We start from the raw sequence: 69,083 nt of genomic DNA, 5'->3' as shown, positions 1-69,083 counted from the left end.
GACCTATTTTCAGGGAAGAAAGAAACAAAAATAAAAACTTGTTTTTGCGCTTTTTATTGTAAATAGGTAAAAGAGGGTGGGGTTTTGGGGAAATTACTTGTTTACTTCAAGCAATTCTAGCATGCACATTCAGCATTCGTACGTTCATAGATCTGTTCAGGTCTTCATAAAGATGTGTAATGTAAATTTAAATATTTTCTGATCAAAGCATACGTTCCTAAGTGAACTTCATTCTCTTAAATATTTTGTACATATAGTCGAATAGGCTGGATTTTTTTTCAAAACATCTTGATACCTGATTTCTTACCGTCCACTTTGCTTCTTATATTTACATCTAATATATTTGTTCTTTAGAAAATAAAACCAACACAAAAATGAATCACAATTATCTGTTCATGTTAGATTTTGTAAGGAATATCCCATCTAAAAAACTGGAAAAAATGTGATTAAAGCTCACTTGGTGATACCTCTGCAGAAACCATTTAGTAAAAATTTCAAACAATTCAAAGTGATTTTAAGACATTCAAATAAAAACAAATTCAAATGTGAGTAATTATGCCATGTGATAAATAATATGTGAAAAATTCATCAAAATCTATTCAACGGTTTCAAAGGAGTTGCCGATTATAAAATTATAAAATTTGTTATGCATCAGGACACCTCAAGGGTTATTAAATTGGATGAGCAAATGAAAGTCAACAATGAAATCGTGTATTGGAGAAGCTGTAATGTTTCATCAAATTCCAACCAGCAGTTTCAGAGGCGTTGTAGATTAGAACTGAGAAACAGATTGACACCAGGATCACTATAAATCTTCCATTTTCAAGCGGGGGTATAATTATCCTTGTTCTTTTTAATGGAAGTCGTTTTTTTTATAAATAAGACTCTTTCGACACTCTATTTCCTCCCAGGGAATGTGCATGCTATAGGACAGTAAGTCTGTAAGTTATTAGTCATACTGGATAAGTACTATATCATTTACAGCAAAATTACCTGTTAAATTGTATTCGGGCATGCAAAGTTTATTTTTTATAAATTTTCTTTGACAGAATTAAAATAGAACATAAATTCAATGTCAAATCAAGGATATAATTAGAACAAGAAACAGGATATCGATATCCATAATTCTGGGAGAAAGACAAAACCAAAATGAACACAAAATGACTAGAAACACACACACAGAAACTATAGTTCAAATGAGCAACCCGAACTCTACTAAAAACTGTGAGCAGTGGTTGCGTAAGCATCTTATGTTTTTTCAATAATATCAGATGATATAACAGTAGAACTGATCTACAATGAAACTCATTTTGGGAAAAAATATTGTTCAATTACTGTAAGACAATTTTATGCTTTTTTTGGTTTACACAGGTTAAAGGTACATTGAAAATGACATAATGATAGGTCAGGTCAGTGTCTTCTAGTTTATACCAATTCTTCACAAACTTACATGGTGCTAGCTATTGTTCTATTTGTAATAAATCATAGTCATTTAAAAAAGCACATATTTATTATTTCAAACAGCTGCAAAAAATTATTCCCAAAAAGAGGCTATGAGGATAACTGCTTTGTCTTTTTCTTCAAGTCATGACATTCTGAAAAAAAAATGAAGGACATTTCAATACGAATATGATGATTGCCAAATTAACTAATAGTGTGTACTTCAATGTCAATACAAGCTTTATGCTTTATTAACATCATACTTCTATACCATTTCTGAAATGCATTTGAAGTGGCCTAAAAATGCAATCATTTCCATCGCTTACATGTAATGTTGAAAATGCGCAGACAATTTGACAAATATTATACTATCCACGCCTCTTGAATTTTGTATATGTTAAAAAGTAAGTCTAGGTATGTGTATACAAAGATAAAATTTCCATATATTGCATTTTTATGTAAGTTAAGTACTGAAACTTTGGAAATTCAATTGAGGTAAATTGGCATATTATGAGTGAAAGAAGAAACTTGTAACTTACCTATTCTTTAACTGTACACACACTATACTTATCTACCAGCAAAGAACAATCTGGAATATAGCAATAAAATTCGAAAAAAAATGACAATATGTGTTTTTTTTAGATAATTATATTTTAATTAACAACTTTAAAAAAATAAAAATTGACAAACAATATATAATTACATAAAATATATAATCTAATTGAACTGAAACATGGTATATTTTTTAGCACTAAGAAAGGAAAGCTACTTGTGCATTGAAAAGGTAGAAGAGATATCCTATCCTATCCTTACTAGGAAAATATGCCTGACTTTTCCTATGGCAGTGTCTGAATTTTATGTGGACTGGTACTTAACAAATCTTAGTAATCAGACAAAATCAACAAAAATTCATATGAACCTAACGTAATCAATTTTTTAATTGACATGTGATAATGGCGACATCTTGGTAAAATGGAGTTGCGTCCAAATATATTATACAGGCGGAGGCGAGAACGCCGCGCTTGGCTTTCCCACGGTTATAGATTGATGGTAAAGGAAAACTATTGACGAAACTATACGACAAACACTGTGACTTTTTATTCGGTATTACTGTGAAAGTACTGTTCTTCGTGGGGTATCAATTTTCATGGTTTTCGTGGGTAGGCCAAACCACGAAATGTAGTTCCCAAAGGAAAGGAGATTGCCATTGATGTGTGTACTGAAAACTACAAAATCACGAATTCAATAATTCACGAACTTGTGTTTCTTTTCTAATCCACGAAAAATGCTATCCACGAAATAAAGAACTTTCACAGTATAAACTATCTTTTCATTTGTGGCACATCCGTTCAGCACCTGCGTATGTAGTTTCATATCACAACTTATACGTTATGCAAAAGCTTGCCATAACTACGCAGACTTTTTGTATTGTGCTAGACTTCTTACAATTAGGCTTCTGTAACAAGGTAATGCTGCTACAAGATTTAAGTCATCACTACAGAAGTTTTATGAACTGGTGGATCGTTACGGTGTATCCATCTGCACCGTGGAAACTGATTTGTTCAAAGTGTCATGGTTTTCATGTCCTCTTTCGTCTACCCCGGACTTCATTTTTTATGAGTAACTCAGTGGGGGATTCTAGAAAAGCACAGGACGCTTACAGTATTGTTGTACCTTGTCCATGCTCACAGTTTTTAGTGGAGTCGGAGTTGCTCATTTACTTTTGTTAATTTGTATTTACTATTTTTTGTAATTTTATGTTTCTTGTTGTGTATGCCTGTTTTCCTTGTTTGGTCTTTGTCCCTGTATTATATTTTTTTGAATTCCGCTAGAATTTTCCTTCCCTTGATTATTCTTTTAATGTAATGGTTTAAACCATGAAATTTGCATGCATGAACAGCAATCTTATGGATATGCTTCTACCAATAAATTAAGCGAAAAGAAGGCAAATTATCAAGCAACAGCACCATACAGCAAACATGAAATAATTCCAATAAATGTGAAAAAAACGTCATAAAAAGAAGGCCCATTTCAGGCTTCAACATACGACAAAATGACGAAAGGATCAAAAACTTAACTTCTCCACAACCCAAATAATAAATTGAACTAGGCTTTATATACCATTTTATAAAACACACCATTCCAAGTTCATGACTCAAATGAAGAAATAAATCACGGAAACTCCATTTGATAATTATTTAAGCATGAATTGGTCATTTATGTCGCATTATTTTACCCCGAGCAACAATAAACCTTAAATGTTAAGCTACGTTTGAACTATAAATGTTTAAGATGGTTAAGGCCTTTAAAAAATAGTTCAACCGAACTGTAGACATGCGTCTGTCAACAATTAGGATATGTTGGTCATTAATCTATTTTCGTGTCGTTATTTAACTTTTTCGTTTATTTTGAAGAATTGTCATTGTTTTTATGACTTTGTTGACGGGGTTTTTCAGAGCTTACTTATGGGTGTGTTTACACGTATTAAAGACTTTTTGGTAATCTCTGTAAGGTTTTACTATTTAGTAAAGGTTATGCAATGGTGCATTTGTTGCAATTCACCATATCTGTTCCTTTTTCTATTAGACAACACAAATTGCATTTGTTCTGTTCCTTTTTCTTATGCATGTACTTCGTAATTTCATTTTTGGTATATACGGAAAACGTAACTTGTAAACAGGTCATGAAAATGCTGATAGTTTTACCAATGGCTGTACAGTAAATTCTAAAAATCATCACGTACAACACCGACTCGTCTGAAACTTTGTCGCGGTATATAGTAGCAAAATAAAGTGATAATGCCTTCGTCAGTACCATTCAAACACACTAGTGCGCTCAATTCTGACTTTCGTATTTGATTACTTTTGAAACTTTTCCCTGTTAAATACTTGAATAAAATGATACAATATCCTAACAATAGGTTGCTTATATATTTTTCTTGATCCATGTAGGTAACAATCCCCCTTTGTTGTCTCCAATATTCAAAAATCAGTATTTGCACAAAATACATTTCTTTATCAATTTTTAGTGTTGATATATTGTTCAGTGTTCAAACCGTGAGACATGGTTTTCCTGTAAAAACGTAAAAACGTACACCTAGGGTTACATGGTCAAAGTGGTTTATTGCAGCTATCAAATTGTGATGTTTTCTTTCAAAACTATTGCTTAAGAATAGAATTTTGTATAATTTAGAAAAACATCTATGACATCTAGTGTTTATGATAACTTAAAGAAAATAAATCGACTTCAAAAACATGTATGACAAAATCCCTTTCACAGTTTAAATATATAAAACGTTAAAATTTTCTACCTCTACTTGAACATCTTCCTGTAAAATTAATATTTATCAAATATCTTCAAACATGGTTACAATACAGAAAATCTTAGATGTTAATTTAACATTTGTAATATAAATTTTTAAGATTTTCACTAAAATTCTGATGTTAATATTTTGTTTGTTTTTTTTTTGTTTTGTTTTTTTGTTTTTTTTGTTTTTTGTTTTTTTTTTATATAGAAATAAGTGTTTGACATTTGACCCAATGGATAACAACGGCACCGATTTTCCGTCAAGGCACTATTTAATATACTAAAAAAAACAAATTGACAAAAAGACTGGTAAAACTAGACAAATTACTACTTTCAATTATTTATTGCATTGCAACATGATGCCTCAACGAAATCAAATGTCGTAAAACGTTTGAGCTTCTTTTATGAAAGGTGACGAGATATATCCAGTCATATCTTACAAAAAATAGACTTTTAATTTCTGTAAAGGAAAACTGCAAAAACTAGCCGTTTTCCATACATAAATATACGAAAATTGTAAATAAGACGCGAATTCTCTATGAAACATGAGAGAATGGTAATTATAATTAAAATACTCCTATTCTTTTATGGCATATTTCTTCCAGTAAGCGATTGTTTGAAAACGGGAAAATTTGCCATAAAACATAATTCAACGACTGTCCATTTCGGAACATCATTCGGAACTTTGGAAGTCCGTTCGGAAGTACAGTGTGCAGTTGAATGTAATGCTGACATTGTTTGTTGCTCAGCTGTCTTTGATACCCTTGTACATACCTGTATTTTGGATTTGTTTTGCTTTCCGGAAACAACGGTATCATACACAAAAAATGTGTTACACAAAAGGATATTGGAAGGTATGTTGTTAACTGCCTTTCACGACTTTCATTTGGTGAATCTAGTTAAAACGCCAATATTGTTTTGTAAAATCAGCGTCGCGCAATTCATGTTTTATCTCTTTTTTTCAATTGTTTTTGTTGTTAATGATGTTTCTATTTCAGTTTCAATTTTATTTATTTATCTGTGTGTCTATATTTCATACTTTTAAATTTCAGTTTTCTCGTTATATTGTTCTGGATAAACAATGTAGGATAAGAAAATTTTTTTTTTCAAAAATGAGATTATTTGAAAAAGAATCGAAGGTTTTAAAAAAAACCAAATATTTGAGCAAATGTAACAATTTTTATTATTTCATTTTTTTTTTCGTTTTGTCTCGTTTAATGAATGTATTGATGAGATTTCAGTTAAGTAGCTTTCCAAGTAAGAATCATACGAAATTATATTCATGCTTGGAAAGTCTACATATTTTTATTTTTGATATTTTGTTTAAAATGCTTTTATTAACAGAAATTAAAATGTGGCTTCTCATGTAACCCTATGAGCAGATTGGAATGAATAATAATACAAATAAAAATGTGTAGCTTTTTGTAAAGGTGTATCACATATAACATGATTTGCTTGATTCCTACAAAGACTGATACTCAACTATACAGAACATCAGCTCTTTTCAAATGGTTATAGTGTTTACGAGTTATATCATAAATTTCATATTTGCACTCGGCAAATACTACAAATTAAACCAAAACTCATATATTTTGATTAAACCTGTTAAACTTGAGGATTATTATTTAATTCGTAATTTCACTTCCTTTAAAACTCACATTCCACATAAGGCAAATTCAGTGTCTTCAACGAAATATAATTGTTCATAGGTGAAAGGTAAAAAACCGAAATAGAACAAATATGAGGATTTATAATGTATTTACAAAACTCTTTACTAGTATTAAAAATATTTTTATATATGATTCAGATTTATATTTTGATTTAGATACGTGTAAAATATATACTGCGATTTGACATTTGGACTGTTTTACGACAAAACGTCAAAACTGTAATCCCAACCACAAATATACATGTAATTACCCTCTCCAAGAATGCATTAAGAAACGCGTGTCCGGAACATTAGTTCAGTGCACTCATTAACATACTTTGGTAGTTCGCTCCTTCCATTTAATTATTATTATTATTTATTATCGTTCTAGATGCCCTGTCGACTGATTGCTCCGAAGTATCAAAGACGTCGAGTGGCGTATATACAATCTACCCTAATGGGCAATCAGGAATCAGTGTGTGAGATTGACGATGATTGTGACGGCTGGATTGTAATTTTCACATCATATTTTAGCTGTTTACGATGTTTACATTTCACAATTGATTAGCTACGAAAAGAGCAAGTACTCTGATTTTTTTGAACGCCACAAAAGCTGCATAACCAAATCCTGAATCAGGGGTATGAGGAAATGCGTCTCAAAAGGATTCTTACCAATTTCTTTTTTCAGATATCCTTGGTTGACAAATACTCAGTTTCTTCTAAAACATTGAGTAATGATTGCTTTTTGCAAATTATTTTTTGTGCTAATGTGACCACTGATTTACCGATTATGACACTATAGCATGCAAAGGCTATTTAATCATTACCGGTAAATTCACGCCGCAATGGAAGAGGGAGGTTTGGCTCGCTGTAAAACCTAGATTTAACCCACTATTTTGTTTGCGATGACTGTATTCAGGACCATTCGGTACCAGTTATTCCGGTGGTGTAATATCTATTGTGTCAGATTTAAGTGGACTTGACTTGACTATGAATCGAATTAGTGTTGGTATATTTGTTGTTACTCTTATTGTCTAGTCTTTGGTAGAGTATAGGCAATTGATTATTTTTCTTCAATCTCACTCTGGCTTGGACGTTTCCTTGGTTAGATCTGACTAGATCTGGCTAGATCTGAAGTATTCAGGAAAGCTTTTTTAATGAAGGCTTGGATGATTTATTGGAAGCTACCATTGTTTCGGATCCGTATACATCCTTAACATTAATTATATTTGAGATGTAGAATTTTACTTTGGTGCTGATGGTGATCTCCATGGCATTTCAAACTTTAGCAGTTCTACCTTAACGGATTCTGACTTTAATTGTAAGGGAAGTGGGTGATATCCATCTTTGTTCTTGCACTATCATTGCCTTGTCTTTTAATCTTGGTTCCAATTATTGCAGCTGTCTCTTCAGTGAGTGTTTGTGAAAGAGAAGTGCGAAAATTAAGACCATCGTGCTGATATATGAAGGTCCACTGGATTCTATCCATCTGTTGGTTGTTATCTCTTTCATGGAGCAATCAATTACAAATAAGACAAGACAGTTGGTAAACACAGCCCTATTATATTCTTATTCCGTCCTATCTCTACTATGAAGTACTTTACAGGTCATATCTTCGTGACATATTTCTTTTGTTCGTTTCATTTCTGCCCAAATCTTGGACCCCTTGGTTACTCTTTCATGTGTGTTACAGATGACAGCTTTGTATTTCTCTAGTATTCCAGAATATCTCGTGTTTCATTGTGATGTTCCGTCTACACTGTCAAATTCTATTTCAAAGTCAAACATTGGCGATGAGACGGAAACCAGAACCTTCTGTGATTCTTGCAGAAACTGACATGTAAGTCGCCGTTTTAAAGGCTTAATAAAAAAGCTTTCTTTCTATCCTTAATATATCCTTTTTTCCTGCTATATCTTCTCAAAATGTGGAAAGTTATTTACTATTGTTTTTTTTACATTCTTCATTGTCTCTGCTAATGACCTTCCGAATATTTTGTTGTATTTATGGGGCCAAGGTGACAGGGATGTCATATTTTTTGCTGGTAGTATGTTGGCTGTTGGTTTTGCCTTTGTTAAAAAATCCACGATAAATGGCAGATTTTTTCTTGCCTGAACTGTATTTTGTCATTTTATGTTTCTTTCTTTCTTTGAATTCTTTTTTTCTTTGTCGTATCAAATATCAGTTGACAACAAAATGTCATACAGTATTCTTTTAGCTTTCAGTGTTAACACACGATATATTTCCATGTTTGAGTACATGTTGCATAAAATGTCATTTTTGTATCTTTATTTTGAGATACATAAGTTTTTTTTATGGTTGTTATGACGTTTTGGATGTTTTTGGAAGAAAATTTGGGAACAGAATGGTTAAATTATTTAAGAAAACTGTAGTGTCAAATATCTTTTTGTATCAAAATCAAATATGTGTAATATACACAATAATTTTGTCAATTAAATTTTCGAAAAAAAAATATATATAAAATATATACAATCATGAAAGGGAGTGTATCCCCAAAGTGATAAATAGCAAGCATAATTACATATATATATATATATATTATTTTTAGATTCGAGAGTTTTCTTTAAGTGATTGTTACATTTGCGATGATTTTAGAATATAGATACGGAATCAAAATAAACTTCGTAAGGAAAACTGAAGTTTCAAATGTTCTTTAGTATCAAAGTCCGGTCTGGCTAGTAGAAACACCAAAGTCTGGTCTGGCTAGTAGAAACACCATAGTCCGGTCTGGCTAGTAGAATCACCAAAGTCCGGTCTGGCTAGTAGAAACACTAAAATCATGTATATATTTATGATGTACAGTGAACATGAAGCCGAGAGTTTATCCCAAATTGCATAGGTTAATGGCAAATAACGTATTCTTGATATATTTTAAAGGTTATTCAGAGGCGATTGAATGGAGAACAATACTTTTATCGTGGTTGGGAAGACTACAAGACCGGGTTTGGTAACTTGACAAAAGAATTTTGGCTAGGTAGGTCAGTTCGGGATTAATGTTTTCAAAACACAAACCCTCTTAGATTGCATAGGATTAATTGGGCTCTTTGGGCTATTAAATCGTCTTTATACAATTACATTTATTTTATTTTCTCTATTATAGGGTTTTATTTTAACGATAATACGTCATCTATATATCGGAAACTGAGATTTCTTTCTTTCGCATCAGATCAGCTATAAAGGCAGTCCCATAAGAGTGAAGGAATAGGTCAATTTATTCCCACTTAAATGCAGACTATTTGTTGAAAAACGCGTCCACCACACTGAATAAATATGTTGTTGATCTAAAATTCCATCATTTTGAAAACATCTTATGTATATTTGGAAGATGAGGCTGTATACTCGAGCAAATTGGTATGAGCAAGATTTCTTGCAAAATACCAATTTTAATCTGAAAAGTACTTACACCAACTGATTAACTTATACTGATTGTGTAGTCGTCTTGTTTCTGAATAAGAAATAAAATAAATTTAATAGGTTTTTGACATGCATGAATCATCTCCTCCTGATGTCTATAAAGACTGCTTCTGACTAATCATATTTACTATTTCACTACCCTCAATAAATAATTGACACCGATAAGAAGTTTCTATCTAATAAAATTCTACATTACTACATTAACTACATAATTACATATGCTTTATGCACCATTATCACATAATAATCTTATATATAAAAGTGGTGTTTTTAATGTAAAATTAATTTTGTTTGACCAACGCCTTGGACCTATTTTCTTTACCTAATGATACCATATGGCCTATTTTTAGAAAGTCATAATGGACGGGTATGGAAAGACATAATATTATACCTTTAAGATGTTTATCTGTTTACTTTCTTTAATACATCTGCCTGTCCATATAGCGTTATATGGACCAGTAGGAAATAATATGGACCACCTCGCTTTCAAATAAAGGACGTGACGTCATTTTTTAAGAATTTTTATGTTTATTTTTTTTCTTTTCTTCCGCGTGACTAAAGAGTAAATTACATCTGAAAAGTAAAATATAACAAATGCTAGTAGTTCATGATATTTCGGGTCAAATTTCAATATATATATATAAATATTGCCATATGACATCAGCATCATAAAAATATTTGCTAAATACATCATAATAATAACCATTTTAGTGGCATGAAAAATAATGCGCAGTACATTGTATGTTGTTATGAAAACCAGACAAATGTATTCATAATATAATCAACTGGTTAATACGATATTTTATGAATGACTATTCCGGTAATATTTCAGACATATAGGTCCGTAATTCTGAGACATATTGCGTCGCATTGTGTCGCGTTCAAAATCAGTTAATTACAAAATTGGAGCATGTAAATTGTGCAACGTAAACTTGCAATCAAAAAGATTTCTTTTCTCATTATACTACAGATTTCAATGTACTACATGTATATATCAAAATAATGCTTTCACTTAATTTAAAAATGAAAATAATTTATATCCTGCAACTTATGTCAGTTGTTATTGTTCTTTAGAAGAACCATTTTCAGCTAGATTACAGTTTTTTGAAATCGAATATGAATATAAAAAGCAGCAACAAAATATTTAAACAATAAACAAATAAAAGTTTCCACACGTCAACAGAGCATCTGCCTTTTAATTATGTTATTTTAGGATGGGCACTTTCCTCCTATAATGGTAAACCATTCACGACGAAAGATCGTGACAACGATGAAGACACAAGTGGGTCATGCGCGGTGAGGTATACAAGTGGGTGGTGGTTTCACTGGTGCCACAACGCTTATCTCAATGGCATGTATTTCCATGGATACTACAATGACAACATTGGCGGTGGTGTCACGTGGCTCCAATGGAGAGGAAATAACTACTCATTAATGAGCTCGCGTATGATGATTAGGAAACTATGACGGGTTATTAGAATAAAAAAAAATTGCATCGACCACTGTCTCTCTTTCTTTCTATGTTTAATATTAATGTTCTGGGATTTGATTGATTAACGATGTTGCATATATTCAATGTGTGTCAGTGGCGGAACAAGGGGTGCAGGTCCAGGGATTGAAACCCTCAGTGTGTTTGAAATTGTTGATTTCGTGCAAAAAGTTATGAGCAAATAATAGCTTGGTCCCCATATTTATCTCTGGCTTATCTGGAACCCCTTTTCAAAATCTCTGGATTCAGCTCCTGGATTGCTAGTGTTAATCTCTAATCATTTGTTAATCTCTAAGCCCATTTTCCCAGATAGATCTGTGTTTTGTAATTTCGTATCGTAGAAATTATCAGTGATGGTTGAAGTTTGAAGGTACGAGATCAAAATTAATTCCCCATGACTTTACGAATATAGTTCCTTTTTTTAGTGTGTTTCTACCTGATTTTTTTTTTTGCTGTCATAAACTTTATTGCTTAGTATTAACTGCAGAAATGTAGGGCAAGGATCAAATTTACAAGGTTTTTTTTCTTTTCATTCTGTAATTTTGTGTGCAAGTTATGATTTGGTCCTTTGAAAGAAGGTCAAAATTTAGGACATTTGGCAGTGGTCACTTTTCATGTCTACGGGGTCTCCGAAGCAAAGTTGCTAAAAATAAAATATGATGGTGAATTTTTCTGGCACTCTTATAGAAATCTGCTTTTATACATGTTTCCATATTGGTGAAGTTTGAATGAGTTTGAAGCGGTGGAATTTTTTTATGTCAAGATGGGTCTGTTGAAATGCACTATGAAATTAATTGGGTCCTGAAATAAAAATACTGTGAGCAACCTGACGAAAAAAATACTACGTGTTTCCAATCATGTTAAAATCTAAGCTTGGCAATCTTCAATGAATGCAGTGACTCTGATATGACTTTAACAAATAAATGTAGTATCTTATGAACATCCAATTGTGATACATAATCCCTCTAAACTATTTCATCAAACCTCACAGTGCAGTTTCGAAAAATGCATTTAGTAAGTTTATACGTGTAAAATAATTTAAAAGTTAAATTGTCTTTGCAGGCATAATTATTTTCCTTCATGCACAACTACCTATGATGTAATTTCATTCAAAGCTCCGTATGGAAAAATTTCTGTAATAATTTTGTGACGTCACCATGGGCGGGAAAATAAGTTAAGACTACGGTGGCATGTAGAGCAGTCATCGCAAAAAAGGAAATCGGATCACCCCTCTTAAGTAAAATTGAGATATATGTTGCAAGGCTAGAATCTTTACTAAGTTTTACTGATTCAGGCGGGGCGTGGCGGGCGTGCGCCCCCCTAAAATTTGCAAAGCATGGGTTGTCAGGGGTAGATTTGAGGTTGAAACTTTAATTTCTCGCTAATTTTACCACAACAAATATCTACATTACACCCTCTCTAGAAGAATATTTCAAAAATTTAACCTAAAAAAATTTAACTGTGCGCCCCCCCTCTAATCTGAAATCCTGGATCCACCCCATATGTAGCAAACAAACAAATAATGAAATATGATCAAACTATAAGGTCAGATATAAAAAAGAACGGTAAAAAGGGGAGACCTTGCTAATTCGTTCAATTTGTTACTGTCAGTGAAATGCATGTACAAGTATCTGTATCTAACAAGTAAAATGTTATAAATAGAATACACACGGGTCGAATTAAGTCTGAAATTTCATTTTACGATTCATAAATCCTCTTTCTGGTTCTCTGTTAACGGGCGTACAAATTTATCAATCTGTCCGTCCGTCCGTTTGCTCGTTCTGTAGTATGTTACCTGTAATGCAAAACTGTTCTTTTAATATTTTTTTTCAAATGGGCAAAAACTTTATTATTTGTATTGTACTTGGCAGGACCCTCTCGATGCTTGATTAGGCTTTTAATTTTATCCTTTTTGTTTGGAGTGCTTTTTGGGTATTGTTTATTTTGGGTTTAGATCTTCCTATGTATTTGGTTAATGCTTTTATTGAGAAGTTACTCCCTGAAATAGTGTACATTATATTTGAATACGTATGAGCGATAATTTTGTATTTTGATACAAATGAATGGCCATCTTTATAGAAGTTTTCCATCAATTTTCGTTATAAAAATGATGAATGAATGGTATTTACTAATTAAATAGCACTCCATTTAAGAATTATGCAAAATGTGGTTCATGGTTGGAAAGCCTACATATTTTTATTTTTGATATTTTGTTTGCAATGTCATAGTAAACTTAAAGTTACATGTGGTTTTTCATATAACCCATGTTCACAGGAGATAAAATTATATAGAATGCACTTAGATTTCAAAATTAAGGGAGATAACTCTGTAAATGACACTCATATACAATAGAATCTTTTGTATTTTCAATGTTGATTATCTCCTAAGAGCAGGCAGACATGAATGAATAATTACACATTTCACAGTGTATACCCATAAAATAACTTAATTACAAAAGTAAAAATATGTAGCCTTTTTTGGAGTGTATCACATTTTTCAGATTTTGCATGATTCTTACAAAGACTGCTACTTAAATAATTACCATTATTTGAATTGCTTTCCCATTTTTTGCATATCTCAAAAGTAACACATCAACAAAACTAAGACTTAACTCTGCATACTCTAGACACGTTCTAAATAACCTTGATGTTGCGTCATTTTCATTAAAGGTCAACCTTCAATCAGGTCAGATTGTATGGAGGATATACATCATGACAGTGTAGCCATGTAGTAGCGGACCCAGGGGTGCAGGGGGTCAGCAACCTCCCTTTTTATGAGAAAATTTGTCATTTTCATGTGAATAATTGACAAAAATGGTTAGTTATGTTCTAGCATCTCCTTTTTTCTGAGGAACTCCTACTGGCACCCCTCCTTTTCAAAGTGTCTGGATCCGCCCCTGCATATATGTAGCCAGGATTTGACATGTTTCTAAGTAACCATGACGTCGAGTTATTTTTTTTATTATTATTATTGAAGTTAAAGGTCAAACTTCAATAAGGTCAGGTTGTATGAAGGATATACATCATGACAGTAAGGCCTTTCGATCCACCAAAGGTCAACACTTAATCCGGTCAGATTGTAGTTAACTCATGACGGCGTTGGTATGATACACACCTACATTTATAATTAATAGGTCAGGGATAAAATATTTGACCTTATAATGACTGTTATCTTTCCATCGAATCAAACATTGACTAAACAGGACAAACTACCGAGATAAAAGTAAAAACAAATTATACGTAAGGGTCGTTCGACAGAAGCTGATTAAGGTTTTCAGGCAATGCAAAGATTGCAATTTCAAATAACTTAAATAGGAGTATCTGATACATGAACTGTACTCTCGTTTTTCAATGGACCTGGTTGAAATTGTCTAAAAGGGGACGAGAATGCGTCCAGTGATCCCTTTACTTCCAGCTGTCCAAAGGCATATAACTACAATAGCTCTACGGAAAGTACACAAATACGTAAAACATGTATCATGTACTTGTTACTTATGATATCAGGGCGATCAAAGATACAAAGTCTTCACTTCTCTCTCAACCCTTGTACACCTATTATCATAACTGAAGAAAACTACCAATTTAAATGAGCGTGAAATCTAATCTTTAGCAAATAAAGCCGTTCTACAATCGTATAGTTTACCCGTAAACATTTATCTTCGGTTAAAAATTGGGGTAAGTTAATTTTACGTTATGTTTCGTTGGTTTGTTTTCCTAGTTTTCATGTGTCATTTTTAGATTTGATACTTACAGTTAAAAAAATACACATTTGTGCAGGCATGATATTACTAGAAGTGTACAGATCGTGATGTACTCTCTCTCCCCTCCCTCTCTCTCTCTCTCTCTCTCTCTCTCTCTCTCTCTCTCTCTCTCTCTCAACAATGTAGTTTTCAACGAGTGGCCGTTCATGCGTTCATGTAAAAAAAACAACGTTTTTTTCCTTCTAGATGTTATTATCTATCTTAATACTTCTCACAACCGCCTAGGTACTTCTGACAAGTATCTAGATATTTCGCATAACTATCTACATGCTTCTTATAAGTATATAGATACACAAAACTCCTCACGAGTTTCTAGATCAAGAAAAGCATCCAAATGCCCCTCATAACTACCTAGATACTTATCAAAAGTATCTAGACACTCTGCAAAGGCATCTACATGTTTCACACAACTATCTAGAAACTTGTGAGAAGCATCTAGATAGATGTGAGAACCATCTAGATGCTTGTGCGAAGTGTGTAAATACTTGTGATCGAGATGTATCTAGTTTCTCATGAGAAGTTTTTGGGTAATTAGATAATTGCCAGAAACATCTAGATGTTTGTGAGAAGTATCTAAATAGAAGTGCCATGTATCTAGAAAGTTGTTAGAAGTATCTAAATAGAAAATAACGCTATTTTGACATACACGACCACTCATAGTTCCCTTTGTTACATTAATTAACCATTGAAGGCTACAAACATAGGCAAAAAATGCAAACAAACAAAATATCTCTGCAGGTTCATAGATATAAAATGTGGATTATTGAGAATTATCAATCACGGTATTTTTATATAAGTAGAATTCTTTATGTTGCGTCAAGTATTTCCATATGTACTTGACGTATTATAAAGTATTTTATTAAAAAAAAAAAGAACACTTCAGTTAGGTTCTTAATTGTGTAGATTCAATATTTACAGCAAAGGCTGAAGACATTGATATAAATACTAGAACACCAACCCTAGAAGAATTAAAAAAAAAACATCAAATCACTCAAGAACAACAAAGCAACAGGTCTGAAATCGATTTCATATTCATACATAACTGTATAAATCAGTCATCAACACATCAAGAAATGTATTCCATAGTGTTTTTGGAACATCTGCATAAAATGATAAAAGGGGAATCATTTTTAAGAGAGTTACAAAAAGAGGGGTGATTTTTTTGTGTGAAGTTACAATTAAAAAGTCTAGCTAGCTGAATGTCAGGTACTTGGCGAAGGAATTTTAGGAGAACGTATGATGGAAAACTGGAACAACAGATGAAAATGGTGAGAAAACAGATACAATGTATATGACAGATATGAGGATTATATTTTGGTGCATAAAGAGTTCCGCTTCTTTTAACGAGAGCCTAATCATTTAATGAAAAAAATCGACCATTTCATGCTTGCGTTCCTGTGTCAAAACATGAAAAACAGGAGATGCAGGTGCATTTGAGTCCTTTTTGAATTTTCAGCTTAAAAACAATTAATTCACTTCAAATCTTGTAAAAACATGTCACGAAAACAAAAACTCGGCAAATGATGACGACGATGATGATTGATCTTGTGTGATAACTGATTCAGAGAGGAAAGCAGGGACCTGGAGGCGTTTCATTCAAATTGATTGCAAATAAACAAGAAAAGTATAATATTATATCAATGAAAGAAAATCTACAAAAAAATAAGGGATGTTATTTTTTAGAAGAACTAGAGGGGAAGCTTTTTTTAAATTAGTTTAAGAGTGGGGATGCATATTTTTCTGTTTTCCTTGATCAGAAATAAGGAGCACCATAACCACCACCTTCCTGCCATTAAAAATAATAAGTCCTGTACTTTTCTGTTGGTCCTAAACAAAGTATTATGTATAATCATTTTAAATAGAATTGATTAAGCAGTGGGCAACAATTTAGGGGAGAGACAGGCTGGCTTTAGGAAAGGACGAAAATGCATTGAACAAATCTTCAAAATCCGTTATATCATCGAACAAAGACCTGAATGGAACATGCCTTATTGACTTTAGGAAGGCTTCTTGACTGATCACAGAAACACCATGTGGAAAATTCTAGGAGCTTATGGAATTCTATCCAAAATAATAGCACTTATCAAATGCTTCTACGCCAATTATGAATTATTATATTAGGAATATCATCTCTGAGCCTTTCAATGTTAGAGTTGGGGAAAGGCAAGGATACAAATTGTCATATATATTTATAAATGGTCATTGACAGGGTACAACAACAAATAACAAGAAATAGAAGTGGAATTCAGTGGACAATGTTTAGTCATTTTGAAGATCTAGATTTCGCAAATGATCTTGCTGAAATTTTAACCACAAGACAACATTTGCAAGAGAAAATATCAATGTTAAATATGTATACAGAAACAACTGGCTAAAAGACCAATGCAGCGAAGACCAAAGAAATTGTTATTAACACCACTCCATTTGATCACATCACAATTAACAACAACCCAATTAAGAGAGTCGATGATTTTATATATCTAGGAACCACGATAAGCTCTGACAATGGCACGAAAAGGACATTGAAACCAGATTATCCGAAGCGCGATTTGCTTTCGCAAGGCTACAGCCTATCTGAAGGTCTAAAGTATAATATAAGAACAAAAATACGAAACCCAAGGAATATTTTGTCCAACAAAGATCAGAAATGAAGAACTGTTGAGATGCAGATGTCAATCCATTGCAAAAGAACTAAAGCAGTGACGCTTCAGATGGTTAGACAATGTGTTGAGAATGGTAAATGCCAGATTGCCCAAGGTAGCTCTACGCTGGACACCACCTGGGAAGAGAAAGCAGGACGAAGCTCGTGCCACCTGGAGAACGGTTCTGTCTGTGCAGCAGAAAATTGGGTACACCTTAGGAAAATCTCAACACGTGGCGAAGAACGGAGTAAAATGTAGAGAACTTGTTGCGGCCTTACGTCCTACCCAGGATGGAGACCATAGGTGAGGTGAAGTATTTTCATGTATTTACCATGCATGGAACATTACACGTTGAAAAACATTTTCATCTGGTGTTTCAGATTCAATACATTTATAATATATTAATACTGGGAACATAAACATTTCATGGATTTGCAGATAAACTAATTTTATATACATTGTTGTTTTGCAAAATTAGTAACCATCGCACAATTCAATCAAAAACATTTCTGATATATTTATTGTTTATAATACATATAATTTGAACACATGAAAAGAATGTTTTGGTGGAAAGGGTCGGAAGAGGAAACTTCATTAAGGAATTATATATAAAAAAAAGACGAATATAATAAAAATTGCCATTTTTATTATGCCATTTCTCAATATACATGTAAATCGTAAAACAATTGAATTTGGTAATTAAAATAATTAAAGTTAAAATGTTCTACTCTTTTGTCCCCATCACATGTTTTAACTTACAATTACATATCAGCAGAGTACTCAAACTACTTGTACTTTAAGGCAAACATTTTGATACGCAATTTTTATATAGAAAGGACCGTCAAATAAAAATATGATTTAGAAGTATCCTTTTATTTTGACAACCACTGTAAACAAAATCTACTTCATACACAAACCGCATATCATTTAATCTACATTTTTGAGTTTTTTTTAAGCGTGCTTTAGCCGATTTTTAAAGAATTGGGCTATCAAGATAAGGTTTGATAAAAGCGTAAAACAATTTCTTTCTTCTTCCTGAGTTGCATTATCATTTGCATATCTTAAAACACATATAATGTAAGACGTATACATCAGAAAACAGATGAGTTATATTTCACATACCCTGCATCACTTTGTGTCTTATACAACGTTCCGGACGGAGATTTGTACTAGAGGTGACGGGATGACGGCGATTTATATATACGGGGAAAGGTTGACGGAGATTTGTAAAAAAGGGGACAGAGTTTTTTAGTATAGTGGACGGAGATTTGTAGTAAAGGTGGTGAAATTTGTAGTATAGGGGGCGGATATTCATGGTATTGGTGACATTTCAGGGGCCGAAATTTAAATTATGGGGACGAAGAAATTCATTTTAGGTGTGGAGGTTTACATTAAAGGAACTGAAATTGACATTATAAGGGACAGATATTTACAGAATTCAACTGTCGATATCATAATGGAGACTGGTATTGAAACGGGTTCGGGATGAGTCATTTTAAAAATCGATTAGATCTGACGAAACTGGTATGCATGTTGCAAATTCGCATTGAACTTAATTCATTCGCGTACTTGTAGATCTATGACACTTTCCGGTACAGTTACAATGTAGTATAGTATGTTACAGCTGTATTGTAGTAAACATATTAAAACAGAACGCTTGATTCAAAGAACAACGTTTGTTTAAAATTAGAAGGCACGTTAAGACAATTATTAATTACTTCAGGTACATGTGATTACATATAATTTATCTGAATTATATTGTTTTTAGGGCGTTGAAAAGCGACTCTACGCAATTCTTGTTGCATTCAGTATGAATCATCAAAGTCGAAACTACACCACTCGATACATTGTATACTTATAATTTAACTTGACAAACTATAGTTAGTGCGTGTAAGCGATGTTAGTGCGTGTAAGCGGGTGGATCCCAAGTTTTTCACTCTACTTTTCTTGTATACACCGGAAAGAGACAAAGTTCAAGTTCATGACTGAAAATACAGAGTTTTAATATTTCTTACCAAAGAACGGTTTTGACTAAGGCCATGTAATAGGTTCATAGTGAAAATTAGCTCTGTTATTTTGCATTCAAAACTGTCAATGTGTGGTTTATGTCCACTTTATCACATTCATTACAATTACCGTACGTATGTACACGTCCAACATCCTGTCATCTTTTTCATGGTCACTTGAATTTGCTCCCACTATATATCGATATGCCGCACGACTTAATTTTTTTTCTCCAAATAAATAATTATTTGCATCTATTCACTTTTAAAATCTCCCTATTAGACAGAATACAAAACAGCCGATCGATGTTTCCAACTGTTACTTGCTTTTTTCATTTATCTAGCATTACGAAATTCCAACATTCCCCCAGAGAATGGTTGGGGCTTTGAAATCTTCTTTTTTTATATATTTTATGTAATGGGTGCTGCTTGAATATACTTTTAGTACATTGTAGTAAGTAAATTTTTCAATTATTGTCTTTCTGTGCATTTGGTTTAATTCTGCTGATGAGAGGCTGCTTCTTGAAACGCGTGTACAGCATAGCGAAATTTGCAATATTTATGATTGCTATTTTTGAGCTTTATAACCACAGGTTCGTTGATATCGCTGGTGGAGTGATGAGGGTATTCACCAAACCAGTAATAGGACCTATTAAGTCTTGTCTGACCCTTATTATGTATTATAGATTATTTACAGAAAGTATTAAAACACCTAAAACCCTATGAATTCATTCCTTGAATTGCACATGATAGAATCTCTCCTATTCCGATATTTTTTGGTTATTAGTACTTCTTGCTTAAAATTCCAAAATATCAAAAATGGATAAAATATTGATTTTATTTTCTTTATTTCAGATTCAAAATTCAAAATGAGGACCGTAGTCCTATTTATTAGTATTCTCATTTTGTCTCAACCGGTACCATCTCATTCTCAGCTTGACATTAAGTCTCTGGCTCCTGTTTTGATGGCGTCTTCACCTTCAGAGTTCATGGACCTGTTACTTATTGTCATCAACAGACCAGAACAAATCGATCTTGTGGAAGATATCTTTATATCAGGTTACAAATTGCTGCATGAAGAACCAGTTTTAAATCCAGTCATCATGAGCGAAGTAGTAGACTGGACACTTGACGAGTTGCCTCACCTACTTCAAAATGAAACAGTAAAAAACATCTATCATATTTTCGTCAACGAAATTAACAAAGCAAATCTAAGCATTGTGAACACGTCAAGTATTGATGCCGCAATGAACGACGTATTTGCTCAAATGGATTGGTTAGGTATGATACTCAAAATGGCGGGAAATATCTCCAAGCCCTTGTTAAACGGTTATGGCATCCAACCAAACGTAACGAAATTACTAGTCCCTAAGTTGATTGGTTCTCTGGAGATTGCGATTAAAACGTATCTTCAACCATTATTACCTTCCTTGATTAAACAAGTCAATGCCTATAAACCTGATCTCGGAGGTAATGCTCCGACGACGGACCCTGTCTTAAGCACCAAAACACCATCTTTTGATAACCAGACGGTGTCAATCATCACTTTACTTCAGGAGTTAAAGGGTAACTATAGTGCAAAGGTATCATTGGCTAGGCAATATCTAGTCAATAATTCAGATCTGGTTAACAAAACAAAGACTATAGCTTTATCAGCTCTTCCACTTCTTTTTGAACCACCAACACTTAATGCTAGTATACAAAGACTGCTGTTATCTTGGGTATTCAATAAAATTCCGCCATTTTTAAAGAATGAGGGGCTTTCCCGTGGATATCATTATCTCGCTAATACAATGAATAAGGCCAATTTAACTGGCTTGAATTCAAGTAATTCGCATGAATTTGTAAAAGGAATACTTGGTCAAATAAACCTTATCGATGTTGCTGGAAAATTTGCAACTGAAATCGCAATTCCTTTGGTGATCAAAATTGGAATTAAGCCAGATTTTGCAAAATATGTCATACCGAAAGCTATAGAAGAAATTGGTGATCTATTTAGTAAGTATGGCACAAGACTAATGATGAAGATAATCACTCAATTTAACCGTGTTGACATTGAGAATTTGAATGATGCCAATTACGCTAATGCCGTCCTATCAGATATGTTTAGAAGTGTCATTGTTGGGGAAATTTTACCCAACATCCTTTCTGAACCTACGCTTAAGATGGTAGTTGTTTCCCTTTCTCGGATTCCATCTATTCAACAATTGGAGAAAATTGTTTTGTCACTGGTACCGTTAATCAAACCTTTAACACTTATAAACCCAAATATAACAGTTCATCTTCTCCATTGGGCTGCAAATTATATGCCGATATTAGTAAAGAATCCGTTGGTGACAACCGCTCTCAATATCATAGTCTCTGAAATTAACAAGGTAAATTTAAGTATAATAAATTCAACAGATGATGATGCAATTGTGATAGAAATGTGGAGACAAATTGATGTAATTCATGTTGTGGGGAACATAGCAACAAGTGTGATCATACCGTGGTCTGTGCAGTCCGGATTGAAACGGGAAGTTGCAATGCACTTGATTCCTTTCCTTACTGATAATATCGAAGAACTTGTAAAGATAGACGTTGTTAACTTAATACACATACTTATACAGGAAATGAATCGTGTCAATATTACGGATCTTGATGTGTGTAATCCGGGGGAATTTGTTTCATCCTACCTCACAAGACTTGACGTAAGGCCAGTCGTCAGTGGGTTGATATCACAACCCCATATAAAAGGTCTTCTGATATCAACCATAATGAAATCTCCTCTGGTAGTGTTGGATTTAGGCAAAGTATTACTGTCTTCCGTGAATATGTCTGAAGTACTCAGTCTTCCACAGGACGCAAGAAGTCATAGTCAGAAATGTTACGATGGTTTCATGAGCTTTTTAGAAAATATTTTCAAAGATGGAAAAGTGACTGGAAAAGAAAATTGGGCTGTACGAAGTAAGTTTGATTAATACATATAGAAGTTACGTTTTGTATGATTATGAAAAGGGACGGATATGGTGAAACGTAACACATGCTCCTTTGTGTTAGCTCTGAAATGCCCCGACAACAAAAGTAACAAAATCTACAGTAACTGAACGATGACAATTCTTCAAAATCAATCTAAAATGTAATATAACGACACAGAGGCACATTAATGACCAACATCTCCTGCCTATGGAGATGAAACCTAGGGTGCCGTTATTAATAAACTACATTGTTTTATACATGTAAGGCCTTAACCATATCCCTGTAATGTAAAGTAAAAAAAAAAAGAGAACAGAAAAAGCAAATACATGTAAAAACACCATAACATTCACTCAATACACATAATTCTGTCTATGGAATATCTCAACTTATAACATATAAACAAAATAAGATATCCATTAAAGAACGCTTCCAGTTACTTAAAGCTAGCTCAGTACACATCAGAGAATGACAATACCTTCAAACTACCAGCATTAGAAATAATCGGTCACTACCATTCCAATGGACCGGATTTGGAGTAGTAACGCCTCGTACTAAATAGGCAAGGTTCGATAAATAGGCAAGGTTCGATAAAGTGTAATACTAAAAATGACTTAGTTTTTACGGAATAATACAATTAACAAATCTCAAAGAATGGACGCTAATTTAAAAATCGTCCTTCGAAAATACCTTCAAAATATTAATTACTGAGAACGACAAAAATAATAGAATATTCTTTCTGATACATAAACATGCATGTAAGGTGTCAAATGAAAAGCTCCCAAATGAAAAAGTGAGAAGTCAATTGTAACGATTCGGTGTTCATGTGAGGCCAAATAAGATATCAGCTCTGACTACCTATAGTTAAATATGCAAAAGAAATAAAGAACTATTGTTCAATTTTCAACACATAGTGTAAATCACTCCGACTATCTCTTATTGGTGCCAAAATAGATACAATGTAGTGTTTTCAAATATGTGGAAAGCAACCAAAGGGTTTACTTTTTTGGATCTTGTAACGGTGCCAAATCTTATATTTACTGCTTTTCTTGACAATTTTATCATGTAGAAAATACATATCTGTCATTTAATCGGTATTATGACATTAACATACCCCATACACAAAGTTAAAGCATGAAATACAAACAGAACAACCATACAACAATTTCCTGACTAAAAGACAGGTATATAAAATATTATATTGAAATGATTTATACTGGTTTATTTTAAGCATCTCCGTCTTCTTGAAAGCTCCAATTATTCACCTGCGTAACGTACATATACAATGGTTCATCCCAGGAAACCCAGAGGTACAAGAACCTTTGTGGTCTACCAGGAAATACAGAGAAGAATAAATCAGCTTAAAATCTTACATTTTTTTTCCTTTCACCATTAATAACTTACCACTTTTATATTTACAAATGATCAGCATTTGATTTCAGTGTTGGACGCTTATGGTAAGCCGCTTACAGGGACTCTTATTGGGAATGTACATTTTATTGGATCGTTTGATGAATGTCTGTCTATTGGGGATATCTCTGATGCTCCAAAAACACGGTACTGCAGAGCAAACTTTCGGGTTCCAGAAACCCTCGTAACAACATTAGTAGGAAATGTGGTATGTTCCGTACAATTTTTTATTGTATCGAATGTTACGTGCTAATATATGTACATGTATGCATAGGAAGTTCAGAAAGCAACCAGTCAATTTTTACAACTATAATCAAAGTAAGAGAACTTCATAAAAGTGGAACTTTATAGTAGATATGTTTTAATTATATTGTAGTCAGCTATTCAATCAAGCAGGTAGTCAAACACTACACTGGTAATTATATATATATATAAAAAAAGAGCGGAATTTTGTTAACGAATTTATCAAGTAATATTTCAGTCATCAAATGTTTTGTCATCTTTCTATTAAAATGTCTATCACATTTCATTTCCCTTTCTACAGAGTACGTACGGTGTTCCCTTCACAATAACGTGGGGTATGTGTGTGGTTCGAGATTGTTTTTCAGAGGATATCCCAGCATTATTCCGACTCGGTAAGACAAACGCCAGTTTCTGGTATTGCTTTTGCAATTTGTTTATGTTTTTTAATCTAACTTCATATATTGTTAACAACAACAAAAATATACAATCGAAAGATTTGCACTTGATGAACAAATGAAAGAAAATGAGTTGGTAAGGTTTCAATATTTTTTTACTCTTCAAAGCCTCGCACTTATTCTAAGACAGATAACTCTGTAAATACTTCATTTTTCTATTATTCTTTTGAACTTTTTAAGCAAATCCAGTGATGTAGAGATCAAATCATGGTCTTTTCGTTTAGAGAAAACATTCTATAGTGAAATGATGTTGTCAGATTGGTGGAGTTTTGACTTGCATGTTTCTAATATTTTCCGATTTTTCCTAATTCTTACAAAAACTTACACAAGGACGTCCATTAAATACAACGGAATGTCGACACGCAGGTCGTTCAACATTGGCGTACTTATCACAAAACTAATTTTAAACGTGAGAAAAAGAAAAAAATACCACTAGAAAGTGCAAGACTATGAAATCTCAGTCACATTCATGTAAGATTTCAATATTTCTAACTCAACAGAGACTCGTTAGATAATTTGAAAATCTTACACCTACATTGAGTGTCGGAGAGTTCTAGATGTCTTGCATTCTAAGCGGTGTAAGATTGTCTCCATATCCAAAGCTCTTGTCAAGATTGACGAACACGACATCGAGAAATGCGCAATAATTATTATTATTGAATATAATTTATTTTTTAAGGACTCTTAGATTCGTTTGGTCTTAAACCTGAGAGTGTTGTGTGTAGCGACGAGAAACCGGCATTATCAAATGACCAACCTACGATAGCACTACTGTAAGTTACCATGTTATATTTCCACTCTACTGATTTAGTTGGTCAGTGGTCACCATGTTCTACATAGCGGCAGACTTAAACTACCACTTCTGACAAGCCTTTCGAAATTCTCGGACATTTTGCGAATCATACATCGTACGAAGCGGAGTATAACCATGTGAACTATTGCCATCACTTCGCGACCGCCTCGTCGTCTTCATCGTCGTCATCAATATTTTGTTCAGAAACCTTTTTCGCTGGAACTACTGGACAGTATTTAATGAAAGTTGGCATGATTGCTTCTTATGGTATCCTACGCAATGTATATGCTTCGTAATTTGATCTGTCGGAAAAACATGGCTTCCGGTACTAGAACATATAGGTCAGACAGCAGTTTTTCGCATGTTTCTCCGTTAGGTTTAGCCAATTCTGACATTGGGTGAAAGTCTTCCGCGTGATGAGATTTGTCTGTAGCAAATATGTTAAACCATTTTGGAGTTACTGCCCTATTTTATTACCCTGAAAAATCTGTTCTCAGAAACTACTGGACAAAACTCAATGAAATTTGGTATGATTGTTCCTTGGGGTTTTCTTCGCAAAATGCATTTTTTCATCCAGGAAAACAACATGGCGGCAGTAACTTAAAATAGAATATAGGAGTCAGGCAGCAGTTTTTTGCATATATCTCCAAATCCTTTGGTTTTGCAAAATTCTGAAAATAGGGTAAAGTGTCGAACATTCTTAGGTCTATCTGTGGTCGAAATCTTTTGAAAATCTGTTAGACCATGATTTTGGTATAATTGCCCTTTTTGGATATATACATCTTCTCTAAAACTACTGAACAGAGTTCACATAAAGTTAATATGATTGTATCTTAGTTAGTGTATCCCGCACAAAATGACCGTTTGGATTTTTGAAGATCCGTAAATAAAAAAAAACATGGCCGTCGTCACTAAAATAGAACATAGGGGTCAGACAGCAGTTTTTCGCACGAGTCTCCAAAACCATAAGGTATAGCCAAATCCCCGGAATGAATGAAAGTGTTCAACATAATGAGATATATCTGTTGTCAAATCCATGTTGAAGTTATTGCCCTTTCTGGACTTTTTTACTACTTTAAAGAATCTTCTCCTCAGGAACTTCTGAACAGATTATTGAATCAAATGAAAGTTGGTATAATTGTTCCATAGGGTATCCTGCACAAAATAAAAGTTGATATTTTTTATCCATGAAAAACATTGCCGCTTGCATATAAAAAAACAGAATGTAGCTTATCAAGCCAGGTTGCTTTTCAGACTCTTAAGGGTTTCCTAGCTAGTAAGAATTTGAGAAAGCAGTCTGTAGCGTCAAGCGTGAGTTTCGAAGTTAGTCGCTGCGCGGAGCATGCACACAGAACGGCGCTCGGAAAAGTTCGCATTTCTTCGTTTGTCCTCTGGTCAGACGTTTGTCTGTTTAACGAACATTTCCTATTTCCTTCAATTCTCAAGTTTTAACGTTTAGAATAACGGCGTGATGTGTGTTTTGGGGATACATGTAATATATATATATATATATGCTTTTCCTGAATATTTTGTGAAATTGTTGTAATTTCTATTGATCTGTTGTTTGCCTGCTTGTCTGTCTGACTGTCCGCAAATGTTCCTCTTAAATGTCAGTAAGCAAGAATTCTAATTCAGCTTTATCATTAATTTTGTTATTTGACCACCCACTGCATAGCAAATAGCACACAAAATGTTTTCTTCGTTACAAGATTAAGACATCATTATTTCTCACTGAAGAAATGATCGAACAAAATACATGTACGTGATAGGAATTTTTTTGGTTAATTTGTGTGACATTCAAATAATATTCAAATCCTAGCCGATTTGTTTTTATATTCATACCAGGCTGAATTTCTTCAGAATCTCGCACAGGATAAAACAAATAAATGATGCTCAACTTTACATACAGGTATATTGATGATGCATTGTCCATCAACAACCCTTTTTTTTTGGTAAATGGTTACCGTCAATAAACCCATCAGAGCTCGAGATAAAGGAAACTACAGAAACAGCTTGTTCTGCATATCGATCGGACGTACATCTCAAATTTGACAACAGTGGTCATCTCAGCACTAAGGTCTATGATAAAAGAGAGAACTTTAGTTTTAATATCATAATTTGTCCTTGCCTGTGCAGCAATATCCTTAAAGCTTCATCTCCTGCATATGGTGCTTTTATTTCACAATTGATTCGCTACGCTAGAGCAAGTACTAACTACTCTGATTTCCTTGACGCAATAAATATGTGTGTAACAGATTTCTGAATCAGGGGTGTGAGGATATGGGTCTAAAAAGGTCTGTCACCAAATTCCCTTTCAGATATCAGTCCTTGGTTGAAAAATACTTAGTTTCTTTTTAAAATAATGAGTACTGATTTTCTTTGTTCATTGTTCTTTGTGCCGATGTTACCGCTAATTAACCAATTAAGACAATAGCATGCAAATGCTGTTTAATCACTACTGGTGTATTCACGGCGCAATGGAAGAGGGAGCTTTTGAGCGCTGTAAAACCTAGATTTAACCCACCATTTCGTTCGCAGTACCTGTACCAAATCAGGAACATTGCAGTACCAGCTGCTCCGGTGGTGCAATATCTAATTTGCCAGATTTATTTTGGACTAGACTTGATTGTGAATCAAATTAGTGGTCGGTAATTTTGTTGTTACCCTTATTCATACACATTAATAAAGAATAAACTGATTTATGTTTTTGACATACGTACGATATTCTGAAATAAGTTAATTATATTTGTATGACATTTCGATCGGTTGCTGCTCTATCGTTTGGGCTGCAATATACGTTCAGGTAAACTTACGTACTTACTTGGTACTGTGACGTCATTATTGTTGATCGCGGTCTCATTCCACCCTTCTCGGTTCGCAAAGCGTAAGTTGGTCCCAAGTTGGTTGTATAGTATGACTTGGTCAAAATTAAAAACAAAAGCAAAACGAAAAGGTATTAAAGTTTGTTTTCAACACTTCATTTGCGAAAAAAAAACATTTACTTTAATCCATTTTTTATTTAGGTCAGTAGCCTGTGTAATCGCCGCCATTGTTGTTTTTGCAACAGTCATTAATGGTCTTACTAGGAAGAAAGGCCAGCTAAGACCAAGTTCATATAAACAGAATGTGCACATAAATCAAGCGTTTGCAGACACAAGTGGTGCCAATGGATGGAGTCCAGTAGTAAAGGAGTTACAGAATGGGTCTTTCATAAGACAAAACAATGATGCTGAAACCGGAAGTAATACCAACTTAACGGAATCAATTGATGGAGACGACGAAGAAGGTATTATAATAAATTTAGAATATAAGACAAAATAAGATGTAATAGAACAGGGAAATAAAACATAAATGACATACTACATCCGACAGAAATAACCCGATTAAACCTAAAAGATAAATGTATTAACAACTACACGTGTAAGTCATAGTTGTAAAATGTTCAACGTATACAACTGAAAACACTGTGGTATGACGTGTTTTAACTGGCTGGTGCTGCTGTGAACAAAAATGTACGCAAGTCACATTTTTTGCTTATGACCCACACAGAACTTCCATGGTTGTTTGGGGTGTGATATAGTGCCGATACGTACGTTTCATATAATACATTTGTAAAAGTAATCATTGGAACCAAGATTCTAGCTGAAATATAAAGAATGTATTCCAAGGACAAAGACCAGACAGGAAAACAGACACACACAACAAAGAACACAAAATAAACTTATACGTACAAAGCAACAAAAGTAAATGAGCAAACTCGGACTCCACTAAAAACCGGGAGCATGAACCAAGTGCACCGGTGGGAGAGAGAGTCCTCTTCTTTTCTGTTTCTGGAAACACCTGCCGAGCTCCTTTTAAAAAGTGAAGTCCGGGGTACACGAAATGGAAAGGAAAACCATGACACGTTGAAAGAGTAATCAAGGGAACCAAGATTCTAGCGAAAATTAAAAGAATGAAATCCAGGGACAAAGAGCAGAAATGGAAAACAGCCAACCACAACAAACAACATAAAGTAACTAAAATAATAGCGCGGTACAAAAAGTCTGTATAGGGCATAACGTAAGAGTTGTGATATCAAAACTTCATACGCAAGTGCTGAAGGGATGATGCTACAGATTAAAAGAAAGAGTAACCGAGGCAACCAAATTTATAGCGGAAATGAAAAGAATGTAATCAAGTTGACAATACGGAATAAAAAAGTCTTTGCGTTTTTCGATCGTAATATGACTAAACCATTTAAATCAGATGATACTTTGGAGAGTCGCAAAGAAAAAAAATGAACGAAATGGAACCTAAGCAATATTGACTTTATTTTTAGGCTTTTTCAATCGATTTATAAGATCAATTTCACTGTTTACCGGTTTACGTACATTACTGTCTTTCGAGAGGGACCCGGAGGAAATATCATGTCTATATGGAATCCGGGCCTTGACGGTATTGTGGATATGTGCTGGTAACGCATACCTTTTTAATGCTATTTGGGGCGGCGTGACTGATGTTGCTGTAATAGGTATGTAGTTCCCCCAAAATATTTTTTGATGTATTGTATCTTTTGATTGGTTAACATTTTTCTGTTTTCCATTGACCATGTGATTGTGACGTCATATAAAGTTATTTGTTGTGTTCTCTGCTACACACATTCATGTTTATCATATGTGGATAAAGACTGATTATAAATGTATCCAGATGTGCCATATTTGATAATCTTATAGTTCTTGATTCATATGATAATCATATTAGTATCCGATGATTATCATAGATTCTCATACCTTAATTTTGACTTCGAAACATGGTCATCATAGTTGTATCAAAAAAACATGCGATTATCATTTGATAATCATGCGATAATCATATGTAAACTGAAACGTATGATTTTCATATCATGCTCGATTGAGGTGACGTCATATCAAGTTATTTGTTTTGTTCTCAGCTACACACATTCATGATTGTTTTATCGAATGTTTCATGTATAAAAAAAATTAATAATTCACTCTGTGAAATAATTTCGGTAATTTAACTTTAGAACATTCTCCCGCCAAAACGTTATATCAATCCGCCAATCACGCATTTTAAAATTCATGTTGAAAATATCGATAAATTATGAAGAAAATCCATATGATAAATAGGATAACTAATTTGTCATCGTTAATAACCAAAATATGATCACTCGTGCCAAGAACGCTTGAGGATTTAATTCGTGTGCGGAACAAGTTCCATTACTCGTTAAAACTAGGCGTTCTTCGGCGCTCGTAGCTATTAATTCTTTCCTATTGATTATCTGTGCGGGAAGTGTTTTATCACTACATATACGATCTCAAGTGTTTAATAAAAGTAATGAACATCCTTCAACAATGAATCAAAACCTTAATGCACTTTACTCATTTCACTGCCATTAAATTTTGAAAGATTTATGAAAAAAAAACACAGTTATGAACATTTAAGCGCATTTCTAAACACTGCATCAATATTGATATAATCTGTATTTTTGTTAACAGCCAATCCTCTAGAAGCAGTGGGTTTTCTTCAACGATTTACCTTCCAGTTTGTCTTGTCTGGGACACTCGCCACTGATACTTTTCTCGTGCTCAGGTTCGTAACATTTTCAGATTTGGTAATTATCTGATGAAGTCTTGAATCAGATAATTTCCTACTAAATATTAGCAATATTAAATATAAATATTTCAACTAAATATATTGACATAGTATGGTGACACTCCTGAATCTGTTATGTATTTTTATTAACTAAATTAAATGTGTTGAAATACAATAGAAATATAAATTTATGAATAATTCGAGAATATTCTTTTGTTTTAACACAGTTAACACGGCAGATGAAAAAAGTACTGTTTATTAAAGCTAAACGAAATACTGATATGTAAAACATAGGAGCATGGGTATGGAGACAACGGATATTAGGACTAATATAATAAAAAAATGATCTTAAATTGTGTATTTTTTTATTTTTTTTATATTCAAATTTACTATAAACAATAAATGTAAAATATTTTATAAATATCAAGGGAGGACATATGAAAGTAAAGACTCAGATAATCAGATATTATATCCTTGTTAATACCAAATAAAATTAACTAATAGGTTAACACCCCCTCCCGCTCCAAAAAAAAACGACTTTTTTAAATGGGACGGGAATTTCAAAATCAAGATTTTTTTTCACTTCAGTTTCTTGTATTTAGGCAGAGTAATATACAAATCTTTCAATTCTTGGTGACAAGAATAATGTTTCTACTCCGAAACTGATGTGGCTATGGGTGTGGAACATGTCTGTACACCAAAAAGATAAAATTAGGTCAGCAAATATTTGGTAAGGAGTAAAAAATAAAAAATAAAATCCTCCTAAACATCCTATATTTTTGGTTGAATGAAACCATACAAAGCACGAGAAAGTCTGGGACTCGTGCAGGCCGGGTTTAGCTTCCCCTGCGATAGCACAAGAAAGTCTGAGACTCCTGCATGGAAGCAGCCCAAGTCTCAATCAACTATGCATGACCAATCTAGAGTCTATAGCCGTTTAGCACCCCAAAAAATATCAATTAGGCAAAAAGCAATCAATGAGTAAATTCATGATTGTATATTATATCTAATTAAAAATCTTGCACACTTTTATAGAAAGTAAGGGGTGAAAGGAGACAACCTTGGAGTATTTCTTGTATGTTCATTGAAGGATGTTGAGAGTGTTGAAGTGTGGAAGACTTGGCATTTGGTGTTTTTGTAGAGTCCTTGGATAATCTTTACTATTTGACAGGAATTCCACAGTGTCTTAGTACCTTCCAAAGTGCAGTTCTGTTAACTATGGTAAGGCTTCTTGAAGTCCACAAAGTTAATGTAGAAGGTTGATTGTCATTCTATTTACTCCTCCATGATGACCCGTAATGTGGCAATTTGGTCAGTGCATGATCGACCGAATCGGAATCGGGAGAGTAGCTGAATTTCTCTCTAGTTTTTGGCAATTGATCAGGTCGCCCTTTTTTGCAAGCATAATGATGTAGCTTAAACTCCACTCTTTTGGAATTTCGACTGTTTCCCAGATGTTTTCAAATAGGTCATGCAAGGTGATGTAAGGGCCCGTACAGGTCCGAGTGTTATCAGAACAGGTGAAATATTGCTGCTCGGGCGTTAAACCCCAACAATTAATAAATCAATTAATCGAGATGTTGTAGGTTTTTTCCGGGTTGATCTTCAAGATCTCAGGTGGAAATTTGGTTCGGTCTTAGGGCCTTTCCAGTCTTTATTTGTAGGTCTTTTATGATTTCATCCTTCGAGATTGGGCCAGTATCAACATCAAGGTCTTCTCCAGAAGGTAGATCAGGAGCATCTGATATATCTTCTCCATTTAAAAGTGGTCGATCCAGGTTCGTTATCACATTGCAATCTTTGTCTTTCACTGGTTTTGATGTGTTGGTCTTTCTACCTGCCAGTTGGCGTGTGATGTTGTACTCAGTCTTTGCTTTTGAAGCGAGCTCGTTGATGTAGGTTCTTTTATCCCGTCTGTTCCGTTCTCGTTACTTCTTTCCTAATGCTTATATGTTCGCTCGTCAACCATTCTTTTATCAATTTTGTCTTGACCTGGTCAAGTTATATCTTAATAGACCTTCGCTTCTCAGTTGTATCGATTGTATTCCTTGTTTGAGAATCCAAGTTCTTCTTAGCATGTGTTGTTATATGTGAATTTTACTCTTTCCAGTTGTTTGTCTACTGTGCCTCTTCCTTATGTTATACTTTCGCCTTCTAATCTGATCTTGTCTAGTTGCCCTGGCTATCATGATCTTAAATTTAGCCACCACAAGTGGACGATCGGATGCTATATCAGCACTTCGATAGCTCTAATGTTTGTTATGCTCTTTCTTTATATCCTAGCGACTATTATGTTGTCTGTCTTGTTTCTAGTTTTCATTTCCGGAGACACCTCGGTTGTTTTGTGTATATCCTTTTGAGGGAGTTGGAATGTCGTACCTCATATGACCAGATCGTTCTGGGAGCAAAGATCTGCATTCTGAGTCCATCATTTTTGTTGATGTTACCAATTCATTCCTTCCCCGTGATGAGTTCTCCTCCCTGTGTTATCTTTTCAAACTTTGGCATTCATGTCACCCATTACAATCAAGATGCCCCAAGTGTTGTTCAATCTTGGGTAACTTGGAGCTGGTTGTAAAACTCTTCTTTGTCTTCTTCCTCTGCTAAGTTGGTAGGAGCGTAGCATTGAATGACTGTTACTTTTTGTATTTTTGACATAAATCTTGCCACGACCAATCTGTCACCCTCAGGATTCCATTCGATGAATGATGATTTGGCCTTCATGTTGAGTGAGATTTCTACTCCATATTGATAGTTGCCATCCTCGTTGTGAGGTCCAGAGTTCAGTAGAGTTTGCCCTGAAGATAGTATGACCGCTCCAGATGATATCCATCTAATTTCGTCCAAAAATATCAAGGTTGTAGCGCTCCATTTCTGTTGCAGCCTGGGCAGCTTTTCTGGTTTCGTATAATGTCTCCGCGCTCCAGCTTTCAATCATTGAGGCAGTCTTAAGGGAGAAAAGTTCCATCGGCGGATGAAAAAATATAGTTAAGTGGAATCGAAAGTATTTTGTAATACATTTACACATAACACAAGTATATTTCAGGAATGTTGCATTGGCTTCAGATCATATAGTGAAAATATTAATTAGTTTCGTGATTAAATGTATTATGTAAAAAGATGCATATTTAAAGAACGGTATATACATGTGATGATTTTATCTTCAAGATATAAAAAGTGCTGTGGAGTAATATTTACAGTTTAATTGTTCATGAAAGACGTGCATTATAAAGGTTTGACTATGGTCTGCTTTAGCGGTTGTTCTAATAGTTGAGAGCATTCAGCGTCATTAATTAATTATATAAGACCAGGGCTTTTGTAACAAATACGAGATTGTGTGTTATGTTGGATAGTATTTTGTTACGTAGTTAATAACTTTTTATTATTTGTTTTTTATTTACTTAAGCCTGAGAACACTCTCTGTTAGTGGGCAGCACAAGCTGTATATTTTGCAGTAACTTTTTAATGAATTAAAACTTTTGAGATTATGCATTAGGCACATTGGGCTACTATTAAGTCTTAAGTGTCGTAAGGTTTCACCCTATTCCATTTCGATTTAATTGCACTTTCTCTAAGACATTTACTAAGGACTTTGATAACGTATAAGTAAATTTGAGTAGTTCAGGTTTTTATTAGTAATGTTAAATAACATTTGAAGTTGATCAAAAGACCCATTATAGAAATAAATCCATCATCTCGGAACTAATTATGTTGTGTTTAGGAACTTTTCAACCATTAAATTAACAAGTTCTTACGCTGCTATGTCGCATATGTCAGGGTTAGGGACTGCCCTCATTGCACATCGCATTAAGAACTAATTCTAATAGAACAAATTATGATATTAGAAGTAAGTTCTCATTGCTTAAAAGTATAGCATAGTCTTCTTTTTTTTCATTTCAAAGTGGTCGTTTTCATCCGCCTTAATTAGTTCATCACTGAACATGTTTGTATACATGCGTACATACGTTCCTTGTCTTTAACTATAGGTAGCAAAAATAGTCAAGAAGTCTACGCAATTTCCACAATAGGGAATAATCGGACGTCATGGTATTTTTATCTTTTCTCTATTGGAGATAAAATCTGAATTGGTTATAATGTTTAGTGGTAGTTCGTTATAATGTTTAGTGGTAGTTCGTGTATTTTTTTTCATCTTTCTAATAGTTTGTTTAACAAACTGGATTAATATACAACAAGAGTCTCTGGATATTGATGTATCCATTAATTGCTCATTGTAACATTACGAATTTTTCTACTATAAACCGCAAAATGTTAATATTAAAGACATTTGTTACATACTTCTTCATACATAATTTAACATGTTGAATGGAAGTTTATGATACATTCACTGTATGTATATGAGATCCCTCTCCTCTCCTTTCCTCTTCTTTTTTAATTTTTTTTTCTACCAACATTTTTTTTATGAAACATAGAATACAACATTTTTTTTCACCATTAAGCAACTTCATTTATTTTTTCTTGCCACAGCAAAAATATTTTTTTAATTTTTCTTCAAAGTGAAATTAATGTTTTAAATCCCGGCCCCCCTCAATATAAAAATGGTCGGTGCCTTATGACGTGTATTCATTCTAAAAAGGGAGATAACCAAAGAAAGGTCTCGCGGTAAACTTAGTTAGAGTGTAAATGCATCCACCATTGACAGCATTGTTTATGTAGTGTGTTTATTGCTGTGGTTGTGAAGTATATTCGTAGAAATTGTAATATTTCCCAAGATCTTTATTCAAATAAAGTTTAATGACCACTTTTTTGCTTTGAAATATAATGATCAAGTCATACCAACGGAAATAATTACCTTTCCTCCCAATCTAATGCAAATAAATATCAGTCTAGTGACGTCATTGGCGATTGTATATTCTTTAACAAAACTATAGGCCTCTTTGATATGGGAATCATTGTTGTATGTATAGCATCAGTTCATTTATTGAATACATATAAATCAATTTCAATAACAACACACACATATATATATAAATATGTATAATTATAGGCATAATGTCAGTTTGTCATATTTCTCTCATTACTTATTTGAAATGAATTGGCACAAATATTGACAAATTTTCGCGTAAATTGCCATGAAGATTTTACAGGACGTCATTGAGTAAAAATGACTTCATTTGAAATCTTGAGTAAAACAATCTTAGTAACAAATGAAATTCCCTTTTTGGTTTTAATGCTTCATCTTTAAGGTCGATTTCTCAGTGTTTGAAGAGTAATCTTTAAATACAAGTCTTCGCTTTAGTTGTTTACTATGTTCTTATAAGCCACAATATCTTACAATCTGTATTAAAAAGTAACTATAATATTTTCTGATTGAGACGCTAAATCAGAACTAGATAGAATTATCTAACCTGTTGTCTTAGTTTATTGTTAAGGTCCCATGGGTCCCAAAGGCAAGTGCGAAAACGAAAGGGATGCTAAATGCTGAAACTGTTTTTTGAGTGAGGCCGTTTGCAAGCTACATCAAGTCTCAAGGGAAACCTTGAAATTGGCAGAGATTGATGTGAACGCTATATATTGATGTTGTTTTGGGATGGCAGTTTGTTTGAGCTACATCGGATCTCAAGATAAACCTTGAAATTTTCTGTTATCTATATGAACGCTAGATAGTGAAATAGTTTTGGGTGGGGTTGTGTGCAAGCTACATGAGGTCTCAAGAGGAACCTTAAATCGCTGATATTGCCAATTTGTTTCAGATCATTTGAACTGAAAACTAAAAGTGTGTGGCCCATTTACTACTAGTTCATTTTTAAATCCCTTTCCTTCGACTTTCAGTGGATTCATAATGACACACCGACTGTTGGCATATATATCCAAAGACGAGTCTATGAAGATTTCTACTGTTTTACTTTACTACGTCCGTAGATATATAAGGTAAGTATTTGCAAGTTAGTCTTTGAACAGTCTTGCACGTGTTATCAGTTAAAATGCTTTATAAATAAATTTTATTGCGGTAAATTGCTGTCATAATTTTGGTAATTCAGTGGGGATGGAGCATTTTGGTACGAATAAAACTTGTAATCAGGATTACGCACATATAAGCAAACATTTATCTTAAATGAAAAGTATTGTATGAAGCAAATATTAATAGTTGTATATTAATTTCGTTATCTGTATAATCCGTGTAAACTAAGTACGAGACGATGTTGAATATGAATGAACAACGGAAAAATGGAACATCATAGGAAACGGGCAGTTTTGGAAAAAGAACGATCGGGTATAGGGAAAGTGCCAAATACGGATTGTGGATAGTTCTTTGCACCAGTACAGACCCTATAAATATCCTTCAAATTCCAGACTTACCCCTGTGTACATCATCATATTGATAGGATATGCTACATCATACCCGTATCTCGGAGATGGTCCGACATGGCCGGCAACTCTAGAACTCGCCGACAGCTGCAGGACTAGATGGTGGTACCATATACTTTACGTTAACAACATTGTTGATGTTCAAGGTCATATTCCATTTGTTCAGGTGGGCTAAATACCCTTTTAAAGTTAAGATCATTACCGATTTGAACTATCATGGAAATTATATAGAATAAGTATATCACATTTTTAAAGGTCAAGGTTATAACATTTGTTGACAATACGTTTGGTCAAGAACCTTTTCTATATTAAACACATTTGGCATCATCCTTGCTAATATTCATGGTTATTCGATCTGGTATGTTGAACTTCGAAAATGTTTATGTCCTAATACATTTGAACAGAATAGTTATAACAATCTTGATTTTATTTTATTTTGTAGTGCATGCCTTGGTCATGGTTCAATGCAGTGGTGATGCAGTTAAATATTGCCACACCTATTCTACTTGTGTTATTTCTAGCGTAAGTCTAGCTTCGTTATTGTTGTTTGTCAATTCCTTAATGAAAAGGATAGTGTAATATGAGCCAGGTGTAAACTGTAAGGGTATGTAGTTGAATATATTGGTATTTAATAGGTGTTCATCACCAAATATTTATTTCTTTATAACTTAACAAGGCGTTGATATGAGAGCAAAATTTTGTTTCTCTTAAAAGTAGGAAACTAATAAAGATTCTTGATCAGTCTTACAGATTACCTTCCTGCCAGACTGAAATCGAGCACTTTGGGTAGAAAGATTCGTATTTGTAACCATTATGAGGACTTCTTCCTCATTCAAATTTTTATTTCTTTTGGTATTCTGTGCTAAAAAACACTTTATCAATTGAATTTGCCTAATTCGTTCAGAGAAATGGTGTTGTTAGTTTCCGTCCTAATTTATGATGAAATGATTTCAAAAATTATGGCAACGATGAATACCAAAAAAAATGTTACCCCCACAACTTATTTCTTCAGTTAAAATTAAAGTACCATAATTGTTACCATTGTAGTTTTGCCTCATCTATATTTTTTTTACTTTTCTTTATGATCCGTTATTTTGCAAAGACAGATTCTCTTTCATTTTTTTAATGATCGGAAAATTTATTTGTGATTTTGTATACTATGCCTTAATGATTCAAGAAACAATATCATGACGAAAGCAAATTTAGGATCTGGCGCTTTAAACAGTTTTAACCACCGTTCGAATTTTTATTAACCTTTGAATACTACGTCACGATAGAAGCATCGTTGTTAAGTTATTGTTATCAATATAACACTCATTGATTTTATCTTGTTTGATTTTACTTTTTACGGAAACCGTTGTCGATCTGCTTCCGGAAATACGTTACTAATCGTTCGGTTTGAAGGTTTTGAGAAAGTAGAAAAAATGAAGTCAATGGACAAGGTACAAAGCAATGAATAATCATATTCAGATAAAAAAGAAAGAAAAATCAGACAACCCATGAAAATGCTTCGAACACGTACAATGATCGGTGGCCACAGATAGGCGTAAGCATTTTTGACAGTGAATACAATTATTGTCCAAAAAAACTCATTACGCCGTCAGCGTGTTTGTTTGTTTGTTTTTGTTTTGTGATTTTTCTAGATATAGATAATAGAGAATAAAAATTACTTTATTCAATGGTGTACATGTTACGTTGCTAAGTCTAAATAAACGAGACATCTATTTGTGTACTTACTTTTCTAGCTGATGAGTAAAAGAACAATCATAGGAACCGGGGCGTAACGTTAATTAGAAAAAAACAATTCAGGTGAAAAGACCATAAACACAACAAAGAACAAAACAACAATCATATAAAAACATATTTAAATAAGGAACTCGTTCTCCACTGACAACATGGAGCGTGGATCAGGTGGTACGACTACAGTCCTCTTTTTACCTTTATATAACCACCTACGAAAACAATTATAACTTATACTATTCATTGCTCTTTGACTTTCAAAGTAAAGACCGTTATGAAATGTTTATGTCAAGTTCTTTGCTAAACGTATAATTTTGTATTTTTCCCTTTAGATCGTTCAAGCTCGGATTCACGATTGTCATTTTACTAATGCTAGGTGGAATAACTGCGACTGGTGTCAAAGAACATCATTACGGAGGTGATCTATTAAGGTAATTCATTGTATTACAATATACCGCAAACAACTGAAATAGAGGCGGCAGGTGTGCATTGCACTATAACATCTAAACCAAAGATTTTTATAGAAGGCCGTCAAAACCCTTGGTTTAACCAACCTTTTCTTCTGGAGATTGGTCTAAAAAAGAGGACCACTGTAGTTGTTTCCAACTATGCAGATTTTGCCTAGATATTGCCATTTGTTATACGGACTTCATTCCTTTTGCCTAATGTCTAGAGTTTGCCTGTCAATTCGCTTATTTTGATATAGCTCTATTTTTTTACAAATGTAAACACACTACAATGAACAGATTTTAAAAATTCAGCAGTATATACATTTGTAAAGCCAACTTTTAATACCTTTATGTTCTTTATATTTATTATGTTATGATAAACTAAGGTACATATGTGATTCTTCCTTTGGTTTGCTTTGTTTGTCCAGAGAATGAAACGTGCAGTGAAAGAGAAATCAGGGACATTATTAAAAGCTAAATTAAAATTGTTACGTCAGTTTTCATGGGCTAACGTTGTAAATTGAACGATTGACGTCGTAAAACTAAGACCACATACTCTCTCAAAAAAGAAACGCAACATAGAAACATATTTGTTAAAATGCTATTTCTCTGTGTTTTAATGAGTTTATTAAAATCATATTGAATCTATCAATTGAAAACCCATTTAAAGGTATTCAATAGAAGTCATTTAAATTCAATCTAGAGCTGTATAGGCCAAAATTTGTAACGTGTTACAGCTGGAGCTTGGTTTAAAAAATGCACGACCTAGACAGAGCGAATCATGCGTAATTTTGTAGCGCGGAATTTGAGTATAAAACTCGGTGTTTATTTTCCTGAACGCAGTTGTTAAATTGAACCCTTAAGAAGTGTTGCTATGCTGAGGTTTGATGCTGCTACCCATTATATGGTAATCGGATGACATCAGGCCGGGGAATCCCACAATGCTGTTGCCAGACGTTAAATGTTCACCGCAGTACGATACCTCGTCTATGGGAACGATACAAGTAGCAGGGTACTACACAAGACAGACACCGTTCAGGCCGCTCATGTGTCACATCTGTAGCCAAAGATCGCTATATCCGGTTATTCCACCTGAGCAATAGGACTGTCACTGCAACAACACAACAGTCAATAACATTCCTGGTATACTCAAGCATCTCGGCACAGACCATAAGAAATCGCTTACGTAACTACGGGTTGCGCACCAGAAGACCATACTTTGAAGCCACTCTGAGATGCCAACACCTCCAGGCGATGGTTCGATGGTGTAACACAGTTGGTGCCCGGAACCTACAGAATTGAAGACGAGTCAAATCGCATTTTTGTGTTGAATCTCGTTTACAGTTTGAAAAAAAGTGACGACAGAATACGTGGTCTTCAGGTGCCGTATTGAACGTTTCGCCCCGCCAAGAATTGTGTCGTAGAAGTCGACAATTTCGGCGGAGGTAGTGTCATGATGTGGGCAGACGTCTCATTTGTGATGTAAATGTCATTTTTTTCCTGTGTTGTTTTTTTCTTTTTTTAGAGAGAGTATATAGAGTCTTTTTATGGAGATTTGTCACCTCTTAATCATACATGCAACAGTCAGCTAAATGACATTTTTAAGCAGCTATTATGTTTTGGTAGTAATTTTTATATGAAAGTATTTTGCTACTGGACTTTACATCAAAAAGCTTAATACCAAGAAGTTTAAAATTATATAAGGATGTGGGCCCATCAAAACGTGGTTGCTGTTTATTTATTGTGATTAACATAAGTTGAAGTCATGATTGTTATTTATGTAAAGTTGACCATAATAAACAAAATTCCATTGTTTTTTCCTATTATCGTTTAAACGCCATTTTTTGGACGAAAATTGTATGGTTTACCACCCTCTCCCCTTTGGCAACCATGTGTACAAAAACACAAATATCCTGTTTAAGAATTTTGATAATAATTTTTTTGGAAGACAGCTCCCATTATGGTTTTCCAATATATATAGTTCTAGTGTGTTGAGATTTGTACATTTATCACATTTATGAAAAAGGTTGTGTGTGTGTGTGTGCTATCATGTGCCCTGGTCCAGCTGTTTCCTTAGAGTTCGGATATTTGAAAGTTACCTTTATTCTGTTTTTTTATAGCTCATTAACGGATAACGGTAACTACTGGAATAATGTTTTCATAGCTCCTTGGTGTCGTGTGTCATCCTACTCTGTTGGTGTCATACTGGGATTCATATTGTTTGTCAGGAGGCGTCAGAAGATTGACGGTGTAAGTGAAGCGTATTTGTCTTCTCCAGATTATTGTGAGCATTAGGGGTATTGTAGAAATATGAAATAGAAAAGCTGGGTCAGAATACATTAATAAAACCAGAATGAAAAATACTGTTCACCTGAAATATGGAATAAGAAATAAGAGCTACCAAGGTAAAGGATAAATCTGATGAAAGTAACTGCTGAGCAAGTATTACCGATAATCCTTTTGTCCTGAGTTGAAATTGTCAATCGTATGTTTTTTTTTTGTTCGTTAGTTAATATAGTGTTCAGGCAATTCTAAATTTTGCATATAAATCCGTTTTTTGTTTGCTATTGTGGAAAAGCTTGGCATGAAATAAATGTTGAATATTGCATTGCGTACGATCCGAATTTTTATATTTGTGTTTTGCTTTTTAGTTAATTGCATGCGTGGGTTGGATTGTTTCGACATTAGTTGGAGTGTGTTTGATTTTTATAACATACCTAAAATATATGAAAAATGCAAAGGACTGGACATTACAAGAACAGGCAGCCCACGAAGCACTTAGCCGTCCAGTCTGGGCATGCTGTGTTGCCTGGGCAATATTTGCCTGTCATAATTATGGAGGCGGTAAGTGTTGAATGTCAAAAGTTAGCATTCAACTATAAGCGGAATGAATAAGGTCAGTAAACGTAATTCCTGAGCTTTTATAATTTGTTTTTTAACTGTTCCATTCATATTTACAATTTAATGTAAAACTACTTTAATTCGTGGTTACCAATTTTCGTGGATTGGGGAAGATACACATGTTGAATTGGTGATTGTGAGCTTTCCAGTATACACATCAATGGAAATCTCCTTTTCATTGGTAACAAATTTTGTGGTTTAGCCTCCCCACGAACATTTTTTGTATTCCAAGTATCAATAATTCCTGTATCGCCAAAAGAAACTTCTGAGAAAATAAGATTATGAAAATACGTCTCATACGTTGCCTTAAAAACAATTATTTCCCATGTACATATCTTATTCAGGAATATTCTGTGTCTGACAAAAAGATTAAAGACGATGCATTTTTTATAATATCATTTATATACCCTTTGTACTGTTTTTGGTACTTTTTTACCATTTTTCTCCGAGGGTAGTTTTATGCTGTTGCCGTTTGATTCGGAATTTGAATAAACAATTAACCATAATGTAATCGGGAGGTTTAAATAGCGCTATAAAACCATGTTAAACCCTCCATATCAATCGGAAATGATGTACCAATTAAGGACTATACAGTTTTTGCCTTGATGTCACCAATTATTGAACGGACTTTCCTATTCTTTTTTACAATTGTCTAGATTTATCAGATCTGTTAATTTTCTTATCATTAACCTTCATTCAATACTAAAGTAAACAATTCAGCAGCATTTTTATACTGTATTTCCAAGGTAATGTCGAGAACAGTTGTCTCTACTATTATGACACACAACATCAGGTTGGATCGGAACGTGTCTGAAAATGTTTTGATTTGCCCGTCTTTCTCCAATGTATTACCCTTTTATTATTTTGTAGGCATCATCAATACGTTTTTATCATGGAAAGGATTTATACCACTGTCCAAACTGTCATACACGATGTACCTGCTAAATCCTATCGTTGTAGCATTGTACATGTTTTCTAGGAGATCGCTGACATATGTCAGTGATATCGATATGGTAAGAAAACAATAAATATAAATATCTCTCTCAAAATATCATACACAGTTTTGCCATGTTTAGGAGAATACTGTAACAGTAATGGAAAAGGGTAAATTTTGCGAGTGTATTTTGGTCTGTTTAAGATAAAGAAAGCAAAAAGAGAAATAGTCTCTTAATTTACTGTATAACTTAAATGTTATAAAAATTACTATTTCGTTCTATTGGGTTTGTAATTCTCGTTCAAGTAATTTTTTTTACCAGCATTTCCGATGTAAAACGTATTCAAAACCGAAGACCGAACTGCATTTTATTGTTTACTTCCGGGATCTCGAAACGCTGTATTACAATGCAAAATCTTCTATCTCATCTGTTTTCTTAATCTTTATATCAAGCAGAAATATAATTTATCGTTTTTATCGGTATTTTTACTCAAACAGATCTGATTTAAATACTGAACTCAACGCTTTGTGAATGACAAAAGACCATGCAATTGAATGGCAGACTATGAACCATTCTCGTGTAACCATGGAGTCGTATGACGAAACTAACATACCCTATTGGGTTTATTTTCAGATTTTCTTAATTTCTTCGTTTTACATCGTTACTGCACTTTGTGCCCTGATATGCTCAGCTTTATTTGAAACACCATTAATATCCTTGATGAATTCGTTTAGAAGGAAAGATAGTGACAAGTTCATGAAAGAAGATTGAGTTTTGTGCCAAAATATGTACATGTATAAATTGAACAACTGAACAATATTTTACTTTTGAACATTTTGTTGTTAAGAATCACTATGTCGTATAACTTTATGTGAATTTTGATTTTTAATGTTGAGGTTTGTATCAAAGAGTAATCAAGGGAACCAATGCTATAGCGGTAATCAAAAGAATGTCATGCAGGGACAAAGACCAGACATGGAAAATAGACATACACAACAAAGAACATGAAGTAACTAAAATCATACATACAAAATAACAAAAGAAAATGAGTAACACGGATTCCACTAAAAACTGGAGCATGGACCAAGTGCACCCGTAGGGTAAGCGTCGTCTGCTTTTCCCGCCGAGTTGCTTATAAAAGTAAAGTTCGGGTAGACAAACGAGGAAAGGAAAACCATGACCCGTTGAATAAATCAGTTTTAATCGTGCAGATGGATACACCATAACGATCCACGAGTTCATGATGACGACCATAAAACTTCTGAAGTGATGACTTCAATCTTGCAGCAACATAACCCTGTTCGAGAAGCCTATTTGTTAGAGTTCTAGCGCGATACAAAAAGTCTGCGTAGTTTCGACAAGCTCTGGCATAACGTATGAGTTGTGATATGAACACACCATATGCAGGTGCTGAAGTGATGTTGCCACAGATGAAAGAAAAGCCGACAATTCTGAACGAAAAGTTATCCCGTTTGTCGGAAAGTTTGGTTAATAGTTTTCTTTTACCATCGATTCCTAAGTGTAGGTCAAGATATGAGGCTGACTTCACAGTGTCTGTAGTATCCTTTATCTCAAGTTCTTTGGGATATATGCGATGTATCAAATCCCCGAAATTAGGATTGTTTAAAGATAATACGTCATCTATATAGAGGAAACTGAGATTAAAGGGTCTAGCCAAACGATATTCCTTCTTTCGGATCAGATCAGCTATAAAGTCAGCCTCATAAGAGTGAAGGAATAGGTCAGCGAGTAAAGGAGCAGAAAATGAGACGTTTTAGCATGTTTCTTTTTTTTAGCATGTGACAAAATTAAGGCGCTAAAAATGACACATCGGTAACAATATCATTTTAAAGAATCATAGTCAGTGGTACGTTTCTCACTCTACACTACAAATAACGTCATTATATGACCATAAACATCTTCAATATATTTCATATTTTTTTTTCGTTTTTTTTTTCTTATTTTTCATAGGTTGCCTTACAAAATTTTACTGAAATACCGCTATTGGCAGTGTTATTATTATGGCAGTACTTCAGATTTATTTATTTGAAATATCAAACTTAAATGATATCTAAACTGTTGGATAAAATCAAGCGCAACAATTGTTTTTGTTGGGTAATTTTAATAAAATTCTTTATGATGAATTACCAGATATTGGTTTTTGGATTTAACACAGTGCAGAAAGTGTATCAGTCATGTAAAAATTTGTCTTATTTCAATATATTGTAAAACTCATAATGTCAGAGTGAAAAAGGATTGTCTCCTGTCAACAGTGGATGAGTCAGAATATGTGGAAAATTCTCTTACAAATTAACTGTAAAGAGATCAAAGTTATTTCCGTTATTTTTAAAGTTTATATTGCTTTTTATGTAATCTATTTCACTCGTATCATTTCAGTAAATTACATTACGAAGGCTGTAATGCCGAAAATTTTGGTTCATATTCTTTAATTATTATTATTTTTTTTTTTTTGCGTTTATGTATATTTTAAATGTATATTGTTCCATTTTACCTTTTAAACATGGCAATTGTTAACTTATTCATTATGCTGAGTTACATTTAATTTGAGCCACTTCACAATATATATTATTTTTATTTTTTAAAAATAAATGATATGAGTGAATTGGATTACATAAAAAGCACTATAAACTTTAAAATTAACGGAAATAACTGTGATCTTTTAATAGTCTTTTAAACGTGGCTATTGTTCACTTATTCATTATTTTTATTTTTAGAAGACACGAGTGTCTGATAACTACATATATATGAATATAATTGATTTGTTAACTATGTATAGAATTACTGCCATTGACATAATTTAATGTACATATTTTGCCTGTATAAATCGTTTTTGCGTCACAGTTAACACAAACATAAAACAAAAAGAAGCCTTTGAACATAAAGTTTATTCAATACAAATACATATATCTTGATGGTTCTCAATTTTTCAAGAGATTTCGAAAGCTCTGTCCTAATTTTGTATCTTAAATGTACTGTTATTATTGTCACGAGTTTCACGATCAGTAATTATTCGCGAATATGCACATGAAGCATTTAGCATATGATAACTTTCAACATAACGCAAACTTATATACTCATGAAAATTTTTGAGAACCACCAACCAAAAATAAGTATGATAACAATAAATTTTTTACCTGTTTGGATGTGCATATAACTAAAATTCACATGCCTTTTCTTTTACTGTTGAATGTTACCGATGGAATAAGTACTTGAATCTAGACAGAATATTTAAGTGTATTTGTATGTGTCTTCCTTTGATAGAAGGAAACTTTTTCCCGTTATGAATGTTTTGTAAATGGTTGATGTATACAGCTGATCCATGTCTGTGTTATGTGGGGTTTTTTTTTACGATTTCGCTCAATTAGAATAACATCAAAATAGCTGAGTTTCGTTTTTAAGTGAAATCAATCAACAGTGTATTTACAAATACAAGGTCCAAGACTCGTAGGTCAAGGGGTAAAGACAGAACAAAGACGAAATGGAAGAACAAAAACAACAAACATAAACAAAGCAAATACAAATATCCAACAAAATTTAAAATGCAACGACGAACTACCTACACAACTGTGAACACATAGATGGAAATCAGTTGTCCTTTTCGTTTTGTTTGTTTGTGTTTTGTGTTTGGTTTTCTTTTTTATTTTTGTTTTTGTTTTTGTTTTTTGTTTTTTGTTTTGGTTTTTGGGTCTGGTTTTTTTTGGCTATTTTTGTTTGTTTGTTTGTTTGTTTATTTGTTTTTTGTGTTTTTTTGTGTTTACGGTGTTTTTTTTTTTTTTTTTGGAATAAAACGAACGGAGCTATATAATGCTATGTTAAATTTATATTGCAAAAGATGAAAAAGTTTTAAATCGAAGTAATAACTCTTAAAAGCGATGATTGTTTAAAATGTTTGGCGTCGTAAAAAATGAATAAGAAAAGTAACTAGATATAAAACAATAACACTGATGACATATGACATCTTGGTTCAAATTGCCTTTTACTTTTTGAGATAAAGTTTGAGACATGTTCTTTCAACCATGTAAATGTAAGAAGAAAATTTTAAAAATGTTTTAACAACAAATACAAACTATACACCGTTCACTATTTTGTTTCAATCTTTATTAAAAAAATGTGGGAGTATAAATTACTTGGCGGGTTGTAATGCGATTTTTTTAAAGTCGACTTTGCAATGCCATGGTCAAATGTAACTTGGTCAATCTAATAAAAACGAGGAATAACCTAAATTATCCTACGTCTTTTTATGGCAATTTATTCTAAATTATTGATCATTTTGCTATCTGGTTACTGCATTTTGATCTTTATCACAATAGAAAAAACGACATAGAACACTATCTGAAGTCATTTTCTATTCTACGTTTTTTTCTTGTTTATTTTCTTTGGTCACTCGCTGCGTGTTTTGAATAGAATTTAGATAATTCAAACCGGAAATTGTGTCTAAGAAACCGGAAGATGACAATATGCTTATCATTACGCTTGACTTGAATGTGTTTACATTAAAAACAAATCCATAAAAAGGAAAGTCTTGTCAATACACATTTGTTTGCCATCCATAAAATATTTCATGTCTAAAAATGCTAAGATAGCAATATATAATTATTTACGATTGATCGAGATACAGGAAAATTCAAAAGAATTTGATGATAATATAACTGGGAAGTAGAGAATGATCCGCGGTGTATAAATGATTAATAAGTAAAAGTAAGAGCCATCTGCTGAAGCTATTGTCCAGTTCATTTCCAGTATTTTAGTGTGAATTGATATTCTAACTGGTCTGACATCAAAGACAATAAGCCCATCTACCCTTGAGAAGTTGATCTTTATTAAAATAAAAACAAATCAATACTGTCAGATTCCATTAGCTGTTTAGTTCATATACAACTTCTGTATAATATAATTCTTGTAATCGAGTGATAAAACATGATGCTCATGAAAAAAATAACAAAATGGAATTTTGGAGGTCTTGTCCTCAATGACTTTATTCCAGAATTCAACATTGTTAAATGTTAAATCGAATGACAACTTTAATATAAAAAATGCAGTGAAGATAATTCCTTCCTAAATATTAATCTCAAACATAAGAAGTCATTTTGCCTTTAAACAGAAGTAAAATTAAATATATATATTGTTCATTGCGTTATACAATTTATTGTGTCAAATTTAAATTTCTACAGAGCATGGTTATTGATGTAAATGTAAAAGTATATCCCTGGAATATCCGTATTAGATGATTATTCTTATCACTTTTCCCTATATATAAAAATGTTCGCCATATACTCTTTGGGGATTCCTTTTTACAAAATTTTCACCGAACGTCTTTTCTCCCCAAATTTACAAGATTGTCTTTTTATGACTTCCTAATCCCAAAAACCACAGTTTTCACATGGTACTTTTTGTGGTTTGTCCTTTTCATTTGCGTTTTCGGTAACAAGCAACTACATTTACAAGACATTGAACATGGCTGCGTTTCTTGCTCCTGACGGTCTCTCGTTGGTCGTGTAGGATGTTTATTTGTTGTTCAATAAAAGCTTCTTGTTCCTCAAGCTGTTCTAACTGACTTTTGTAAAATACCTCTAGTACTGTCTTCATGAATGTGTAGTCCTCAGATCGACCCTAAAATGTCATCAAACGATTTTAAAAGTAAGACAAACAAATTAAATTGAAAAAAATATCTGCGGGCAAATCTTACTAATATATACCCCCAGTAATCATACGGTCAAAATATCAGTTAACTATGATCAGGGAGGACAAAACTGACTGGAGTTGTACGGACGGAAACCATGATTACCATAGTTGTTGCATAAAGTTCAACGTAGGAAGGTTTGGATTTTTTAAAGCAGAGATAACAAACAAATAATACAGTTATTCCCCTTTATTTTGAAGTTTCTAGTGCGTTCCATGTAACTTATTTAATTCTCGCCATTTCAATTATTACAAATCAACACGAGTTTGGATCGCATTTCTGACAGTGATAATTGATTGGAAATGAAATTCAGCATACACCATAGGTCTTTTATGGACACCCTGTATATTGATAGCAATCGTTTCCATATATCAATCATTCATTTCAAGAGATTATTGTTTACAAACATTATGTGTTAAGCAATGTAATGAGTTTTTAAAATATTAATTCAAATAACATAATATTAATAAAGCATTATACTCTATATAAATTAAGTTATACTCCGATGCATACACCTACACGTTCACACCTACCATATGTAACGGTGTCTCTCCAATTTGTTGTTTATATCGAACTATTTTGCTTTTAATTTGAAAAATAACATGGTGTAGATATTCGGCAATAAATTATAGTAAAACGAAAACAGAATGTTAAGAGATTTATTATATGTGACATCATGATCAATTATTCATTGTGATTCAAAACAATAAAAATGTATTAAATGCAGTTGAAATGAACGAACTAAAAAGAGTATGAACAAACAAATATAAAAATGTAACGCATTACCAAAGCTGAATGATGATATACAGTGTCTGTACCGTAAAAACACATAGAACTTAAACAACATTTTTAAACACACATGATGTGTATGAAACCGATCAAGAAACACGAAACTTTGAACTTTAGGATTTGTTCTCTTGGAAACACCATTTTGCACTATTAATATAATATACTTTTGTCATATATAAAACAAATGTTTTGCTTAATCTACCTTTTACATTTAAACCTGGGTGTACCAGAAAACACGATTGCCATTGAGTTTTGGTTTCTTGTTTGTTCTTTTCAGTATGCATTCTTATGTGTTTTAATCTGTCGGGCTTTGAGATGTGAATATAAATCTGAGCGTATTTAAATTATTTCATTTTATATATGAAATTGTTTTGATAGATCGACTAATTTATATCATTGTTGCAAATATTTTACTCTGTAAGAAACAGACATTTTGGAAATGGGACAGTGACGCTTTTTATGGTTTTAGGTAATTTACGTGTTAAATTGTGATGTTCATATTCAAATAAAAAGAAAGACTGTATATTTGGAATAACTTCAATGTCCGAGGCGCGTATTTTCAAATAATCCGGTTTGAACATGATTGAGATTACATTATTTTGTTTGTTTGTTTGTTTGTTTTTAAAGAATCGATCATTCTGGAAAATGATATCATGTTTACATTCTGAAAAATGATATCGTGTTTATGGGTATTGTACTTGCACTACTCCAACGTTCTTTCATTTTAATTTTATTGTGTAGCATAATACAACAATTAAACACACTTGGACATTTTATACCCATGTTGCAGAATGGCCATTGGTTCCTTGTCTGATTGGAGTATGATATAGAAACAAAACCTTTAAAATGCCAAAGTCGTTGGTACTTCACAATGAAACGAATTCATAACTTGTCACTTTCTAGGTCAACTAGCATTTAAAAAAAACAATTTTTTTTTAATGCAATTAAGTGTAAGTGTTTGTAAGAATCATGCAAAATGGGTAAAAATCATAATATGCATAAGAAAACCTCATCTATCTGACATTGTAAGGGTATTTTACAGAGTTATCTGTCCTTGAAATGTTCATTTTCAGTGCATTTCAATAAATTTGGAACTCAATGTACCAACATGATATGGGAAATATTGTCTCTTGACTTTGATGATACAAATAGCCAAATTACATTTTCAAAATGATCGGGTTTTTTTTTACAATGTTTCACTCACTGCCTAATTATTAGAGAGACTGACACTTGATGATATAAAATTCATATTTAAGTTCTAGTATAAATCTAAATGCAATTAATTTGTTGAATTGATTGGTAACGTTAACACAACCTAAAGTTTGAAATGCTGTCTGTTACTGCAAATAAATCAAGTGTTGTGTAACAAGTGATGAAATTATCATGTTCAACTCCATTGTATCCTACTTCGCGATTAAGTTGAGTCCTTTCCAATGAAAATATATTAAAAAATGTGGTCGTATATGAAAATTGATTTGTTAGTCTTACTCTTATTCTCAAGAGGAGTAATTTTTAACCATTGTAACGACTAAATGCGTATTTGACGAGGCCCTAGAGATATTGACAAATATGTGAAAACTTTTATCGAATGTCATGTAAAGAAAGTATAGCCTGTGTTAAATGAAGAAATGTATTCGCTCAAGTATTTTAAATTTAATATAGTCATATTACAAACGGCATTTCCCAGTCGGTAAATAAAAAAACGCGACTGCGTCTAATACAAGGGCATTATATATCCTTGCCCAATTAAAGAAATACGGAGACATAAAAACAACCGTCAAACAGGAAAAAAATGAAAAACACACATTCAACTGAATAATCCACTACAAAACTTAAAGAACACAAAAGTATTAGCGATTTATGATTTCTATCAAAACACCGAGTTGCTTTTGTCAAATATGGTCTTATTGAAGGTATGGTATTGAGACCATCAAACCTCACATATTTGAAAAGTAACGTTTCCGAACCAAACCACATTAATCTTTCTAAAAACCTGTCACAATATCTACTATGTCTAATATTGCTATTTGTTGAAGGGCAGCGAAGGTGAAAAGAAAACAAACACACACGGGGAAATGTAATATTGATTCTGACTCAAATTAGCAAAGATGCCAATCACATTCAGCATCATTTATCAATGTTTTAATTATTTTGTAACTTTAGTGTCATTTTTGCCTCGCCATTAAAAAAGATGCTTTGAACAATTTTAAAATATGCATCACATATCATTTTAAATATTTTTTTTATTGTAAAAGCATTAAATGTGTGTGTATCTTAAAACGTATATTTTGTATTTAGGGTTAATTTCACTTATCGTTTAAGTTAATCTTCGATAATGTTATAATCTCTTTTAATTGTCAGTTTTCTTTTATCTGATTCATCAGTTTCAATACTGACAATTTTTCTCTAGCAGCTACAAGTAAATAAAAACAAACACTTCAGTTTTGACACCAATGAGCATGTATAATGCTTAATGATTGCAGACATAATTTAAAATAACTACCATTAAATATACGTTTCATATGATCTAACAACTTTGTTCACTTTATTTTACTAAGTGAGAAATTGTAAACAGACGACTTGATATAATTGCTAAAACCAACGTTTAATTTTCTCTGAAGTTAATTTCTAATGCTTTTATAAATACATAATTTTAGGAAGAGAGATTTGAGAAATGGAAACATGCAAATGAAATTATTCATAATCACATTGTCTAGTTTTTTCCTGTGTTGATTCAATTTGCAGCATATATACGATAGAAGCTAAGAAGAGACACAAACAACATCAAATAGTTGACGGAAAATGAAGAACAGCTAATGGGGAAACGAGACATGGGAAGGCCCAAAGAAACCTGACGAAACATTATGATGAGTAAGTCAAATAGTATGGGAAAGACCACGGGTAAAATGGAGACTAACGCCACAAATCGTAATCGGTACATACTCGGCCAATCCCAACTATGGTCAACGAGATTGGCCGAAAAGTTGCGATTAGAAAGATCGAGGTACATTGAGTTCTCAGTTGAGTAACAGCCTAATGCGACTTCAGCCGATTTAGGAAGTACGAACCTACGATTCAATTGATAATGACTCTGCCTAAACAATAGCATGGGTTTTTTGGGTTTTTTTTAAGTGACTTAACATTTCAATTGCAATAGGATTATTCTTTAAATTCAACGAAGAAATACCACACAAATGCCTTGGTGAAAAAATGCAGATGGTAACATATAAGTAATAGAATTTCCGAGGAACAAATTTGTTCAATAATTAAAAATAATGCACTGCATCCTTTCAAAATCTCGATGGACCATTAGTTTTACGGAACTTAATCCGTACGTAGTTCATCAACTTTATTTTAATGAGTTTCTAAGAACGTAGATTTGTCAAGATTTCGTCGAGAAGATAAATTACCTTTGTTGTAGGAGGTTTTGTTTTACAATGTCACGCTACTACACTCTATGCGTTATGTAAATGGTGTTGTTTTATTTGATTTTGTGCTATCCTATATTTTGTTTGATACTTCACTGCGGGTGAAAGTGTCAGTTAAGGTTCCAAGATAAATATCAACGTGGGTAGAAGATACGATAAAAAATGGCTGTAGATTATGTTAGTAAAATTAGTTCCCAGAATTCTCTTGACATTTACTTGAATAAATGTGTCGGTTGAATAATTCACAAAAATGATTGTCATGAACATTTACAAACTAAGTAATAACATAAAGGTTACGTTTGTTAGAATACTCGAAAATGTTATATAAGTCCCATTAAAACATTGTGACTTCCGATTCGTTGACAAATTTTCCGAACTCTACTGTTTTCTTTTCTTGGACGGGGGGGGGGGGTAATTTGATATTAAGGATACTACAGACACTATGATGTTTTAAACCAACTTTTAGAGATCGATTAAAACGGAAAACTCATTATTACTGTATGACAATGTTTTGGTTTTTCATATCACAACGCTTACGTTATGACAAAGCTTTATGAAACTAAGCAGACTTTTTGTACCGTGCTAGACTGCTTACAATAAGGTTTCTCGAAAAGGATTATGTTGCTTCAAGATTAAAATCATCACTAAAAAGGTGTATGGTCGTCATCATAAACTCATTGATCATTATGTGGTATTAATCTGCACCATGAGAAATAATTTGTACACCATAGTTTTCCTGTCTCTAGTATTCCCTGGACGTGACATTTTATAAACAAATTGGTGTGTGTTTCTAGAAACAGGACAATTATCCCACAGGAGAACCTGTTCCATGTCTCCAGTTTTGATTGGAGTTTTTCATTTTCCTTTTTTTATATTATTTAGTTATGTCATGTTCTTAGTTGCGTGTGTCTATTTTACCTGTCAAGTTATTATCCTTGTATTATATTGTTTACCGTTCCAATCTTGGTTTTTACTGTTTAAAGTCAATCGAGAGATTACTTAAATTTGTATTAGACGCATTTTTTTTTAAGCGTTCTCTTTATAATACCAAAATCGTAGTGTACACGTTAAATACCAGTGAAAGTTGTGATCTACAAAATTATAAAAAATGTTTTATTCAATTTAACCAAATATTTTGGAGTAATGGTGAACAATTTTAACTTGTCTCTACCTCTACCTAGCAAAGAAAAAATATATATATATATATTGGGAGTCTGACGCAAATGCATTTTAAATAAGTACATATGTATGTTTCGTCTGCCAAAAATTCCCGATAGTCCCATTGTTAATTTTCAATCTGTAATCGTACTGTAGATATTAGATAACAGAAGATAAATTGCTATAGATATTCTTGCTTTGTTAAACGTAACGTTATAAGGACTGGCATAATTTTGCAAACGATGTCGTTTTTAGGAACTACATTACTCATAAAACTCATTTTATACATGTTAGAGAAACGTTCTGACGTGCACGTGCAACTGAAACAACATTGTGGTTTTGTTATATATTTTAAGGTCGGGTCATAAATTATTCCTTATACCGCAAGTAGCCTGTTACTGATGATAGTGAGGCATTTTTGTAAACTATACATTAAAACATTGATATAGAACTTCTCATTGCTAGGCTTCCGTTTCGATAGTTTCGGATTTAAGTACCTCTAATTATTTATTACTTGATAAATAATTGTGTTTATAGTTTTATTGCTGCTAATGAAAGATTAATTCATGAAACCTGTGTACAGCACAACGTATACTTTGATTGATATTTTGATATTTATATTCATTTGATTTAGAAATAAAATGATTCATTTTGAGTTTATATCAGATAAAACCAACATGCATACAATTGTCATGATTCCCCATATGCCTAAAATTTGTAATGAATCCCTTGATACTATTTTTAAACTTATTGTAAAAAAGACAATTTCACACAAACCAACTATTGTTAGATTGATTTATATCGAATGAATTAACTATAGTTAAGCAGTCATTATTCACCAATGCCCTTAAACGAATTACAAACTGATTATAAAGACTGATAGCGCTAGTTTATATCCCTATTTCATCCATATTTAAAGTCAGTTATCTAATCTATGTCAGAGCAGTGTAAAATAACTATCGGATTCCTCGACAAATAGTCTACTCTTCACAGCATTGTGTGTGAAATAGTAATATCTAACGTATATTTATAAAAGAGCACAGAGTAATCACGGGAACCAAGGTTATAGCGGTAATCAGAACATGAACTAAGACAAATTGTAAAATTTAGCATCAAATGATTGATAAATATTGGTTTAGGCGTAACAGTTTGCTCTTACTATTTTGTAAACTTTGGTCCGATTTTCTAATACAAGCTTATCATTTTATATCAGGCATACTCAAATATTTGGGCGATACTGAGTTTAACTCAGTTCTCGAAGCTATAAAGTGCCAACTTGTTGTGTGAGTCTTACATCATGTTTGGAGCTAGAAATGTCCTCTTGTTGTGTGACTACTACTCCAAGTTCTAACCTAGTCAGTGCTCACTTGTTGCATGAGTCCTGTTCCACCCCTCATATAATAATGGCAAGATGATAGACAATTTATCACCTGCTTGTCACAATCCTTAAACATTTAGAGATTATTGACTATTCACATTATATTTTTTAACTGGCAAAAGTTGCGTTTTAAGATGGAAATGGAGGTTGGTAAAACAATAAATACATATTTATTTATATTTCAAACTATCGTCTTGATTTATTGTATCTACCAGAAATTGTCTAAGTTTACCGAACAAAGCCATTCTTCTCAAAACATACGTGACTATGACAATGGTTTATAATTAATTCATACAGGAACCATAAAACAAAACAGCTTAACTTTGATCTGAGTTTTGTTTCAGTTTTCTTTTACATGTGCCATTCCTTGTACAGGAAATTTTGAATATATCTTTGTTCATTGCATGTTCTGCATCTGAAACTGTTTTTGAATCATTCACATTCTTCTTTTCAAAATATTTGTTTCTTGTCATTCAACTTAATTTGTTTAACAATATCGTCTTAGGTAGAAATTGATTTCAAACATGCATATATTTGCATGATATTGTACACTTATAAATTTTAATTAATAATATTAAACGTATTCATGCGTCCTTCGGAGGTTGGATGTCGGGCGGATGTCCTGTTTAGTATATATGTCGTTGTAGGAAGATTTTAGGAAAATATCTAGGTTATGAATTTCACATTAACTTCTGTAAGAAGTGGAGTGTTTAAATGATACTCTGTCAAGTGTCTCAGTTGTGGGAGGAAGTACTTTCCGGTCTGATGTTAATAACTAATGTTTATTTGTTTTTAGTTAAGGACCGAAGTATCGGACTTCCCGTTTGATTTGCAATATAGGACGAAAGTTACCTAACATAGAAAAAGACAGTTTAATATTATAAGGAAGCCTTTTACTTATAGCTTTAACGAAAAGCAATTTGCCATGAGCATATTAATCAGTGTCATAAACTGTAAGGACAATAGAACATTACCAGAGTACCACAGGTCAACAAACCATATAGTCGTTAATCCAGGTAATAATAAAGATAAATACTCTGGTCACAAGATTTGAATTATCTTCCAAAAACATTAAACATGAGAAAAATGACGTTAAGTGATCAACTACTGTACTGTTTCAGATATAACTACCTTCAACAATACATTTGGTTCTGTTTTGTTAAGGCTACTTTCGTATAATGTTCATATATTAATTTAACAGAATCTTTAAATAATACCTGCCTGTTTGAATCCCTTTGTGAGATAATTTTGACTGGTTATTGTTTTATAACAAGGTATACAGGATTATGGATATTTTATAGCACAAAAACTGAGCTGTTTATTATTAGTAAACGCAACTTTCGATGACACATTTTGCACCCTGAAAGATAATAACCGAAACAAAACTGCGCAAAAGGTTAACACGAATCTGCATGTTTTGCTTGCTAAATCCTTATTCACACAAACACAAGTGGAAAGTTGTAAACTATATATGTCTAATTTCAAATTGTGAAGAATATTGAGAAACCAATATACATTTGTAAATAGTAAGGTTATATAATTTGACAATTGCTCTAGCAATTATATGATGAATGTATCACTTATTACATTTTTAAGAACTAGGAAGAGCTCAAATTACTTATAAATTAAAATAATTTGAAAAAGTAATTTTCTGGTTTTCAATGCTCTATGCGGTATGTTAAAGCATGCAATACCTGTCAGCAATACTTTTCTGATCGTGGAAAATTCTTATCTAAAACTCCCCATGAAATTTGTCATACCTTTATAGGCTTCTATACATCAACACACCACAGTGAAGGTTAACAAACCTTAAGAGATAAACATTAAACAGGATACGATTGGATTTTTTTTTCTAATTCCATGTTGGTTAAAGAATAATATAACTTTACGAGAAATGTCAGCATGCTCTTTTGAAGGGTCTTTTTGAAATTCTATCCGCTAAGAAATATGTAACCATGCATGTTAAAAACTTTAACGCATTTACATAAATAGCATAAAAAATTAAGCAATAGTTGTAAGATAACACATACATGTTGCTTACAATGGAAATTGATAGACATTGTCACACAATATCAAGACACGAATGTTAGGGAAGTAATTGAAAGTGTCGTATACAACAACTGTCCAGAGATTGAAATATTGAATTCATGATTCCTGTGTCTGTATGAAGACATACTTGCATTCCATTCATGATTTCGTTTAGACAGTTTCGCTATATCGAATATGTACGAAAAACATCACATAAGAAGCAGACTGGGTTAGGAAAAAAAGGTATCTTTGTCTCCTGCTTTCTTATTGAAATTGTTTAAAGGTAATTGAAATAAAGCCATGCAATTTGATGTACATGTACATGCTGTAAAGATTTCATAGTTTTCTTAGTAACATATTTTAACTAAAAGCACAGACTATCCCCAAAACAAGGACCAGGAAAGTAAAACATTTTCTCAGATACCATTCCTTTGTGTTGGTATAGTTTGGGGGTTTCAGGGACATAACGCGTTTATTTAGTCAAAACTCAGAAATGCAAGCCTCCCAAATTCATGGGGTGAACTTATTTGCCCCGGCAGGGTTGCCACGTGCACCCGCCATGATGAATTTAAGTTCGTGTCCGAAATCAAATGCTTTCTTCTGGTCATTATGTATTCACGATTGCCGTTAAAGTAACACTACCTTGGCTCCGATTGAAAAAGTCAAGGTCAGTGTCGTCAATAAATTGCTTCTTCGAAAAATTATTTCGAAATAACTCTTGAATAAAATGTCAGAAACCTTTTGGGAAATTAGTTGTCATCGTCAATGATATTGCTGGGGGGTCTCAAGGGGCGTGTCGCTGTCATTCAGGTTCAGAATTGAATGACCTCAACTTTTTCATAACACCCTTGCTTTATACGCATAGAGAGTTACTACTGCAGATATCACTATAATTGGTATGTGATTCAGAATAGTTTCGATTCTTTCTTCTTTCAAAAATGTATTGTAAGGAAAATAGATTTTTGCAGTTGTTTTGCATATCAACTGTATCTTATTAACGACTCGCTTCTTATCTATATATGTTTAAAAGAATAGGCGGGGAAGTCTGTTAAATCTATCTGATTGATATGACAAAACCTTTTTACAGGTTAGACAAATAAACAGATAAAAAATACAACGAAACCATGGCAGATAAAGGAGATCACTAACATGCATTCATTTGACCAGTATGGAACAATTACGGTGTATCCATCTGCGCAATGAAAACAGATTTGTTCAACGTGTCATAGTTTTCCTTTCCTCTTTCGTTTACCCCGGACTTGACTTTTTATTAGCAACTCGGCGGGTGTTTCTAGAAAAGCGGAGTACGCTTACCCTACCAGTGCACCTTGTTCATGCTCCAAATTTTCAGTGGTCCGAGTTGCTCATTTGCTTTTGTTACTTAGTATATATGTAGTTACATTAAGTTCTTTGTTGTGTATGTCTGTTTTCCGTGTCTGATCTTTGTCCCTGGATTACATTCTTTTGATTACCCTATAACAATGGTTCCTTTGATTATTCTTTTGTTAAGAAAGTAAACCTAGGGTAAGGGACATTTACTCTTGAAATCAGTGATATGTTTGTATCATATTGAATTTCACCAAAGCCTTTCAAGCTTTCATTCAATTTGAAACAGAATGAAATCAATCCCAGTTACTTTGATGCTTATATGTTATTGATGTAAAATGCTGAATACAAACGTCCCAATGATTTGCAAGAGTTGTGTCCCTTATCCTAGGTCTAAATCCCTATGGGATAATTAAGGTAACTATGGTTCAAACGATAATCAAATCAAAAATATCCAAAGGATGAACTTGTAGTACACAACACAGAACATGGGATAATCAAAAGGACAAAAAAAGTTAAAACAAACATAGATACAAAATTAAATGAGCCACCCTTACTCAACTAGAATTTGGAAGCAAAGGCTAAATGAACCTGGAGGGTATTGGTCGACTACTCACCTGGAAACACACATCCAGTGTTTATATAAAATGTCATATCTGGGCGAACGAAAGAGGAGAGTAAAACTATGACACACTGATCTAATCAGCTCTTATGGTGCTGATGGGTACATCCAAACGATAGTGAATGAGGAAGATTTCTAACATCTGAGCAGGTTATTCAGAATAAGCTTGTTCGCAGAGCACTTTATACAATGTGTAAACTTATTCATATAAGTTTTTTTTCGTATTACATGCTCAGGAATTCTGCCGTAAACAGACCGATCAGCGTTTATGACGCCCCAGCACCAAAGCTGGTTATACGAATTTATGCATTATATTAGACAAAGAAAGAAACTAAAGCATTTCCGCAAGCTGTCATATTACTCTACTTGTCAACCCCGATTAGGAATTTAGAAGTAGAACGGTATTAATTCTCTTTATTTTTAATTATTTTTAAAGTTATTTAAAGGTTTTGATTTGATTTGTTTTCTTTTTTTAAATTATGTATATGTGTATTTAGCAACAATTGAGCTGATACACTAACCCCGATGAATATCTGACTAGTACAGAAAAAGAATAAATTTTAAAAGTTTTCATGAACGTAGTTCCAATATTTGTTGTGAAAAAATTTAACTGATGTCGCCTTTAAGTAAATCAGTACGTCAAGAGTGTGTCTGTTGAGCTTAAGCTAGGGATTGTACCTACACATCAGTGTCTTCCTTGTATACGTACATCTATCAATTATCCTGTACAACCTAATTCTGGTAACAAAAACGGAAAAAAAAACAAGATAACAATGTAATTGAATGAAAATAGAATTAAACGCCGTATGGAACAAAGTTGAGTAGAAAGTGAGACGGGAAACGCATGAAGGCTTTCAATGTAACGTTTTGTTTGCTTCAGAAGCTCGACAAGTTACCCACTGTCTCCACTTCACGCGGTATTATTTCATTTATTTTCCACTCGCCAAAAATATATAAAGAACTGTTGTATCAGTTTCATACTTTAATATGTTTATATAAGCATGTCGAGGGTTTCGTGTAATTCATATAGATTACACTTTGTATTTTTCTTAAAATTATTAAACTCCTTAAGATATAAAATAGTAACACTTGTAAAAGTAATATTCATTTTAACCACGTAAGATCATGTATGTCGGAACAGTGACCTTAACACTCTCTAGGAAAGGCATAAGAACAAGTGAATGGCAAATAGTTTAAGGTAAACTGATGCCATAAGATTTTTTAATTTTTTTTAGAATAAACTTTCTTCTTGTACGTGTTAGAAAAAAAAACTGTACTCTTATACAAAAGGTAATAAACCATAAAAAAGGGAAAATCTTTTAAATTCGAAATGCCAAGCGTAAATGATGAATTTTAACATTAAAAAGTCCCTCTTTAAAGTAATATGTATACGCATGCCTGTAATACACATTCATCAAACTTGACCGCCTACAAAAACGAATCTGAATAAACATAATTGTTGGTTACACTTTCTATCATTTTAAACCAAAATGCACCGATGTTGCACGTTTATGTTGACAAAGCTGTTTCCTCATTTGCATACGGAGTAGTAATGCTCTGAAGCAGAATGATGTATCAACATTACAGTCGGCAAAATAGAATTATTTAATTACTCCTTAATTATTTCGGAAGGCTTTGATCATACTCCCTTATCCTATTAAACATTCAAACACATTGATAGAAACATGAATTAGATATGTGTAAATACTTTATGCATATTTAACCCCAAAGAGAAATCAGCGCTAATGAAGGACGTTATTTACATAAGAGCACAAGGCACAAACTTAATAATAGAGATGTAATCCTTTTGAAAAACTTTTCAACAGTTATTTCCTTAGAAATGCATTCAATTTGGTGATTTGTAGCGAGTTTTTGTCATTGATTGAAAAGGATTAGGTTTTGACGGGAAATTCAAGGATATTGCTTTAATCTTGTTGCGGAAATGAATAATAACCTGGCATTTGAAAAAATTATCAACAGTTGTATTACTAGTATACTGGGTAGTATTTAAGGAATGACAGCTTTATTTTATTTATTTACTTTTTGCTCTATGAAGTAATAACCTAAGGCACGTGGTGCATACCAAATAACCTCAGTAGCAAGTAACTTTTCAAGTGTGCAACCACGGACATCGAGGTTTTTTTTCAAAAAGACCGAAAACATATAACAGCCATTCCTAATAATTCAATTTTGGTATTAAAATTGACTAACACTATTCCTTAGAATATGATTCGTTTTAGTATTAAATTGTGGTACAGCGTACAATAAAGTGAACTTCACAAGTAAATTAAACAAATAGAAATGGAAGCTAAAATTTGTTTTAAATCAATTTATAAGTACAATCGCTAACGATCAGAGTAGTAGACTTAACACTTTGGCAATCAACACTATTGACTAGTCAATGTTTAAAGCCTTTGAGAAATCTATTACATGCATATGACAAATCACCATTGTTTCAAACTAAATTAAGTTACAATACAAATATAATTTTGCATTTTAACATGAATATTTCAAATGTACCTTTATTTAATTTAAGTAGCAGTCTTTGCAAGAATCATGCAAATTCTATAATATGTGATACACCATTAAAAAAGATACACATTTTTATTTTTGTTAATAAGTTGTTTTGTGGGTCTATATGATAAAATGTATTATCATTCATTCCAATCTGTCTGCTCATAGGAGATAATCCGTATTGAAAATCCAACAGTTTCTCTTGTAATTTAGTGTCTTTTACAGAGTTATCTCCCTTAATTTTGAATTCTACAGTACATTCTATATAATTTTTATCTCCTAAGAAGACTGGTTATATTAAAAGCTACATGTTAATTTCTGTTACTATAACATTTTAAACAAAATATCAAAAATAAAAATATGTAGACTTTCCAAACATGAGTCACATTTTGCATAATTTTTACCAGGAGGGCTACTTGAAGTTTAGTCTAGCAATGAAACAAATGTCATGCTTAGAGAGTGATACAATAATTTTATGTTGAGGTTGTAGATCTATATTGCTTATTTAGAGTGATGATATTGAGTGCTTTGGTTAATGAAGAAATAATACCGAAAGTGCAACAAGGGTAAACCTGTTTCCACCAAAACGAGATAACCAAACCTAACACACAACGAAGAACTAATTATAGGAAACAAAAGAACGAAAAAGTACATACTGTAAACAGAGGGATTTTGCGCCGTCTTGTATTCATGACTGTTTAATTTTTGCATCACAGGACTTACCGCAAATCAGCAAACATTTCACGGTTTACAGAAAAAAAAACAAATAGCATAAACCAAACTAAAACATTGAATGGAATTGATTTCTGATGAAAGATATAATTTCAAAAAGAATCCGTGTGTAATCGAATGAGTAATCAAGGGAACCAAGGTTATAGCGGTAATGAAAAGAATGTATTCCAGGGAGAAAGACCATACATGTAAAACAGACATACACAACAAAGAACATAAAGTAACTAAAATCATACATACAAAGTAACAAAAGTAAATGAGCAACTCGGACTCCACTAAAAACTAGGAGCATGGACCAGGTGCACCAGTGGGGTAAGCGTCCTCTGCTTTTCTAGAAACACCCGCCGAGTTGCTCATAAAAAGTTAAGTCCGGGGTAGACAAACGAGGAAAGGAAAATACCTTTTATTCATTTCCAGCAATACGCTACCTTGACAATTGGACAATATGAGTAATAAACCATATTCTTAGAAGGAAACGACGACTTTCATGTATTTATTATACAATACAAGACACCATATCATTACCCTAGCCAATTTTAAAGACAATGGGAAAATACTATAGACGTACAAATTATTTAACGTGAAATTTATCGAAAAAGACCTTGAAGTTGATGTGATGTAAGAGTTCCACGTGGAATAAAAGGAGGCTAGACAGAAAATCATCTATTGTAAATTTTACATAGAAACCATTTAACAAAGATACTTTCGGTGAGCTTGATACTAGACAATGTTTAGTTATTTACTCTTTATATGATATATAACAAAGGATTTGCTCGTTTAGTTTTTTGCTATTGGAAGCTGATGAATTATATCAGATATAAGGGGATATGATGAACTTATTAGATCGTAAAACTGAGTTTGATTCTATTTTATCGCATTTTTGTCATCATCGCTATAATACGGGCTTCCTAAGGCATGAATGTTGGGCACTTAATGAGCTTCCCTTTCCGCAAGGAATACGCTAATAGCATAGAATGTATTTTCTATGTAAATATTAATTGTGTTCACACAACTTTGAAAACAAATACTCCATTGAAAATTGATATTGAATGAGACAATTGAGAACGATAGTTCTATAGTTAATGAAGGTTGCTGAAAAAGATGTTATTTTGCAAGAAAGAATTAAATCGTTATAAACATGCTTATATATGCTTGTAAAATTTCTTACACTAAGAAAATAAATATGATAATTCAGAAGTCGTGATAGAGGTAGTGTTGGGTTTTACTCTACTTTAGGAAGGGGTTTCATGTAGATGGTCCAGTTGTGGTCGTTAAGGATTTACTGATATGTTTTGCAGTTTTCGGTGTTCAAGTGGTCAACTTTTTTCGAAAACTTCGTTGGTAGATCGTTCCACAACCATGATTATTATTTACTCCACAAATAATATTTTATAATGATTATATCTATTTTTAATGTAAAATAATCTTTAAAGACAACAACGCTAGTCGCAGAGTGCCACAATCAAAATGATTGATATTGCTATCAAGTATTAGTTTATTTGGTCATTAAATTATATTTGACATACTGATATTATTGAAAATTACTTTTTTAAAGTATCAATGTCACGTAATGCAGAATTGTACTTGGATATGATATTTCTTCTGGGGATTGAGGTACAGTGAACTAGTGAAAAATAAAAAAAATTAAAATACGATAAGCTGTTCTATTGAAGTTACGTCATTTTGGTAAATATCATGAATTCTCCTACCATAGATACAAACCACAGAACAGAAATAAGATGAAAAGCTTTAGCGATAATACATCTTTTATGGAAATCAAATTTTACTGTTATTATATATATTTTTTAATCTGATATTTACAATCTAAATTAAAGTATGCATAGTATTTCATATCATGAGCACCATATTGACAGAAAATGAATTCATATAATTATATATGTTTATTTCACTTGAGAAACGCTCTGATACCAAATCCATAATAAACATTATTTTTTGTACTTTCATCATCTTAACAAATCGTTTTGCCCTTACGCAATAGAAAATGAACTTATATGTCAAGCTGTGAATAAAGGTGCCTGAAAATGGATTATGAGACTAATTATAAGCCTAATTATAAAACTCAACACCAGACTTAGGAGAGGGTTTCGTGTAAAATGGCATGTTTGTCTTACTTACACTGAAACAAGCATATACCAAAATAATTGATCTTTGAACTTATAAAAGTACAAATAGGCTTAACCCTTTTTGCATTTACTCTAATCTTTCTTCCTTTTAACCACTATAACAGATACATTCAAATCTGAAGAAAAGCCGTCAGTTCAGTTTATAACAGTTCCACTGTGTATGTTATGTAAGTGCTTGGTTTACTTAACTACTCCCACCAGTGTTAAATATTTAATATCAAACATACTACCGACTATAACATAATTGCATTTAAAAAAGTATTAATCAAATTCTATGAGAGTAGACACAAGAATAAGTTAATACAATTAAGTATCATTCGTACAAAGAATAAGGCAGTGTGAGAAGCCCACTGGGTCAGAAAAACCGATCACATTGTGTTATTTTGCTATTTTGAAATTTGTAATATTAAGGTTAAAGCATCTGCAATATCTATTTTGTCAGATATATTTCGGATTTCACTTGATTATAGATCGGATTATTTTTCGGTAATTTAGTTGTTACTTAATGTTTTATCTTACGTAACTATTGTTTGTTACTTAACATTTTGCATATTATATTACATCAAACTCACTCATTTCCAAACATAATTTTTTAAGCGTTTTATAATATTATATAGTAGAAAGCTGCTATAATACACTGGAAGCTGTATGAAGGAATTATGTTTTCTCTTCATCCCTCCGGAGTGGTATAAAACATTGTGTTCTACTCGCCTATCTTTGCTCTTTTTCTCAATTTTGGTGGATATCAAAAAGAAAACAAAGTCGATGTTAAATGTGAAAAGAGAAACTTAATTATTATTTCGTGTAAAACTACAATTCAGAGGTAGATCTCACAAAAGTTTTAAGTGTAAAATTAATCGTCAACTATGACGTCATGGAAAGGAAACGAAATACAAATATAAATAAAGAAAATGAAGGTCACCTTGTCTTTAAAGTTTTGGTCGTCAGTCTTCACTTTTAATAACTCTTTGCTCCTAACAAAGGTCGTTAGGCCCAAAATTTCGTCATCATTTTCTTTATTTCTATGCCATTTCATTTGAATTTTATTTGTACTTTTACCTCTTAAATATGGTTGTTCACTTATTTATTATTTGTATTTTACGCGAAATGATCCACCACACAACATATATTATTTTTATAATAAAGAAAAATAGCAGTGTGATGTTAAAGCTTATGATGAATCCAATACTTATTAATTGTTTTGAAATTAGCCTGGCACGGAAATGTCGTTTTACTCTGGATGTAGCATGATATTCTATTTTTTTTTTCACATTTAATGGCTGTTTCTGAATGGTGTTATATGAGTATATTACTCGACTAACGCAAGATGTTTGCTTGATATAACATGACCACTTCATGTTGGTGTGGCCTAAATGCATATATAGTTCCAACAAAACGAATTTGGTCTTTAACGTTGGAATGTCGTGAATCACTAAATACTTTTAGATATAGATAACTAAAAATGATAGCACAGGGATATTACAACACATTTAGGAATATGGCAAGTGGATAGTTACTTTACTTTCATGTTGTTGGTTATAGCTTGGCAGATTTTTTTCGTCTGGTGATCAAATTACCACGGTAACAGTATGATATTTTCCATATTGCGTTGCAGTTTTGATGTTTCTTAATACAAATTAATACCAAGTGCTTAAAAGGAAATATTCTGTGAGTTAATTATAAGCACAATATAATAAACTTACATTATATACTTTTATATTGAATAACGCAGTTTGTTAGCGTTTCACAGATATTTCGAAAAATGATATAATTAGTCATGTATTCTTACTGATATCAGTATGGTTATACGCTTCTTCAATGATTTGGAAGTTTTGGTAAACAGTATATCTAAGTGATTTTCAGATAAACCATGATATTGCAAAGATAAATTTGTTGGTAATGTGCATAATATGGCTTACTAAACCAGGCCGTATTAGGTATTACAGAATCGATAATCACACTATTCATTTCCGTGACAATTAAATTTTACAGTAATGTAAACCGCATACATTAAAGCATTATGATTTAATATGCTTTGACTTTACACGCAAATTGAAGAAGCTCTGTATTTAGTTGCTTATAATGGAAATCTCTAAGATATATTTATGTTACACATTATCAAATTTCAATTAAGAAATCCCCGTTTAACTACATTACAGGTTAATTTAACGCTAAATATCCGCAAGTAAGGATAAAAAATTCATAGCGCCACGCGTGACCGGTAGTAATCGGAACTCTTTCATTAATCCTGCTCTCATGTCAACACATCACTTAATAGTAATAAGAGATAAATAATGTGTCGATTTCAGGAGTGAATGACCAACTATAATTTGATTACACTTTGTAATAAAATAAACATTTAACCATCTGCTTCGTAGCTTTGGTTTCATGATGAAGGTTTAAACTTGGTTTGGACTGTTTAAATTGTTTATATACGAAACAATAAGAAAAAAAACAAAAACTAAACTAAACAAACAAGAATAAATTTTTCAGTTTTATAACATTCTACTGTTGATATAGGTTCTTTTCAGATTGTTCAAGAATTTTAAGATACTTTGCTTTTAAATCAATTGAAAAACTACTTAAAACAATAATTTAACTAGCAAAATATTTGTGTAGGCTTTGTTATTTATTAGCATAACGTCGCTTGTAATTCAGACAACCGTTTGAATAAACTCGAATATTAACACACATTTCATAAGATTTCAATTATTTTATTTGAAAAGCTGGCGAGATGAAAATGCTGTAATAACTCATGTTTCCTTATTGTTTTCCTAAGTTAAAAAATATAAACACACACACACACACACACACACACACAATAAATCATTTCTGAAGTCAAAAGTTTATTCCTATCTCTTATTAGCGCTGACAGCTTGCAAACATAACTTTGATAAAAAGAACCACGTCTCTCATTTGATAGTTCACACGACGTTAGTTAAGCTTTTAAAATTACGATATTTTCAAAAAAAAGACAAAACATTTAATTACTACTTACTGTTGATAACGATTTGTCCCCCACGTCCATTTGTGCTTCTATTGATATAAACATTATCACTACTATTGTGAAAAATGTTACAAAACTTGATAATTTTTTGCAACAATTCATTTTCAAAGTGTCTTTATCAGTTTCACTTCTTCTGTAAAAATATATATCTTGTCTTGGATTTTATTGAATTGACTACGATAAGAGTTAGCAGAGACGGTGAATAAAGTTAAGTTATATATTGGTCCGGTCCGCCCACTTGGCATAGATTAAAACTAACGCAATCGTTTGTCAATAAAACAGTGATTCGTAAAAAGATACAAGGCAATTCCTTTGCTCCTTCTCGTAACTTTGATATGATTGGCTGTTTCTGATCTACGCGATTTGTGCTCTTCACTGCAATTATAGAGGAGTCACTTTTCTATTAAGATGAAATTGACACTACTTTGACACAATTATGGAGATTGTTCGTTTCTATCCCGCTGTTGTGTTACCCTATTCGATTACAATCAGGTCTTATGAGTGATGCATATGATTGGCGGATTATGGGATAAGTCCAATCTTTAATTAGTTTACAACATGGCTCGCTGGTCGAATTACCATAATATTTAAGACAGATGACGTATCAAACATTCATTGAAAAATGAACTAATATTTACTTAGGCGCTTTAATTTCATCTTGACATCTATAGATCTCACTTTGTTTGTACAATGTGCTCTTCTTTGATATAATCAAGCTTTTTTCATTTATATAAT

The 69,083-nt window shown here is 32.8% G+C and overlaps 2 protein-coding genes across 5 annotated transcripts; one reads left to right on the top strand and one right to left on the bottom strand.

Annotated features, from left to right (window-relative positions):
* The first annotated feature begins 14,861 nt into the window (after positions 1-14,861).
* On the top strand, positions 14,862-47,460 carry LOC148601943 (uncharacterized). Of its 4 annotated transcripts, none has more exons than XM_088554879.1 (17): positions 14,942-14,990; positions 15,995-18,021; positions 20,577-22,667; positions 24,119-24,294; positions 24,631-24,721; positions 25,464-25,557; positions 28,601-28,863; positions 29,896-30,087; positions 31,073-31,166; positions 36,960-37,058; positions 37,482-37,662; positions 37,939-38,018; positions 39,569-39,667; positions 41,806-41,935; positions 42,337-42,529; positions 43,457-43,599; positions 44,019-44,140. In XM_088554879.1, the coding sequence occupies exons 2-17, from the start codon at positions 18,009-18,011 to the stop codon at positions 44,022-44,024; spliced, it is 3,945 nt and encodes a 1,314-aa protein (XP_088411005.1). In that variant the 5' UTR covers positions 14,942-14,990; positions 15,995-18,008; the 3' UTR covers positions 44,025-44,140. The 4 variants fall into 4 exon arrangements, with proteins under 4 accessions (XP_088411004.1, XP_088411006.1, XP_088411005.1 ...); XM_088554877.1 differs by lacking the exon at positions 44,019-44,140 and adding an exon at positions 44,155-47,460 and having other exon boundaries at positions 14,945-14,990; XM_088554878.1 differs by lacking the exons at positions 15,995-18,021; positions 44,019-44,140 and adding an exon at positions 44,155-47,460 and having other exon boundaries at positions 14,862-14,990.
* An 879-nt stretch (positions 47,461-48,339) lies between these two features.
* Positions 48,340-68,671, bottom strand: LOC148601942 (uncharacterized). Its single transcript, XM_088554881.1, has 2 exons — positions 68,340-68,671; positions 48,340-49,152 (listed from the first exon to the last, which is right to left on the bottom strand). The coding sequence occupies exons 1-2, from the start codon at positions 68,448-68,450 to the stop codon at positions 48,949-48,951; spliced, it is 315 nt and encodes a 104-aa protein (XP_088411007.1). The 5' UTR covers positions 68,451-68,671; the 3' UTR covers positions 48,340-48,948.
* Between the last annotated feature and the right edge of the window lie 412 nt (positions 68,672-69,083).

This window comes from Perna viridis, chromosome 12 (assembly GCF_037379345.1).
Source record: "Perna viridis isolate PV_CMFRI_1.1 ecotype Kerala chromosome 12, ASM3737934v1, whole genome shotgun sequence".
NCBI lineage: Eukaryota > Metazoa > Mollusca > Bivalvia > Mytilida > Mytilidae > Perna > Perna viridis.
This window is presented reverse-complemented; position numbering and strand designations above follow the sequence as displayed.

What these genes read in the sequence shown, in the direction of transcription:
- LOC148601943 (XM_088554877.1), top strand. An exon ending in GTCATATTCCATTTGTTCAG is followed by an intron (nt 37,663 to 37,938) that starts GTGGGCTAAATA and finishes TTTATTTTGTAG; the next exon opens with TGCATGCCTTGGTCATGGTT. An exon ending in CTACTTGTGTTATTTCTAGC is followed by an intron (nt 38,019 to 39,568) that starts GTAAGTCTAGCT and finishes TTTTCCCTTTAG; the next exon opens with ATCGTTCAAGCTCGGATTCA.
- LOC148601942 (XM_088554881.1), bottom strand. Translation starts at nt 68,450, where the DNA reads ATGAATTGTTGCAAAAAATTATCAAGTTTTGTAACATTTTTCACAATA. An exon ending in GGGACAAATCGTTATCAACA is followed by an intron (nt 49,153 to 68,339) that starts GTAAGTAGTAAT and finishes ATGACATTTTAG; the next exon opens with GGTCGATCTGAGGACTACAC.